Genomic DNA, 72,089 nt, shown 5'->3' with positions numbered 1-72,089 from the left:
TGCTACTGTCACTGATCCAGTACTGCTTTTAAAATAGTTCTTCTGAAGAAAATGTTCACTGGCATCACTAACCCTGATCATTCAGTTGTATTGCCAAATAAATCCAAGTAGTAATGTTCAAGTGAAATATGAAGAACATTGTGGAAAAAGGGGGTAACCATGCAAAGATATAATGCTGACTTTGATGAAAACTTAATCAAACTACAGCATTTAGTAAATACATCCCTTTGAATTTTTGCCCTTCTGATTAGTTCTTCTCTTAAAATGGAGACTGTGCACTTCAGAAATGGAGAGTTGACATGCTGTGCCTTTACCTACTCAGCTCAATATTCCTATTAGGGACACTTGCCTTCATTGCCCTTTGCCACAAATGCTCGTGTGCATACGTTGGCTGTGTATGCAGATATCTCATAGAGGCAATAATAGAAGAAATAATGGTCGATGCTAATAAACAAACTGATGAAAAATATTGACTTTTAATACAAGTATTGTTACTTCTGTTTACACAGCATCGGTAGCTGGAACTTGTGCTGGAAGGAGTTGCAATACAAAGTATGATGTTTGACAGGTTACAGAGATTTGAAAGGTCAAGTGTAATTTTCAAAAGATCTGTGAGTTTATTTTAAATACCTCAAAAAAATTAACCTGAACAAACATGTCCTATAAAGAACTTGCAGCACTGGTGATACAAATTCAAAGTAAAATGGGGGAAATATAGTCCCCAAAAGAGCAAAAGTATCCTGACAGTCAGAAATGCTTGGTTGGAATGGCCATAGCATTTTTAAATAGGAGCTTTCCTAAGTATTCAATAGCAGGCATGCACTGACTGTAGAAATAATTAGTGATGTGCTTAATCTTATCAGTCTTTTGCAAGGAACTGCACAGAAGAGGAAGAATGCATGGCAGAATGCTCAGGTTCCCTGCAAATGCCTTGATCAAAAGACTTCAAAAATAACTGGTCCCTTTGAAAGAAGAGGTTTAGAGTATTTGGCTTTTGGGCAGTTTAAATGCAAACGGTATATTCCACTCATGCTGGTGCTTGGAAAGCCTGGGAGAGGGAAACTTCCTCCTGGCTGCTGACTTCAACATAGCTGTCACAGTCATGCTAGTTCTCATAAGCTAGCAATCCTCTTGCATGGTGCAGTGGGCTTGGTGTGGGTTGTGCTGCCAAGGAGGAATGGGGCAAAAAGCCTAGCCAGCTGCCAGTGAATGCCACGACTTCTCTGTTTTCATAAGCTAGCACTTACTGCCCTTTACAGTTGATAGTTATACTTACCATAATGACAAATACAGCACAGAAACCAGAGTTAAATGAACCTGCAAAATATACCTGACCAGTCTTTTCATAATAATAGGTATTTTATTAAAAAAAACTTTTTTCCTGACTTAACTTACACTGAAATGTTATTTCATGCATTAGATTTTTTCTTCTTTTCCATTTTCCTTCTCATTCTTCTGATTTTTTTTCACTCTCATTGCGTGTTTTTTTATTTTTTTTTTTTTTCCTGTGCCAGCTGCCATTCTAACTGGTCAAAAATTAAAAAAGGGGGCAGTAGAGAGACAAAAACAGAGAAAAGAAAGAAATATGGGATAAAATTATGGAAAAGAAAAAGAGAAAACATTAAACAAGAAAGCAAGGTATTTCAATATCTACCTTCTTTGATAAAAAATATTGAAAAGATTATTATAGAGAAGTCTTATTTTTAAATTAGTATGCAAATAAAGGGAAAAAATAATTAATTGTCTTTCAGGTTCCCCATCTTCATTTTTTCAGTAAGTTTATTGGAGAATTGACACTACTTTTTTTACCAGGAAATTTGGTTAGATATCCAAAAGTTAACAAAAAGATCTGTTCCTTTGGAACAAGAATGCTAGTGAATAGAACAATATTCTTTCACTTGCACTTTGGCTAGCTAATAAAGGAATAGTTTTCAGTACTGTCCACCATTTATTATCTTAGATCTTCCGTTAATTTAACTCATCTTTGTTGGTACCAGTTTTTAAGGATATGTGCTAGACTTCCTTAATCAGTACTTAGGCTCAAAGAGAACATACTGTTTTTCCCTCACACTCACTTTGAAATAAGCACCTGAAATAGACTGGAAAAAAATTCTGGCTTAAAGAAGAAATCTTTGGCTTGGCTCTTATCTCCTACCACTATAAATCAGTGATAATTCTTTTAAAGTCAGTGGAGTTACAGCAATGTGTAATAGATAACAGAAGGAGGCCTTGTGCTTGAACGCTTGTGACTTTTTTTAAGCGAGGCTTTGGGAACATAATCAGGAGCAGTGATAAATCCTTAACAGATACCTATTGTTCACAGCCAAATGGCCTTTTAGGTCAGCTGTCAAATTATCATGACTTACTAAGCAGTGGTATCTCTTCCATTCAGTGGCTAGTGTTGAGTGGTAAGTTCCTGACAAGCAGAAGGAAATCCAGTTATCTGCTTTTCTTTCTAACTTCTCCAGGAAATGTTTCCATTTTTAATATGGCAGCTGGCCATACAATACTGTTGTTGGTAGGGTCTCTTTCAGAGGACTATATTTTTGTAGTTCTTTTGCATAACAGTTGTGAAAGACAGAACCAATTTGCTGCTGCAGTTATATGAGGAAAACAGAATTAAATCTGTGCCTGGACACACTCTGTAGGAGAGCATTGTGAGAAAGTTGTACAAAATACACTATTGCCCTTCTAGTTGCCATCCTTTTGTACCAGCCAGCTCGTGTCAGGAGGGCAGGTGCGAATTGGAAGGACACCAGATGGAAGCTACCTGCCACGAAATGACTGTTTCTCTGAAGAGTGAACAATTATTGGCCTTTCACGACTCCTCTAAAGCCAATTTTCAAAAATCCCTCAGAAGCAGCTAAGTGGTCACAGATTTCTGAGTTACAGGAGATGTCTCTCTCCTGAGAGACAGGAGAATTGTGTGCCACCCTTGACTCTATACTAGAGTTTTGCAGACTGTTTTGGAGGGTCAAGTACATTTTTAATACCCTCCTCCCCGCCAAATCTCAAACCCACTTTGTGCAGTGTCCACACATTCTTTCTGTTTTCTGCTTGTATGAGGTAATTGCCCTGGGATGTGCATGGGTTTTGCGGGTTTTTGCTTGTTTGGTTGTTTTTTTTTGTTTGTTTTCTTTTTTGTTTTTATCATTGCTTCATGGTGGAGGCAAACGTACAGGGAAGGAATTGGTGCACAACTCCACCTGCATCTCACTCAAACACTGAAGCTCAGAAATACTTCTGAATCAGTCATTTTTGATATAGTCTTGGGTAGTTTTTGCGGTTATCTCTAGGATAAACTGCAGGAGAATCTGGCAGGTCCTTGCTATTTTAACAGCCAGTGTAGTTTTCATTTCTTGATAAATCATAATAAATGTGATTGGGAGGACACTGACTCTTAACAACTAGATTTTTCATGGCAGAATAAATAGTGCCCTGAGAATATATTTCACTGTCTTCAAATGCCATGGGATCCCTCTGACCTTTAAATGTAAACTTTCAAATTAGTGGGAAGAGGCTTAGCCAAAAGATTCTCATTAACATTTATGGAACTAAGAAGCTGAATGTTTTTCTGGTGGACTAAAATTTACCTCTATGCCACGGACTATGAAGCCATGTGATGAAAGTCAGAGGAAGTGCTAATGCAAAATATGCTTTCAGAATTAATTTCATAAAGCTCTCTTATAACAGGCTCAGACACATTCTGGACTTGTTTTGTGTGGTCCAAGTAGTTTAAAACCTGATGGTCTTCTGACTTGAGATGTTCAAAGATTTAGATTACACTTCTGGGGTACTTTTGTCCCACAAGCAAAGAGTACATTTTACAAAAGAGCTGTCTTTTTTTAAGAGCATTTATCCTGAAAGGCAGAGAATACTGAAGCTGTTCTATCATTTGCATTTTCTGTGCATTCAACTGCATTTTCTATGGATTCCTAACAAGATTTTCAGACCTTGGGAACATACTTATTTCATCTGATGATTTAGGTTCTTGCAGAATTTTATCAATTCCTTGGCTGTAGTTTTCTTAGTCAGCACTGCGGTATGTCATTACTTCTTTTTATTTCACTACAAACAGTGAAGCAGTTAACCTTTTCACAAACATTATGTATTATAGATTCATAGATTTTTAAGGCTGAGGGACAGCTGTGTTAGTCCAAGCTGACTTCCTATATTGCAAGAAGTATTCTTCCTTCTTTACAGAAGTTTGAGAATGGGGTGAAATCTCTTCTTAATGACAATATAAAAACTCCCTCTGACTTTTGTGGACCAAGATTTCACTTCTGCTTGACATTTTCCCTTGAACTGATGTGTAGAAACAAGTAAATTCATTTAGGTTTGGTGCTATCACCTGAGTAAAATAATTTATTGGACAAGCTGAGAGTGTTAAAAAGGTGGGAAGGGAATATCTACAGTCAAAGGATTTATTGATGTGGAAAGGGTTTTGAGGGGGCTTTTTGGCTATACAATAGTCTGCTCAAACACAGGCCAAATTTTATTTTTATTTACAAGATTTACTGGTCAAGGTTTCAGGTCCTTTCTAGGCCTTTTTAGTAAACTTAGCCAAACTAAAAGGTATCTCCCCAGTCTGAGGAGTCACTGTGAAGTATCACATCCTCTACTATCACTAACGTAAAAAAGTTGGCAACAACACCACTTGCTGACCTCTGGCCTCATGAGGGTATTATCTCTTGATTCCATTTTTTTTCCTCCTGCATTTACAGTTTCATAGCAGGGATATTAACTAACATTTTTTTTTCTCTTCAGCCTCTGATGAGAAATCAGATGATGAGCCTCTATGTTCAGCCTTTGATGTTCTCAGTTGTGGGAAAGTGCATCTCTTCTGCCCAATGGATACTCAGGCACCAAGAACAACCCATAATAGATGCTGGGTTTTCTCCTTGACCAGGCAAGGTTTAACAAGCAGGAGCCCCTCTGTCTCTGACGAGCATTTCTGTATGCTCAAGTGTATGTCCCACCTCTTCTCCTCCTTTGCTCCCCTATCTTCTGTGCAATGTCATTGCAAAAGAAGGTTAGTCATGAAAATTCTTTGGTGGTCAATATTCAGCATCTAATGTGAATCTTATAGTTTCTGGGAAGATCTCAGGAAAGTTTGTGAAAGGTATTCAACAGCCATTTTATTTCACTCTTTTTTCCTTGTTTGAATTTCCCAGTGAAAAGGGGGTCTATGACTTAAATAAACAAAACTAAAAGCAGTTGCTTGCCTCTGTAATTAACAGATTGAATGTAGGTTTCCTTTTCACCTCCTACCACATCAGAGATTGTTCCATGAAGAAGATAATAGCCAAAAAGCAGTTAAATGTGTAAGCTGGAATGAAAGTAAGTATGTAATACTATACTGTTGCTGCTTAATACGGCTTGATCTGTTTTTCAAAAGACAAGGGTCCAGGAGTGTGAGATTCCCAACGACACCTAGGGCATCTGCACAGGCCTGGCAGGTACGACACGAGAGGCATGGGCAACCCACGCCTGCCTGAGCAGCAGCTGAATGCCAGGTGCTATTATTGAAGGTCTCTCAGATGACTAAATGCCTGTGTTTTGGCAACTGATTTGAACCCTAAGTGACTGAAGGAAGTTTTAAATTAGTTTGAAAATTAACGTTCTGGTGTTAAAAGTGTTAAAAGCTGTTAAAGGAGTTAAAATGAAGTCACCTACAGCTCTGGCAGATATGAAAGAATAAACTACATTTCCAAAACAAATGCGTGAATATGGTTAATGTTGAGTTGTTTCCATCATTGCTGTCAATAAGAACTGAATTTCAGTTGCCTGTTACTGAGAGTGTCTGTAAACTGCTGTGACAAGCTTTCCCTGTGCATAAGTTTAGAAAACAAAGCCACTTCTCTACCCATTCTGATTTTAATAATTTCCAATGGCTCAATTTATTTTGAAGCAAGTTACAGCATAAAGCAATTCTGTTATTCTATAGCTTTTGAGTGCAATCCTTTTTTTTTTTTTTTTGAGTTAGTAGTTTTTTGAGATGAAGCTCTCAAACAGCCTTATTTTTTTAATTTTTTAAAAAAGGAAACACTTGAAGTGGTAAACTTCTTCATGCTTTGAAATATGTGAATGATATGTCAAGTTTTCAAAGAAAGGAGAAAACTGGAAAATCCTAATGAAAAAGTTATGCCACCAAATATGTTAGCATATATTATCTTGTCATATGAGTACTTCTGCTGTGATGAAGTACAAGTATATTTTGCTGAACGAGCTGAAAATACTGCTTTAGGAGAACAGGCTGACTCCAACTTTATTCAATTGGCTTTGTTCTCAGGCAATTTCCGATATTTAAAAGCAACTGACAGAATCAAGACAAATTCACAAGCTCAGTCATTCAAAATAACACAAATTAAGATCTTTAAATTCAGAGCAGATATTTTGGCGGAAATTTCTGGAAAATACTATAGAGTTATGGCGGAAGCAACTGACTTTTACAAAGAACTTGTGGTTTCATGACTGTCATGTATGGAAGGTGACACGAATGTTCATGAAGGGTTTGTTGTAGATTACACCAAGTAATCTATTGATTAATCAACAGATGTAATCAAGTTAGCAATTAAAGATTCACTACTGTGTCTAGATGTGAGGACTAAATGTTACCATGAATGCAGTCATACAGTAGATTTGATATCAGGGGTTGCACCCAGCTTGCAACTGGCAAAACCCTGCATGTCATTATTGCAGTAAGGATGATTGGAATTAAGTTTGCCCAGAGGATACTGAAAATAATGCTGTACTAAGAACTACTCTTGACAATGTTTATGAAACCACATATCATGGGAAAAGTATCTCAGAGAAGTGTTGCCGTCGCAACAATACCCAGAGTTAGGGTGAGGTCAGGAGCCCGCAACCCCGCCCGCCCCTGGGCCACACCACACTGACTCCCTAGGGAGGATGCGGCAAATGGCGTTTATTGCGTCGTTATAATTCTTTATATACGCGCTCGCACTGTCTTTTCCTGTCTTAACCCTGCCTCGTCAGGACGTCACATCCCGTGATCTTCCGCAGCGCCCCGTGTCGCCTACCACAGAGAAGATGCTATATTAAAAAGGAAATATCCGAACTGAATTATCAATAGATACGATACGGTGTAAAGCACCACATCTAGAGACAAAATTTATGAGGCTATGTACGTTACCAGGCATTCATGTCTCCCAATGAGTAAAACAGACTTTCAGTGAGGAAGCGTAGAGTTACCTGACCATATGGATGATGTAGGAGTTGAAAAATACTACAAAGAAATATCAGGAAATGAGAGCTTGAAGACAGGCTGTAACAGTTCAAATAGGGAATGTTTACTTCCTTGGTACAGGATGAGCTCTAAACACGATAAATAGCTAGATAGACACACAGACAGACAGACAAATAAGTCAAAGAGAGTAATAAGCTACAGTAAACTCTGCAAAGGCTGGATTTCCAGCAACACAAGCCCATTCGTTATGAAAACAAAGTATTGGACTCTATCCAGTCAGATGAAAGCTGCAACTTACTCTAAAAGCAAATCTACCCAGAGATTTTAAAGCTGCAGATAGTGAAGTTCCCCAAACCTTTGCTAAAAAGACATAAATATGTTTCCAGATTTGGCAAAGGAGTTTGAGAATTGCCTATACTACAAGGTACCCATTCTAGAGTGTTTTTACCAACAGGGTTTGATCAAAACAGCCAAGACAGAACCGGCATTAGCTTGAACAATACTCAGCTTCCTGTAAACTAAATGAGGCTCACTGAAATCAGAGACTTCTTAATTACCAACCAAACATTAACTGCTTTCCAACATGGGGTGAATTTAGTAGTTTTTCTGGCAAAGGTAATCGGTAATGTAAAACAGCAGAGATGTCTTTCATTTGATGTTGTATTAAAATTGAGCTTTCATTCATTTGGTGAATGCTTTTATATGTATACATAAGGACAAAACTGATTATGTGCCACTTAGATATGCAGGTTTACGTATTTATTTCAAGAAAATCAAGGCAAAGATCATCATCAGGAACTGTTCAGACTTATATGTCCTTCTTATATTTGCATAAAAATAATTTAATGAATAGTTTTGTTTCATGACTACATTCATCCATTTTTAGTTAAATGACCGTCTATTCAAAACTTAGCATTCTTTAGCATTCTGTATTGACTCTATCCCCAAATTTTGAAATGTTTAATGTCCTATCTCATCATTTGACTGAGTTTATTAAAACTATTGGCTGTTATGAATCCATTACTTTTTATTTCTTTCTGTCTCTGATATGCAAATTTTATAGCGCTGAACTATGTCTCAGTGCTTTGCTCCCAGTTAATGGGGTATTAATATAACAATGAACTTCATTACATTTCCAGATACCTTTTACTTACAGTAAATTAATATTTGAACTTGTTTGATAAAGTATATTGCATTTGGCTAAGTTTTAGGTTTTTTCAAGTCAGTACAGATGCTAAGATATTTTATAATGGTGCTAAAGCTGTGTGAAACTTTTGCTTTTGTCTATTGTCAGTCTGTGAGATGTTCATTTTTCTATATCACAGATTAATTATTTTTACCTAGAATTTCGACTCTGGGAGACTGTCTATTCTAACAGCAAAAATGGCACGAAAAGATTTGGCATAGATAGAAGAGGAAAACCTAGCAAAATACTGTCCCCTTGATGCTAATGCCCAGCTTGTACTCCTCCCTTCATATCGTTGTACATCCAAAGTATTTTAAATGCAAGAAGACAAACTGAAAAAACAGAGGTTGAGCAGTCTAAAAAAGAGAAGAGGCATTTTACCAGAGACTTTATACCAGTCTTAAGACAAAGAACAAGTAGCTATAAAATAAACTATTCTGTCAGTTCACAGTAGACAAGATAAAAAGCAATGGGCTAAACAGTAGCGAGTGATAGATATGCTAGACATTGGGAAAAACATGCTAACTGCATGCATACTGAAGGTCTGGAAGAGATTCCCTAGGGAAGCTGTGGAGTATCTACTGCTGAAGGTTTTTAAAGATGATTCAGACAAACATCCATCTGGATGGGGGACAGATAAACTAGATAATCTCTTAAAGTCTCTTCCAGTTCTACTTTTTATGGTTCTGTGAATAGGCTTGTCATTCTGAAATATTTCTCTGATTAGGGTCTGATGCTTCCTCTTGTCTACTGTAAGGCTGTTAATCCTTATGTTGTTAGAGACCTATGATGATGAATAAAAGACATTGATGACTAGTTTGCTTTCAGAAGCTATTTTTTTAGCTTTCAGCAGGCAGATTTCCAACAGAGCTAGGTTTTAGAAGTTCTACTTACAGTGGGACTTTCTAAATCCAGCATCCTGAGCATTTCTACAAATATTTTAATGTATAAAAATCACTATCATGCTTAGACATATGACTGTATTTCCATAGCTTACCTAGTTACACTATGACATCTGAGCACTGCCAGCTGAGGAAAACCTTCAACATGCTGCAAATGCAAACTAATATGATTTAACATTGAGGTTTAAGCTAACACATTTTACTAGCTATTTGCAAGAACATGCATGAGATTAGTTGCTAAATTTCAGCTACCATATGGGAACTTGTTAAGTCATAACAAGTCAAAGATTATTTTGCATTCAAAAGCAAATCTCAGTAAACCTGGAGCCTAATGCTAAATCTTACAGGTTCCTTAGGCCTTCACAGTAAGCCACTGTGAAGGCACGCTTTAGAGCTAAAAGTATGCTTGTTCTGACCCATTACATTTGTTATGTTCTTAAAATGCTTGAATTAAGTTTCTAAATCAATTCTGAAAATGGACCTGGACTCTGAAGTCATCTAGGTGCTTTTGACAAAATTATGTTTAGCTCTTCTCAAAATCTTCAAGTGCATGCTTAACGGTACTAAGAAAATTACTTTACTGAAACAGAATAGATACCAGCATGTATTCCCACTTGTGCATACTTCCAAGAGTATCACTCATCTCTTCAGCTATATTACAGCTAACTAAGCCAAAGTCTCTTGGATATTTGGTCCTACATGCACAGCTATCCTGAAGTAACACTCAGAGCAGGAATGCTGATGACATTTTAATTGAAGTCAAAGACAATGACAAGGGCTTGACCCACTCCACAGAAAGTGAGGCCAGCTGTTGGTCTTGATGCAGTTATTTCCTTGTCCACTAATATTTATTGTGTTTAGTTACATTCCTGTATTCATTTTTCTCCTGAATGCCCTGGTCTATTTTAAACAATTTTATTCTGAATGTGAACTAGCATCTCCCATAACATCTACAATTAATATATTTGTGTCTTATTTTTATTTCAAATCAGGTGCCTAATTGTAGTACTTGTAGGATTGTTGGCTCTTGGGTTTTAATTGTATGAAGTTCAGGCAAAAGTGACTATAAATGCACTAAGAAAAAATAATATTTTTTAAGTGCAAGTGAAATATGCATAATGGAGTTAGTCAGAAACCCCTACTGTTTTATAAAGGGAAAAGTGCACCTGCACAATAAATAAATTACATTGTGCCATCAATATGTTGCATTTAACTATATTAGGGGCTCCATTTTTTCCTTCATGACTTAGGTAAGAGAACACGTGAGAAAACCCATGTTTCTTCATTACACTATTTAAATCATTTGGTAAATCTGCTTATAGATGACAAAACATTTCTATTGCTCCTATCAAGTAAATTATATTTAAAAGAAATCTTCAATGTTGTTACATGTAAGACCTCAAAATATTGTAAAAATATTATTATCACAGTAAGTCCCTTTTGTAGCTCTTCCAGCTTAGGAGGAACATGACCAAAATCTTGTTCTTTGACCTCCTTTACCTTCAGGCTGCCTTGCTTTCATGTACTTTTCTTAATTACTTCCTTCTAAGTCTACTTGTTTCAGGAAAGGGTTGTGTAAACCATTTCATTCATGATGAGGACTTTTAAGTCTGTTTCAACTATTCATTGCGAAATGATTTTCCTGAAATGCTGTTAGTATTTGGTGAACTTCATTTTACTCTGGCAAAGTATTGGTTAGAAATTGTTAAACTTAAATCCATTTTTATAGAGAATCAACTTTGCTTTGAAAAGAAAGCCTAAAATTTTGAATTATTTTGATGAACTTAATGAAATTATTTGGCTTCCAGATTTTTTATGCTTTTCCTCCACATTCTTTTCTTCGGTTTTCTGTGCTTTTTTTAAAAAAAAAAAAAAAGAGAGAGAGAAGGAAGAGCCTATAGGCAAAAGGAGGGAAAAGCAAAAATGGAACAATACTGAAAATGAAAATTTTTGGATAGAATTTAATGTATTTTCTTAATCAACTTAAGAAAATGAAGAATATTTATAATTAACAACTTTTATAACCTCAAGATTGTTAATATTTTAATTTTGGCCAGCTCAGTTCTTGTTTCTATTTGGAGTACCTATGTGGTGGCACCTGTGAGAAAAACTGATTCATAAGTATGTCTGCATTTTTAAAATTAAAAAAAAAAAAAAAAAAAAAAAGAACATATTACTGGAGGTCATAGACAGAACATATTATGGGCTTGATTCTGTAAGACATTGAATGGCTGCAGCTCACTTTGCACTGAGTGAATCTGAGGCGCTTGTCATGTGGTCATACATTTTTGTTAGTTTAGTTACAGGTGACAAGGCAGAGCAGTAGCATCAGAAATGGAAAATGATGGCAGGAAAAGTTTGGTTACTGTTTCTTTATGGCTGATGGGAACATCTGTTCTCACAGGGTCTCTCCTGAAGTCTAGATAAGCAATAAAAAGGTAGATAGTAAGAGCATAGGAAATGGAAGATTTAAGAACACAAAATTGAACCCTCCCCACCTATTTTTGTAGTAATAACTGCTCTAAGAAAAGTTATCAACTCAGATGAATCACACCTAGCTAAGGAGGCTAATTTAAAGAAATTTTAGCAAACTATGAGAAATAAGCTTTTCCGCAGAGTGATCTAGTCCTTAGACTGTGTACCTGTCTCTCTTATGAGGCATTTTGAATATGTGGTGAAACCTGAGTGGAGTAAAAGTAGGTCATGATGCCTAGGCACTGACTAACCAGTCCTCCCAGCAGTTTCAGTCTTAAGACATGCTGCTGGCAATCTGGCATCCAGCTTAGCCTGGGCTGGTGTTTCTGTCCACTCTTGCAGCCATACATACTGTACATGTCTTGACATCAGGCAGCTCTGAAGAAACAGGTCAAATTTGACCTGTACTTGGCACAAAGAAGAGATCTTATGAAGAACCAACCATATAAAAGCAGAAACCCCCTTTCCTACTCCCAAAGAAATGAAGATCTTGCCACTTAAATACTGATCACTGTATAGATTAATTACTCGGTGCTCATAACTGAGGGCTCTCTTTCTGCTGAGGTCATCTATTTTATCTTATAACACTCTGTAGACAGTACATGGTATCATTCAACTGTTACTATTAATATCTTTCTTTGCTTTTGAACACATACTACACTTCCTACACTGTATGAACTCCCCATGTGGATCAACCGCCTCAGTGTGTTTTCAATGATGCAGCCTGTGTGCTTTAGCTACGTAATCTTGGGGAAGAAGACCAATGCAGTACCAAAGAGCTGTGCTTCCTATAGGAAGGAGGAGATAGATGCTGTGTAGGCTTTCCTATGCTTTCAGTGTCTTTTGTGCAAACACGATTTTCAAGATTATTTGCACTGGAAAGGTCCAGTCCCTCAAAGGTCAAATGTTCTTCAGTGGGAACTTCTGTTGAAAACAGGCTGCAGAATGAAACTTTCTGGCATGAGAATAAAAGGCATCTTTCCGCTCAGAAATCTTCCATATAGAGAATTTTGCAGTATAATGTATAATTTAAGAAATGTAGTCTCCTGCAGGAGAGAAAAGGATTTTAATTCCAGGCTTTTACCTTGGAATTTGTTTTCTCTTTTTATTTTCCTTTTTTTCTTTTTTTTCTTTTTTTAGTAAGAAATCGAGCCGCTCGGGCGGATTGCAGGCGGCGCGGTGAAGAGCGGCGGGGTGCGGGCGCTGCCTGCGGGGCCTGTGCGGGCGCTTCCTGCGGCTCCCGCCGGGCACCGCCGCGGCTCGCGGCGAGGCTGCGGGCGGCTCCGCGGTGCGCCGCGGGCCCCGCGCCGCCGCGCTATTGTCCGCGCCTTCCCGCGCCCGGGAGACGGCGCGGCCGCCGCTCCGGAGCCGCGGAGCCTCCCGCCGCCCTCCGCACACGCCCTGCCTGCAGAGACACCACCATCTTGTGCTCGCTCAGCTCCGCCGAAAACGGCCGGGGCGAGCCGCGCGGAAACTTTCCCCCCCCCCGCCGCGGAAATTGCACCGCCGGCGGCGGAAAAAAAAAAGAAAAAAAGAAAAAGAAAAGAAAAAAAGGAAAGAAAGAAAGAGAGAGAGAGGAAAAAAAAAAAAAAAAAAAAGCCGGAGCCGCCCCCGGGGGCGCTGCGCGGCGGCGCTGCGCGGAAGGGCGGGGGCCGCGCACAGGCAGCCCCGGACCCGGCTGGTACCATCTGCGCGCGCCGGGCGTGGAGCGGAGGCGGCGGCAGGAGCGGGACGAGCATCCTCAAGGCCGAGCCTGTGTTTTGCTTTTGCTGCGCTCGGCGCCGGCGAGCGGGAGGGTCTTGGACACAGCGGAGCCAGCGAAGCACCTGCAGCTTGTGTTTTGTCCTCCTTATTTTCTTCCTTCCTCTTTTTTTTTTTTTTTTTTTTCCCTTGAAATCCAAGAAAATGCTTCTGAACGGAGGCAAGCACTGATCTTACGTAAATGGTCCTCCTTTTGGAAAGACAGCCCTCCTGGAAACTCTCGGCTCGGGGAGCCACTTTCCGTATCGCTCGCTCCTGCCTCGCAGCCGGGCCCCCCTTTTGCTAGCGATTGCAGCATCAGGGGGTGAGATCACTGTTTGCACAGAGCTGGGGGTGGGGAGGCGAGCGGAAACCAGCAGCCCTCAGCCCCATCCCGAAGGCAGAGTCCGGCCGATTTCATCTCCCTCTCTCCCATTTTTTTTTTTTTTTTTTTTTTTTTGGACTCGCTCGGGTGCATCATGTGGCCCTGCGGACCCCGCGGCAGGCACGGCGGCGGCACGTCGCAGAGATAACGCGCCTCCTTCAGCAGCCCGGGGCGGGGGGAGACCGCCGCGCTCGGGCCGGGGGTGTCGCGGAGAAGAGCCGTGCCCGGAGGCGCCCGGCCGAGGAGCCGCCCGCTTCGCCGCTGCGGGACCTGCGCCTCGGCTGGCGGCGGCGGCGGCGGCGCTGCGGCGGCTGCAGCCGCGGCTGGGCAGAGCCGCACCGGGGAGGGAGCGGGGGGAGGAAGGCGAGGAGCTGCCTGCCGTGCCGGGGGACCCGTCCCCTAGGGGAGACGGGGGTGCCGGGGGTCCGCCCGCAGGCTGCCGGGAGGCTGAGGAGCGCAGGCAGCATCGGGAGGGAGGAGGAAGAGGAGGAGGAGGGCAGCACCATGACTCATTTGCAGGCAGGTCTGTCCCCTGAGACTCTGGAAAAAGCCAGGCTGGAGCTGAATGAGAACCCCGACACCTTGCACCAGGACATCCAGGAGGTGCGGGACATGGTGATCACTCGGCCGGACATTGGCTTCCTCCGCACCGACGATGCCTTCATCCTGCGTTTCCTGCGGGCCAGGAAGTTTCAGCACTTCGAGGCGTTTCGCCTCCTGGCCCAGTACTTTGAGTATCGCCAGCAGAACCTGGACATGTTCAAGAGCTTCAAGGCCACAGACCCTGGCATCAAGCAGGCACTGAAGGACGGCTTCCCTGGGGGGCTGGCCAACCTGGACCACTACGGCAGGAAGATCCTCGTGCTTTTTGCAGCCAACTGGGACCAGAGCAGGTAAATGCAGAGCCACCTGCCTGCCTTAACCCATTCTTCCCTGGGGGGGATGCATGGGAAAAGCTGCACCTGATCAAAAGGAGGCTGCATGGGCAACAGGGAAACACCCGGGTCTACCCAGAAGGGGGCTGGGCAGCAGCAAGGATGGAGGAAGGAGGAAAGAAAGAAACAATAAATTCTGTGGCTTATGGCTTTTGTAACCTTCTCATCCTTTAGGCTCTGAAATTCATAAGGGGAGTAGAAACTGCTTAGCTGCCCCTCTCAAATGACTGATTTGAGGTTTACCCACTTCTGCCTCTCCCTTAGCTGAAGTAAGCAGAGAAGGTAGACGATGCACTTTTCCAGCTTGACAAAGGCTGGCTGCATTCAGTGTGCTGGTCTTTATGCTTGAGCATACACAGAGCCGTCCAAGTGCAATAGGAGGAAGTGGGAGATGCTGTTTGCAAATCAGGAGTATCCATCATGGTTTTCAAGATGAAAAGTTTGCCTGTGCAGGAAGTTTATGCTCTGAATCCTTTCCCTCAGCTAAAGAAAGCTCTTCCTGAGCCATCTGGAAATGCCAGGATGGAAGTTATGGTAACCACTTCTTTTCCCCACTTACACTGCTCTAAGCATAAATCCCCTGTATAAAATGGATCCAAGTGAAAAAAATGGACTTTGCAAGCAAAGCAGTCTGAAGGAGGCTAGTGCAGTCCCCCAGACGATGCCTGGTCCTTCCTTTTAGTGACAGGGTATATGCTATATGACACTATCTGATTATTCTAAATGCCTCATTAAATGCCATGCCCAGTTTCTCCTGAAGTCTAAAATTACAATCTCCAAGACTGCTTGACTTTAGTACATGTAAATGAGTGAATCTATTGAGAGTGAACCTTCTCAAATCTACCCCTATGAGTACTGCACAGATTCTCTAGGCTCTTGATAGCAGGGCTAAGATCCAAAGCACTTCTCAGTGAGAAAACTTACTCTTGCATAGTGCCTTCACAAGAACCAGAACTCTCTTTTGTGCAGTCCATACAAGCTGGACATAGGCAGAGCTGAGTGCTCTGGGCAGATATCCCAAGCTCTGATGTTTTGAAACATGAGGAGGACACAAGCTGCTAGCAGTGTGGATAAAAAGGAGACAATCTGGGGGATCAACATGCTTAAGCTTGCTCCTGAAGATTTTATGTAGCTTTCCTCTTGCAGGCTGTGGTGATGGCCACTGTGGCCAGTGGTCTCCCTGTCTGACTGTGCCAGTAGGTGTACCAGGCACGGTGCTCTGGCCCAGAGGGCAGCTGGCACAGCATGGTTTACTTCTTTTCCAAAACAAGATGGCCCTATCCAAAATGTATCCTGGGAATGTTCCCCTTACTAATCCCAATACCCTTACCCATGACTAACCCCAATACCCAGAAACTGGGAGAATGCTGTTTGGCACAAATCAAAACTGTGTCTGTGACCACGCTAACAAAGTAGACGGGGCCAAAGAAGCTGACTGGGGAAACAGGGATGATGCGGCTAAGGATGCTCTGAGTGGGCTTCATTTTCTTATGTTCCACATAAGGACAAGGTCAACTTTTAATTAAAATAAACATCTAACCCAGACTCTTAAAAATCTCCCAAAAGAAGAATTTGAAATGAAGTGGATATTTAAACATTTTATTGAATTATAGCACTGCCATGTTCCTTTTTTAAAAGCTAGTCTGACCTATTACAAACCACTATTTCTTAATAATGGAAAAAAACGCAAACTTTGTGACACTTTTCAGATCATTAGTTCCTAGTCCCAGTAAAACTAAGAATTTAAATTCAGACAGAAAGTAGCATTTCAAAAAATAATTGGCATGTGAAAAGAATAGATTTATTCTCAATTATAGATGTGCTGATATTTATACTACATGAGATCAGCCGACATATCAGCAAATTTATTGCATTCTCTTCTGTCTTTTTTGTAAAGTCCTGTTGATGCAATTAATCTTATTTACATTATAACAGCACAGTGACTGAAGTACCACCGAGTACCTAATGGCCATATTTGCCATTATGTCCCCATCGCTCTTAAGCACAACATAACCTTGCCTCCAGAGTTAGGAACTTGCTTTCAAGTAGACAATTCAGTCAAAGTGGTGAGAACTGAAGCCCACTGTGGGAAGTAGCTTGCTACAAGGTATATAACAAGTTAGTGACAGAGCTGGGAGTAGGATTGGGTCACTTTCTTTTCTAATTAATTTATTGACTTCCATTCTCTGGTGTTCAGCAATTACCTGAGCCTGAAAAACACAGTGTGCTCAACTTATACTGGAGCTGCTTCACACTGTGTGTACAACTTATGCCTTAACTGATGGAGACCTTACAGTGTGTAAGGCAGTGCTCCTCTTACACCAGAGATGGAAGGATTACTTTTCAAAGTTTATTTTGTTGCAATTTCTCTGAGTGCTTTATAAACTTACAAAAAACATTGATAGAGAACAGCATGGCTCCAAATTTAATTTATCATGTGCATAAAATTTATTATGGCCAGCATGTAACAGTTCAAAATAAAAAGTGACAATTTGTTATTTAAATGAATAGCAGACATACTATAGAGGATTTATATAGCACCAGCAGTCTATGATTTACATAGTTCCAATTAGAAAGAAAAGCGTGGGAGGAAAAAAATTCCTACGGTAAAGCAAGCCTGTGCATTAGATGTTAAATCATTAAATTAAAGCAGGGCCTGAAAACTATACCAGATGTCCTACCATCTGAACAACTAAATCAGACTTGTATTTAAAACAAACAGAAAAACAAAAGGTGAAGGAGAATGCATTGAGTAGTCCAGCAGCTTTTCAATGGGACCCTGCTTAACTCTGCCTCCGGTCTCAGCTATTGGGAAGGTCAAGGATGGTATTCCTTCCAGAAACCTGGAGAATATGTAGGGACGAATCAGCCTTCCACATTAGCTTCCAGACTGTTGATTCATAGTTACATTTGGCTTGTAGTTGTGTACTTGCATTTGAAGAGTACTCTTTTATTTTATTTTATTTTTTAATGTGTCCAGTTGGTGCTGTTATGAAGCTTTTTTCCATTAATGGTGCAATTAACTTCAGCTCTCAGTGGCAAAGGATTGGTTGTCATGCCTATTTGGCTGTATGCTTCATGGCACCTGTACGCAAGCTCACTATAAAACCTAGTCCTTTCTGATGCTATTTATTCGAGCTCTTTTCCAACATTAATTATCTCAGAACTTTCCTGAACAGAAGAAAAGTGCAGTAATACATAATTCTTGTCTGTGTCATAGTGACCCAGTGAGCCAGGAATATCCCTCAGTGAATATGGAAATCCACTGCACTTGTTAGTGTTAACTCTGCTGTTGCCTCAGCTAATTTTCAATAGGGAAGAAAGCACATATAGGGGCATAGTATGTGTCTGCTTTCCTGCCAGAAGTTCTAGAAACTTTTCCTCCAATTAAATGAAAGCTTATATTCTGCAGACATTAGGAGGCTGATCTGCTTCTCCGCTTACTATTAACCACAGGTGAGTTGGCAGAATATTTTTCAAACTCTACAGGAGATAGTATGACAAAATAGATTGTATTACTAGCAGTATTAACATCAATAACAAGCTATCTAGTTAATAGATTAAATTTATATTTGAAAGTAATATCCTTCAAGTAATTATTATTAACTAGTGAAAACACTTTTTAATAGTTTCTCTAGCTGACTAATATTGCCTTGTTTTGGCTTTCCCCATATATCTGCATACACCTATTATCACTTATATTTAGACTATGAATGTGTTGGCTAGGGACCATCTTTTTGGTTAATATTTATGAAAAACTTAGATCAGCTGAGTCTTCATCCACGACAGCGACTGTTAGGCTGTGGGCTAATGGAGTAATGAACAACATTAAAGAGAAATCTAAAAGATAATCTGGTGAGATCTTTGAAACTTTTTCTATTTTTCTGTTCATTTGTGTGACACTGGTAGTGCTTAGCTTCAGAATAAGGTCCCTGAGACGTATTGCTACTAATCAAACGGAACAGCTCTAATTAGAAAAGTTTTGATCCTCCCTCTTTTCATGGTTCAAATCAGTACTCAGACTGACAAGCCAAGGAGATCTGAGGCATCATTTCTAGGTACTCCTTTGTGTATCGTGGGGGCTCTTATTTCAGTGAAATTCTGAAAATATTAAGCCAGGAGAGTAAATTAGAAATGGGATGATGGCTCAGAGACTCAGCCCGTTTTCTCTTTTAAACCATGATTTCACAGTAGTTCATTTGACAGAAGCCATCACCTGCCAGAATGGTGATGAGCCTCCCAGACAGGCTGTGTGTTCCTTATGTGTTTGAGACCTTCAGGATAGACCTGGCCTATATTCAAGCCAAGACACCTTTCCATTTGTCTCTTCTAGTTATATATCAGTTTGCATTTGGAGATTCAAAATTATTCCCCTCCATTTTAACTTTCAAAATAACAAAAGATTTCTTGATGTCAGTAAAGATGCATGTCAGCCACAGAGTTAATAGGGCAGCTCTTATGAATCAGAGATAATGCACTGGGGAATTGGCTGGAACCAGAATCTGATTAAACAGATACTATAGTGGATGCCATCTACATCATCGAGACATAATATATTGAAATCAGATGACATATAGTTGGATTTTACATGAGACCTTCTCCTTGTCTTCTGCTGTTGGCCCAGTGGGAATCACAATGGCTTCTGGGAATGAAGTGAGTGCACAGAGCAAGAGGTAAAAGTGAAAGACCATGGTGAAATGTACTACTAAAAGTTGATAGCATTGTCTGCCAGTCTGTTGTTTTCCAGAAATCCTTGGAAATACTTTGATTTTGTTCATATCCTGTAAGAAAATCTCAAAGAACTTTTCTTTCCTATAAAGGAGAATTTGCTGCCACTGCTAAATTGCAAGAGTGGGATGTTCAGTTAATTATTTTAGTTGCTCTGTTCCTAAATTAAATGACAAATCAAGACCTTAGCGGCGTTACCTGAGCAAGCTCTGTTGCTGTTGTAGAAAACAGTAGCTATCCTGAAGCACTTGAAAGAATCACTGTTAATGTGCCTATTAGCATGTCAAGCCTTTTCCATCCTCCTTGTTTCAAAGTCAACCTGAATGAAAAATTTCAAGAGGTAGCAGAGTGTATCTCCACACTAGATCCCACCTCATTTGAACTGACGCCTGGAACTCACGTAGAAGAAGGTCGTGAAGAATGCATTACGCTGAAGAATGCATTACATATGTGATGACATCTTCCCAGCTTTTATTTTTCACATTAACAACGGGGCTAAAAAAGTTCTCTGAACGCTCAGTTGAATTAGGCATAGCCCTATAAATAAGGGGCATTAAATGCATTTAAATTAATCATAAAATTCTGGGTTATCCTAGGAATTAGTGATACCTCGCTAGCTACAATACGTCCTATAGGAGTTTGTTTAAACAAATGAAAGTGATTGAAGTTAACTGTAAGTCAACCAGGTTTTACTTTTGCACAGCCCAACTCCAGGTTATTGTAGGACACGTATTGTAGCAAATCAGGCCCACAGCAGCCTGCTAACTTCGCAGCATGGGAGAAGGTCGTTTTAAAACTGGGACCAGAGCAAAGCAAGGGGCTCGCTGTCCCTGAAATAAAGATCATAAAACCTGAAGGTCATTGGAGTCAAATGATAAATGTTTGTTGGACTCTTAGGATATTGCTGTGAAAAATTGACATGTCCTGCTGAGCCCTGACAGAGAGCTGCCCAATGGCTGTAATTTAACACAGACTGATAAAAATAAGAGTAACATCTTCCCTTCAGACTGGACACTAATTTCTCTTAAAATTAAAGGCTAATATGCTTTTTTGCCTTTTTTTTTTTTGAAGTACAAAGTCGATCAAAGCCATCTTGGACCAAATTTATTTCATGCTCACTTGCAGCTTATCCTGTTTTTCTCACTTTTTATTTGTATGATTTCTGTGTCTATATGGCAGTTATCTGGAGTGGAATGAAGGTTTCAACAATGCAATGCAAAGGACAGGGTAGGCTCATGTTGAGGCTTTTTTGTGTAGAGAGAGGTTTCTTTTAAGAAAAATAGATTATCTACCTAAATCAGAGTTTGAAAAAGTGATAGTAGTCTGCAGAATAATAAAACACAAGCCTATTTTAAAACAGCGATTCTCTGTTGTGTCACCTTTTTTGTAGCGCTCCGGATGCAATATTTCTACAAAATTGGAGTTTGCTGTATGTAGACTAATGCAAGAGTCTCTCAAATTGGTATGCCAGCTTTCAAGGGAATCACACTTCAGGAAGGATTTAAAGTTCAGCTTTTAGCAGGAGTTCAGTAACTTTTAGCTATGAAGGTATGTTTCATCATACCTCTTTGAAAGCTAGTAAGAGAAGTGTTTTGGCAAATATTCCCCTTGTGGAATGACTAATGCAGGAAGACCACAGCACAGGTATTGCTAAAAACAGTTCCTCCCTTCTCAAAGTATTATTTGTCCCCTGTAACACTGCAGTCATCCATATGTGCATACTGGTTAAATTTCTAGTGCCTTTCTGGAGATTGTCCCTAGTGGCCAGGGACTGTGTAAAGACAGTGCACGGGATTTGGATTAGTTTATGGTTGACTATAAGGCGATAACATAGCTGTAATTAGCCTGGCATGTGTTTTTTGTGCATCTGCATCAAGCATATTTCCCCGCTTTACACCTCAGGTTTTCAAATCCCTGAAGCCCAGGTGGGAATGGAGTGTGTGCTGTGGTAAAGCCTGCGGAAAGCCTTTGGAGGGACTTCTGTTTACACAGATTTCCTTACGTCCCGGTGCTGACGTGAACAGTAGTGGCAGCGAGGTGAAATATTGGACAACATGGGATTGGAGTGGATTAGAGATGAGTCTTTACGCAAATAACTCTGTGCTGTGTGAAAGTTTTAATACAGTTTCTTTAACCATATTTCATTTGCTTAGGCTGTTCAGCTGATATTTTCAATACTCAGCTTGCAATCTGCACACCTAAGATTTCATCTATCACACCAGGTTTACATTTCTGGCTTGCCTCAGCATGTGTTCAGAGTAAAAGCTACTTTAAATATCCGCTAATGGATTTATCTTTCTTGTCTGGGTTTCTGTGCTGTACTTAGGGAATATGTCAAAAACAAGAGAAGAGATCCATTACAGAATGAAGGATAGCTCCTATTTTCAACTAATTGCCCTAAACAGTGTTAGGAGGTGGAGGGAAGAGACTTGGTTGCGAGTGATGTGTCCCTGTATACTCCTAATGCGACTTCTTAAGTTTTAAAGAGTATTTCAGAGACCCTCCTCTGACAGAAAGTGTTTTTTCTTGCTTTTATTTAGATCTTTGTTCTTTAGGGCTTGTTTTCATTGGCAGGAGAGACTTTTGTCTTGTTCAGTGAGTAAACTTATAATATTCTTACTCTTATTCTGGACTGTATTGCATACTCACACAAAGCAAACCTGTGATAAGAATTATAGTGATGGTGAATATGTTGCAGGTATGTGAAGAGCTAGCCCTGCAGCCATGGTTACTCTCTATCGTAGCTGAAATCCTGGTCTCATTGATGTCTGGCAGTTTTGTCACTGGCTTGAATGAATCATTAGGTGTATATGTGAGTGTGTAGAAATATATGTGTGTATATATATACATATGCATATATACATATATATTGCTATATAGCGCATAGGTATATATAAAAACATTTTATGCGCTGCCTTTAAGGCTTGAACTAGCAGAGAATATCCAGCCCTGGATATCCTGCAGCTTCATGCTACCAGAGATCAGAGAGCTGTTAATCCAAGACATATGATCTTTAACCTTCCTAGGGAGGACATTGTAAGTTGAACTCAGGAACTCGGGAATCTTCTTGGAAATGAACGCGAGGGGCTTGCAGCAATCATCTGCTTTGTTGAAACTCTCATCCTGGAGAATAACTTTCTCTAGATGGGGTTGCATAAATGACAAGTGCTGTAGTGACTAATTTTAAGATTTGAGTATTTGTCCTGTCCCTTTCTCGTAAGCATGAACTCTAATAGAAGATTTTCCTTGGGCTGAGGTATTAGTAAATAGTTGCTTCAGTTGCTTCCTCAATGACTTATCTGATGTTTAATAATTTTCCTTTCCTGTGCAACTTTTCCTCAGGGAAGGCCTCTTGCAGGCTGTATCTCTACCTAATTTTCATAAAGTGATAAAAAAATAGTGCTCCTTGTGGAGCATACCGGTGGGTGTGAAGCCGCTAAAGAGTTGAGAGGGAGGTAGCTGACCTTGCTCTGAGTCTCCCTCTGCCCTAGACCCCCAAAATGACTGCATGAGCCTTATGCCCTCAGGCTAACTGTGTGTTTTTATCCATGCTAGCAGTAGTACAAAACATAGGTTATACAGGTTTTTTTCAGTACCCGTTTTGACTGGCTGCCCTCCACAGTGCTGTATCGGAGCGGCAGGCTGATCTGCAAATGTGCTGGGTGCACAAAACCGGTCTTATTTTATGCCAGTAAAACCGTGTATACTCTTGATGCTGCAAAGCACTCCCTAACTGTCTCATTTTACGTGCAGCTTGTTTGGGAAAGCACCGCTGAATGATTTCGTCTTTCCTCAGGTTGTGCTTTGCACTGGGGCGCTGAGGGTATTTGTTTGTCTGCTCATTTAAAGGCCTGACCAGCAACTTTGACATTTTCCCGGGGTGACTGGATGCTGCATTCAGCAGTTGGGCTTGGGGGACTCACTCGCCTTGGTGAAGAGCCGTAAGCTGTGTAATGCCTGAGGCTTTGCCTCCGACATCCCAGCCCCTGTTTTCCCAAGGGGAGTTTGACCCGGAGCAGGCAGGGCTTTCCAGATTTGTTTTACTGCAGCTATTGCAAAATTCGCCTAATAGTTCTTCGAGGATGGAATAATGATATCAAATATGAGGACCCAGATTTCGAACATTTTCCTTCAAAGTAGGTTTTAAAGTACATTCTTCCCTCCCTCTCCTAGAAAAAAATCCATTTACAGAAATATTTCTTTACTTTTTCTTTCAAAGGGAAATTGAGAATTTTAGAATATTGAGGATTTCATGGGGAAATTAAGGAGAATATTTGTCCTTGTTCTGTTTCTTTTCCCTATTGAAAAAAATCTGAACAAAAATGAGGGAGCATACCAAACTTCCTACAAACCTTAGATCTCAGGAAAGACCTCAGAAAAAGGTTAAATCTCAGAAAAATGAAAACGTAGAGAGAATCTTGAATCTCCTATATCAGCAAACAAAATCAAATTCAAAACAAAATGATGGTATTGAAAACGAAGAGAAAAATTATGTAAAACTCCCTTTCTGGGGAAAACACACTTTTTTTTTCCTTTTTTTTTTCCTTTTTTTTCGTCTGTGTTAGGTAGTTGACATTAGCAGAATCCTTTGCTAGACCCTTTACTAGGAGTACATAGTTGTACTGTATTTTAGTAGGCTGAAAGAAAGAAAAATGTGAGAAGTCAGCAAGTCCAGATGAATTTCATTTCTCTTATTTCACTTTACAAATACTTTCAAAATATGTTTATAACTGAATAGTGCACTCATATTGAAGCAAGTAAAATTTAGTATAATTTAATGTAATTGCTAAATAGGCATACATGCTTTTTGCTATGTATGCAGTTCTGCAGAGATTTCACGGGGGCCTTATGATTTTGAGAGCTTCTGATTTTGGATACCATCATGGGAGATTTTTAGAGGGCCTTATTCAAAAATTTTATCAGCAAAAACTAGACTGATTTGTATTTTTTAAAATTTTCTGGAACATTTGCTTATCTGATGTTTTCTGTTTTTGAGTTTAATGTTGCATCTCATATTATGGTGCAGGCTGTCAAATTTAGATTTGTTTCAAGAACTAGTTATCTTACTTTTTTCAAAATTTGGGGGTATAAAATGTTACTAACCTGGAAAAAAAAATAGAACTTTAACTATGACTTTCATATTTCTTCAGAAATTAATAATTCAGGTGTGTCTCACTTTTTAAAAATATGCAATAAGCTAAACTGCAAGTTGATATTGATACCACTATTACATGGCCAATTTTGATTTTCCAGCATTTAGTTTAAATATGACATTCTTGTATATATTTAAATTATTCAGCTGCTATATTAAGTGCTTTAGCATCACAAAAGAAAAGCGATTTTACTCAACAGGATTTGGCACTGAGACACTGAGTAAGAACCAATATGAAATTATATTTTCTTTTACAAGATTATTTATCTAAGAAAAGATTATGGGCATATATGTAAAATATATAAATACATACTTTTTATTGTAAGTAAAACATGCACAGTTGTTGTGACATCTTTGTAAACTCAAATTTAATGTAGACAGTGCTAGAACCAATGTACACTGCATTCCGAACTTATACCTGAAACCACATGATTTCATCTGAAAAGTACTCAGAAGGAAATTAATTAAATGGTAATAAGTTGATATTGCTCTTAACTAGAGACCTTCTAAAGCCCTAGTGTACATTTATTTATTTATTTATTTATTTTGCTTTCAAGATCCTTGACTGAGGTAGTGATCGTTCTGTAATACCCTTTGCAAATTTAAGAATAAACATTATCCAGAAAGAAGGACAGTGTAGCTTTTAGAAACCTCATTTTGGTGTCAGATTATCATATAGAAGCTGTTACTTTAATTCTTTGGAAAATTATAGGAGGGATCTTTAGATCTATGTGTATATGCATATACATATACCATACACTTGCACATCTATACAGATATGCATAGATACGATTGATTAGACATTTAATTAAATTGGTAGATGTTTAGGCAGATTTGGAGACTAGTGCCTTCTACAGCAAAGTTCAAAGTTTTCTTGGTGGTTTATTTTTTGAGTTTGTCTTGGCTCACTAGCAGTCTGCAATATATTATCCTGCCTCAGAGGATGAGATTGACTAACTAAGCTTTTAAGATGTTCACAGCTCTACATTCCCATTACACCTGAGGGTGCACATACATTCCTTTGTTTTAAACTTTTGCTAAATGGTACAGGGGAATAATGCTTAGAAATTCTGCCAGTCTCTTATCTGAGGTCTTTCCGTGTCTTAATAAACTTGGCCTAATCAAGTCTCCCCTTAACATTCACAGGTACACACTGGTGGATATTTTGCGTGCCATACTTCTTTCTCTAGAAGCCATGATAGAAGATCCCGAGCTTCAAGTGAATGGATTTGTTTTGATTATAGACTGGAGCAACTTCACCTTCAAGCAGGCCTCTAAGCTGACACCAAGCATGCTTAGATTAGCCATAGAGGGCCTTCAGGTAAAGTTCTGCTTTTCTTGCATTTCCTCATCTTCCTGGTTTCCCTTCTTTTTGTGATTCATTACAAAGCTGGATGGTTAAAAAACCCCAAAATCCAAATGCAGGAAAGATGCACACTTCAAAACAGCAAGGCTATTAATGGCTTTTAAGGTAAGGAATTTTTTTAAGGTAACAACAGTCATGGGAATAACTATGGAGCAAGTTAATGTGCGAACTCAGTCAGCTAACTGCAGTAATTCCCAGTGTGTAGGCTCTTAATTTGCCATAAACAAGAGGTAACTTTTCCATCTTTATTCCAGAGTAGCTGACTTTCTGTAAATTCACACTGCAGCTTCTGCAGCAGTAAGTTAGAAATAATGAGTTTCTCTTGTCATCTTGGACAGGGCTAATGAAAAATGGTGCGGCTGCCATACCAGGTCATTTTTTTTCATTGAGTCTGTTGGAGATAGGCTCGCACTATATCACTTGTCCTGAAAAGTGTGGGCCACTGTGATTAGACAGTTAGCTAGAACTGTTTGCTCAGTTGAAGTTCAGCATGTGCTTGACTGTTGGATCAGGATTCATGTGAATAGTGACTTGCAGGACTGAGTATATGGTGATTTAATTTCTTGCATACTCATTGTAAATGTACTTTACACGGCACAGGGACATTGTTGGAAAGGATACTGCATAATTCTTGGCTGTTCCCTGTGATCTTTAATGATCATTAAAATGAAAAACTGGAATCTGTGAAGTAGTTGTTTACCGTTCAAGCCTGAGCTGTTGTTTTAGAAATACCTGCAATTCATTCCTGTGGCAGTGTGGTTTTACAAGGACATACATTACTTTTCTTTGATATTTTTATCATTTGTACATTTTTATTACTCATATAAAACAAAATAACAACCTTATCTTTGAACCTTCTTCACTTTGATATTGCTATTTATATGGAAATGTGTATAAAAGTAGTGTAAAGTTTTGATCTATACCTTGAAATGCATTTCAGGTTGCTGTTGCACAGAAAGATGGTCGCAGTCTTCAGAGAGAGATCTGAATTTGTCATTTTGTTGAGTTTGCTTATTCAATAGTGTGATTCCATGGTCGTGAGAATAGTATAAGAAGGCAACAGTGAGAGCTGTATTTGTCATAGCTCTGTGTTTTTTTGAAAGCTTTTTTTCTTTCTTGTGCTGTTTTACAAAGTTAGCCAGTAGTCCTTCTTCCCACCCGCTTTATATTTAAATGGTTTTGTCTCGGGTATTAATCAGAGAGAGTTCTTCTGAGGAGAGCTACAGCAGCTAATTGCATCTGAGAACATGATGGATGACCTACGAGACTGTAAGTTTGACTTTGAAATTCTGTGCTCTCCTACCATCAGTTGGCACGTTATTGGGTCAGGGTAAGGTCTCTTGGTCTGGCTGACCATGCCCAGCAATGAAATTTCTAGCCACAACCAACTCTGCAGGTTCCAGTATGACAGGAGCCAGCACCCAGGGCATTTTTGTGCCCTTTATCTTCAGTCCTGTTGACTTCAGTGGTGTAAAGCCAGGAACAAAATGTTCCAGAAAAGGGTGTGAGGAGGTCCTAGAACCTTACCTTTACTTAGCCCTTAGGTAAAAATTAGCCCTTAGCCAGGAATTAGTCTGTCCTAACTCCTGATGGATATTGTTGCCTGTATATTGTAACTTTTATGAGGCCTTTTATCACAAGTCTTTTCAAGAAATCAGTTAGCTGGTCTCTCATAATAAATCCATTCATTTTCTGTGGAGAAACACTGTGGGAGTGAGGGCCTTCCAGTTCTAGCAATATTGCCTGACTTTACTGATATTATTCTGGTTATACTACTTGGGGGCTGTTTGTGTTTAATCTCTGCCTTTTTCTTTTCTTAAACAAACATACTTCTACATAGAGATATATTGGAATCAATAAAAAGAGCTAAGAACAACTGTGCTGAGCATCTTGGAGGGAAAATCACACTTTAAAAAAATGTGATCGGGAAGGGAATAATAAGAAAGCATGATGGAAAGGTGGTGCAGAGAGACCCTGGAAAAGGTCAGGATTTACTTGTACCTCCTTGCAAGATTTTATGCCTAAAATATTAGACGTTCTTACCATTAACAGATATTGTCTTGTCTTTTAATTTGGACAAAAACACATAGCAGAAACATCATTCTGAATGAGGCAAAGTCAAAAGTGCTTAGTCAGGTGATATGAAAAAGAACGAGAACGACTCAGGCATACTGTTTATTTATGATCTTTGTAAATATTCTCTATTTAATCAGAGAAAAGGAATTCACCTTGACTTACAAGATTTAATAGGGCTCAAGATGCTGAACTTTACCATTTGGGGAATTTAAATATTTACCTTACTTGGGAAGAAGAGGACAGGGGAAGTGGGATTAGTGACCCTTAAATTTGATGTTAACCAAATTCCTTTGCTTTCTGAATGAAATCTACTAAATTTGTGTTGCATTTGCTTAGCTTGTATGGTGAGCAGACTATTGAATATGGCACATGCCAAGGTGAGCTGATTACAAGTTATGGCATTTCTGGGCTTTCCACAACTGCTTATTTTATCATGAAACTGCTTTTGAAACTAAGACAAGAAAATGTGTATAGTTTTCTACTAAAGACAAGTTCTGCTCTATCCTTCATCCACGTATAGATGTTAAAAGGGAGCATGAAAAGAATCATACCCCAAACTGAGTTCAGTACATTAGAAAAACCTGGTAAGTACATGTAGTTATTTTCAGAAAAAGAGCCTTTCAGTCATAGAGTTTGTACTGTTAAAGGAGAGTAAATATCTGTAAGCTGACATGAATTTCCATTATTTCCATCCCAGCAGTGCTATACTGACCAAATCTGTGCAGTGTATACCGCTTCTGATTTTTAGGTCAAATGGTGTTACTGACCAGGAAAGCCATGTTTCCCTGCCATGGTGGTTAGGGGGCTTGGCTGGGACTCTTGACACTGCAGACCCAGCTGCCCTTGCCCTTGCCCTTGTTATGGAAGAGAGGTGCGATACTCTCTCACGTGGATGCTGGTGGCCACAGCATTTATGTTGTTCACAATTAGTGAGAAGGAGGAGTTAAACATACATCTCCCATACGTTTGGTAGCAGACAATAAACATGTAAATAAATACAACATGTAATATTCTTATTACATCACATATTATTTTGTGAGAAGGGTCTGTCTGGCCTAGGTACCTAAGAGCACGTAAGGACTAAGAGTTGTGAAATCTTAGCAGAAGGAAGTATCAAGCATCCTCTGAAGGGTGAGTTCTAAACCCATGCCCTGACCTTAGTACCTTGTTTTGCTTCTCACTAGCATATCTGATGGGCTGAGGCCTGTAAATCTCAGTCTTTAGATGCTCATTTCTCCTCATTCATTGTGTTCTGTAGCACCAAAACTGAATTTTGTCTGTGAGCTCATGTTACCCAGTAGCTGGATTCCTGAAGGCTGGGAATGTTACACCGTTGTGTGTTGCAGCACCCAAATGCCTTTTATCAGTCTCTATATAGAGTATACATAGTATTACATAGCATAACCAGTCCTACCTTTACACAGGCAATGATGAATTGCCATTGAGCTATTACCATACACACATATGATGCTTTAGTATTATGGTCTCATAAACAGCTCTATAAGAATGTCAGCTCAATAAGTAACAGGGGTTAAGAAAGAAAATCAAATGTTAGGAATTATTAGGAAAGGAATGGAGAGCAGAGAACATGATGAAGCCACTGAGTAAATCTATACTTTGCTCCTCTCTTGACTGCCGAGGATGTTTCTGTTTTTTATGTCCCAGAAAGGGTGTTGTAGAACTGCAGAACATTTGGAGAAGGGCAAAAAAAAAAAGGCTGAAGGTATGGATAGACATCCGTATATACCGTTGTTTCTGTATAAGAAACAAGCAAACTGGGATTCTTCAGGCTGCAAGAACAAAAATGGTGGAAAGAAATTATGGGTACCTGTAAAAAAAAATAAAATAAAAAAGGAACATTTGTTTTGAAGGGTCAGGTCATCTAGTCCAACCTCCTGCTTAAAGCAATTTCCCTGTGATGTCAGATCAGGTTACAAAAAAGATCATGTGTGGCATGGAGAGGATGGCTAGGCTGAGCTGTTCTGTCACCTGCGTATTATTGTTAGGTGATATTATCATCATTAGATGATGCTAGCAGTAGGCATGATTCTTCATACAATCTGGTTATTCTTTATGTAATATACACTTAATCTGTGGAACTCCCTGCCATGGGAGGGACTGGGTGCTAACTTTAATTGCATTCGAGGAGAATGGATAAACTGATCGAAGATAAATGAACTAAGGATTACAAAATGCATAAAAGTCACTTCCAGGTTCAGAAGTCCTTGAACTGCAGACGGTTGAAGAGGAGAATGCTAAGTGGAAATATCATGTAAGCTTTCCCTATTGTTATATGTGCTCTTGGCACTCACTTTTGGCCTCTGTAAGGACAGAATATGGATTAGATGGTTCCATAATTAAATTGTTTCAAAAAAATTATATGTATATTTAATTTTTCTCCTTTTATAAGGGGAAAAAATTTACTCATTTTACTTCTCCTAGCACTTCCATGATCTCTTCTGCTTAAACATCTAACTAAGAACACTTGGGCAGAAAGAGGGAGAAGAGAGATTCGGCTAAGATTCTTTTCTTTATGGTAATTTTTTTATAGCTATGCATTTTCTACAGGCTTTTTATTAAGTATCAGGAGAATTTTGTGTTTAGAAAGCAAGTAAAAGCAGTGTCAAAGACTGAAAGTTCAATCCAAAATTATGTTGAAAAGGTAGGGTTTATTATTAACTCTGATAGGTTTGGGGGTAATGATAAATGAACTTTGCAAAATGAAAAGCTGTTAGTATGCATGAAACACTTTAAATGATAGTTGATTAACTGATATTTTGGATTCTAAAACCTGGAACACTGTAAATCCTTCTTAAATATGTGATTTCTAGTTAACTCATAATGGTAGTTGTATGCATGACAGGTTTGTTTTGCGTATTGTCACTCAGGTAGGCTATACCTCCAAATTATTTAAAAAACTTAACCATTAAACAGTTTAAATAGTGATGCTTTTCCTTTATGTAAGAGGCTGAGGAAACAGAAGTGATAAACATTTAAACTGAGAACTGAACAGATGTGGACAGTCAGTACTGTTCCAGAAGACAGAAGACTCTTGGTCTGGAATTGAGGGTGTTTACAGGGAGGGAAGACAGTGTTGTGAGGGACAAAGCAAGTCTCTCAACTGATCTTGACTTTTTGTTTGTATCAAAGAAAGGCTTCATAGGTTTAAACAAACTCATCACTGTGAATTTGGAAGAAGGCAGCATGCTTGCAGCTACTTTTACACTCAAAACCATCTTTCAGTTATTCTTGTGAATTCTAAGAATAGTATCTTAGATCAGACTTGCTGCAGCAATATAAGGTGGAAGTAAAAGAGACCAGAACATGGATAGTCTGGAGGGAAAAGAGACTGGACTTCCTACTCCCATTATCTCCGAGCATGAACTTCTTTGGTATCTTAAAGGGACTCTTATCAGGACATCATGTTGGGTTTACCTTCCTGTGCAGACAGTGCTTAAATGTAGCCACCTAGTTCTGTACTACACATATAGAGCCAACAGGTTTCAAAGTCAAGCATTGAAAAGTCAGGAACTTTCAGATGCCTCTGAAAAATTATTTTGACTTCATACAATTACATAATTGCATGTTCTGTGCACATATGTTCATAAGATTGTTAATATTGAGATTAAGGAATTACTATTTACTACCAGCAATGACTATCAATAGCAGCAGTCTACAAAAAAAGAGCTTTAAACCTCTATGCATCTGAACATAAAACCATAAAAACACTCATAAAACTTGAGATCACTGCCTGAGTTTTCAGCCAGTTTTTGAGACTAGGGTCCTGACACTTCACATAGTGCTGGGGAGAACATTAAAAAGTAGTAAAGTCTCAAGTTTTTAGTGAGAATATCTGCTGTTTCCGGGAGAGCTAGAAAATAAGGTAACTGCTTTCCTTCAGTTACTTACCAAAGAGTTAAACTGCTTGTAAATGGCCCCTGTCTGCTTGAGTCCCCTGAGCCCGGGACCAGACCAGAGAGTGGATGAACATGCTTGCAAACAGCAGAGTTTCGTACTAGTTTAACTTATGTTCTGTAGCAGCAGTGGAAAGAGGTATTTTTCCTAAGAGCTTGTTGTTTTAAAAGAGTTTGCATATATTTGATCTCTCCTACTTCTAAAAAGGCTATCAAAAATGCTTGCTAGCAATTTATTCTGGAAATTGTGTAGGCTGGAACAAATCGTTAGTTCTAGCTCTTCACTTACAGTCTGGATCCACTTAACCTGCGAAGTGAGAGAGGACTTGATGGCTTACAGGCATGTCTGTATAGATGCAGCCATTAGTGTGGCTTAGGTTTTCAAAAAACCTGTTCTTTGAAGACAGAAAAATTAATTTCCTTGCTGGATACTTTTATGATACTCATCAATAAAAAAAGTCTTTGAATGCCTTCCAAATACTAATTTATTTATTCTCACAAATACGCTTTTAAGATGTGGGAATACTATTGTTTTATTTTTTCCAGCTGAGAGCTATTCTACTGACATATTACAGTTAAAAGCATCTGCTAATTTAGGGTGCCCACTGTGACAGCAATGATCTGATTTTCAGACACCTTTGATATATTTAGAGTCCAGCTGCCATTTGCTTTCAATTCAGGGAGAGTCAATACTTCTGCAGATTTGATCCTGATACCTCAAGCCAGAAGCCTCAATTCTAGCATGGCCTAACTTTAGATCTCCTCATCAAATTGTCGTTGAGTGTAACTCTGTGTAGGCTACTGCGTGTTTGAAACAAATGATAAGAAGCAGCAAATTGAACTCCCCTTTTACTCTCAGAAGCTCTACTACATGACATCTGACTGCAAGACTCCATAATGGAGTTAAATATCCACCACCAAAACAGCTGCCACTTGAGCTGGCAGAGTAACTGACTGCAGTAGCTTGTCATCCTCCATGTGAACCAGCACGAGAAAGAGAGTGGGTGCTTTGCCAGCATTTGGCAGATATTTGCTGGAAGCAAGACATGATTAGTCTTGGGGATCTTGGCTTTAATTCAAGCTCCTTGATCTAGCTGGCACAGCTAGGCTCTTCTGCCCATTCCTTCTTCCCTTTTCCCTCCAGGCAGCCTTTGTCCCAGTCCGGTTCTTTCCCCAGTTCCTCACCCTGCTGCTGTTCGCATTGCCTTACTTTTGCACCAGTCTTCACTGATGTGTTTTTTTAACTTTCTTTTTTTTTTTCTTTTTTCTTTTTTCTTTTCTTTTTTTCTTTTTTTTTTTTTTTTTTTTTTTTTTTTTGCCTGGAAGTCCTAGTGTCACCCTCCAAAATCTCAGTCATTGTGGGTGATTCCAAAGCAGGTTAAGACCATCTTAGACTCCTAAGGAGATCTCAGCCTTTTGTGAACTTTCTGTCCAAGCGCTGTCCACATTGGGGATCTAATCAGCTTCAAATCTATTGCCTTCTCTTAACTAGTGTTTCTGTAGTTCTTCCTGGCACTCTAGAAAGCTTGAGCAGGGGGATTGGACTAGACAGTCTCCGGAAATCCCTTCCAATCTCAACTATTCTGTGATTCTGCGATCTCTTCACTTATTTTGTGAGTCTCCTAGCTGCCAGGCTGCTGAGAAACTGGTCCTTTTGGTTGATCAGAGAAGATCTGGTCTGCTTGGTGCATATGACTCAGTAGTAACGAGGCCAGGCAGAAGCTCACTGGAGCTTCTGGATATGTGGTGGAATGACATGGCAGGACCTGGAAACAGAAATTATTTTGTATCTGGAGTTTTCTTCTACTTCAGAAAAGTAGCAGTGGTGAAAATGCTCCTGGTTGCTGTTCTTTTTCCACCAGTTTTGTTAACAGAGAAAAATATTCAATTAAAATAATTGCAGCTTGAGAGAAAGCCTCTACGTACAAGGAGGATCTCTTCTGTTTCTTTCTCTTTTATTGGCTTTTATTAAATGCTAACTGATCTTATTTTTTTCTCTTTTTATCAGTAAACTGAAATGATCTGTGTTAAATAATGATAACAACTAAATTGCCCTGATTAAGCTGAAAAATTAATGTTTTACTAAGGTGAATGGCATGAGTATCAGAAAAGAAGGCCTTGTAGCTCAAACTCAGGGTAGTGAATTAACTCTTGACACTGTGATTAACTTCCTGTTGTCTCTGATAGGCCACAGTTCAACAACTACATGGTTATGACCATTCCTCAGCTTCAAAATATGTAATTATTTTTGGGAGTGATTTTTCTCCGTCAAGGTCTAAATATTTCTCTTTGCTTCGGTATCTTAAGTCTGTGAGGAGTACGAATACTTTCCTTCCTCTTAAGGTCACTCAGAAATAAGACTAATTTGTTCTAAATCATAAAGTCAGAGACAGAAGACGTGTTAAGATCACAGTTCACCTTCTTGCTGTAGTAAGATTATTCCACGCATTATATTTTCTAGCCCTTCACACACAGTAACTTAAAATCTCAAAAGCAAGTCTGTCACATTCTTTGGAAACTCTTCCATGACTTCTTGTTCTTCATATTTCTTCTCAACATTGATCTTAAATTTCCTGTTTCAAAATGTCATCTCCTATAAACCCCTGGTTATTTTACCATATGCTATTGGGTCCATAGCAGGAATTGTATGAATATCTACTATTAACTCTCAGTGATGCATCTGCAATATCAATGATCTGTAATCACAAACTAGGGAGTTTTCATTTGCCAGTGGAGATGGTGAGATCTGTAGTCTCTTTCTCGATATGAAAATCAGCAAAATCATCTTCTTTTGGGGAGCTTAACTTTACTTTTTGATATTGTCCAAATTGCCTGTGTTATTAACCCATTTTATATACACCTTTTTCAAATTTCCCTCATAAGGATTTACTGGATCATTTTTAGAATTCTTTTCTGAAATAAAGCTAATTTGTCTTTTCTGTGATGCTTGTAAATCCCCTGTGATCATATTAGGATGTGCACAGATGCTTTTTTGTTAGTGTCTTCTGTGCATACCACCTTTGCACATATTCCCTATTATACCAGCTAACCATTCAGTTCCTTCTCCCCCAAACTATACATTGTGACTTTTTGTTTTTACTCCTTAGCAAGTGTTCAGCTCCTGTGGCAATTTGGCAATTATTTGTCCAATTCAATTTGACTTTGGCTGTAAGCGATTGCCATGTGGCGTAGACATTGCTATGATATCACATGTGGGAAGCTTCTCTAAGAGGAAGCACCACTAAAGTATGAAATTATATTGCTTACCTGATGATGATTTTATCTCAGCTTATGTTTTGTAATCATAAAAAAAAAAAAAAAAATTAAGGCAATTCAATTCTCAGATGTATAGATTGGCATAACTATGTTCAGATAGGTGGTGCTCTAGTGATTTAAAATAGCTCAGAGACTGAAAATTTGGGTTTATAATGCATAAAGAAAATTATTTTTTTAAAGGAAAAATTAAATACAATCTGTTTCTAAAACATCACGCTAAAATTTGGATAATATTTTTCTAAAAAATTCCCCCATCCAAGACCAATATGGCCAATCATTTCTTGCTTATTTTGCAAAGATCAAAATAAGTTCTTAAAAAACACTTCTGAGTTTATGAAGTATTTTGTTATGTGGAATCAAGAATAGTGTTTGTAATCTTGCCCAGTGTCTTCTATAGTTAAAAGGATCGAGTGCTAGGGTTTTGTCTAAACATGGAAATGGACTGAAATTAGTAGTGCCTGCACGTATCATCGTATTGATGGAAACTGAGGTATAGATTCAGTCCAAGAAACTAAATGTACCTGCAGCACCTGAAACTAGGAATGTCAGCATGTCAGCCAGAGCAGTTCTTGTTTTCTCAGATTGCTTGCTGGTTCACATGGGTTACATTTTATGTTATCTATCACAGTTCAAGCTTGAGTTCTGATTATGAAATGGGCATTCGGCCCTCTTATTTTATGAGATGGACTCACATAGCTTCTTCACAATTGTGCCACATAGTGATTAAAGATTGCATTTTCAAATGTATTTGTTAATTTCTTGCTCTTAAAAGTTGGTTTCTTAAGAATCTATTAGTCATTTGGGGGAGGATTTTCTGTCTGGGAAAAACTGTATTTTAACCCCGTGCACTTTAAACATTGAAAACACGTTCTGGAAGCAATGAGTGCCATGGTCAGTCTGGAGGGGGGCTCCCTAAAGTTATATTTACGTAGCAGTTGCTGCAGATCTTACCTGATGTTTCAATGAATATGCCCTATTGCCCACAATATCTTTTGAGTTTGATGAGAGGTGCCTTCATCCTGGGCTAATCCATTTGACTGCAAGTGTCGTTTAGAGCTCCTCATCTTTTGGCTGAAAGCCACCATGATCAGTATGAAGGATCCAGGACAAATCATCGAGTACTGGTAGTCCTCCAGTGTTCTCACAGTCTTCTCAAAGTACAGCCAGTCCTCTGAGGTCTACAGTGTGGACAGCCAACTCGGAACTTATTCTTCAGATTTTCATGCAAAAAAACCCCATAGAATATACTCCAGACACCAGTGAGTGCATACAGAACTAGTGGAAACATTCAGTAATTGAGATACAGGAGTTTAAAAATGCACAGCCTTTGCAGCAGAGATTTTCAACCTCCACTGAAACCTACAGTGAAAATGTAGCTTCATTTTGGGAGGAAAAGGGAAGAGATTTTGAAGAGTGGTGCTCAATGGAGGAGAAAAGAAGAACAGTTAGGATGTTAGAGGACAAGACAAGATAGTTATGAAAAGATAGGGTAGGTTGTAGGGGCAGAGTGGAAACCTAAAAGACCCCTTTCAGATTAAATCTTGAAATACTTGAAATTAGACAATTCCCTTTCCTAATTTATATCTGTTTCTAATCCTGCTAAGTAAACTATGTGCTCTGAAAGATATTCTAAAAAGCTATACTGCCATATCGTTACAAAATAGAGATTAAGAGTTTTGAAGTCGTAGTTGACATGCACCTGCAATAAATAGCATATTTCATACCACCAAATATGTTTGACCCCTCCAGTGTTACTCACCCCTTATACTACACTCACACTGTGACTACCATAATCTTGACAGTGCCTTGGGACTGTGTTCCTCCCAGAATCCTTACTGCACTTTTCAGGAGGATAAAATTAGTTAGCGGCATACCTCCAGCAACATATTCGGATCACAAATGGGATGCAGTTAAATGATTTGATTGAGTAAGGGATTATATGTCAGTGAGGAACTGGCCAAGCCCCAAACCATTTTATTTCTCCATCCTTTATCTTTGGGAGTTTTAAGAGATGTAGAACTGCAAGCAAAGTTTGAGGTAGGTTTGGGCATTAGCTGAACTCCATTGGGTCACACTTTTCAAAGCTATTTGCTGGGAATATTGAGCAATTGATTTTCTCTGGAAAATCTGAGGATATCTTCATACTGTTGCTATCAGTATGATCCAATTCTGTTCTTCACAGAAATTCAGCAGGGGTGCAATTTAATGAGACCAGCGAAAGGAATCTGACCACTCTATTTATAGCATACTAATTGATCAGAGTAGCCATGACAGAAAGAAACCTCAGAGAAAATCAATACGGTATCAAATGAAAGTAGCACTCAAGCCTTTAAAAAAAGCAGCATGGAAAGCCAATTAAAAATGAATTCATTTGATGATACATGGGAACAGCTAAGTCTATGTGTGCTCTTATTTTAAGTTATAGGATTGAAATCAAAATGGTGTCTCTCTTACAAGGTGACTCAATATAAATTTTCTTCTTCTATCCTGTTAATCTTTTGTTCCATTAAATGTTCTTGATGAATTGTTTTACTTTTATATGGCTGATGAAGACTTTTTTTTTTAAGAGTCCCCATTTGACAGCTTTTTGCTTTTCTGAAATGAGCTCTGAAGTCTCCCACAGAGGATGACAGCAATGTAGTGTAGCAGAGCTATGAAGTTTCTTGACTCTGCCTGGCTAGAATTGAAGTTCTGAGAAAATCAGATCCCAGGCTCAGGCATAATCCCACATCTCAGGACTGCCACCTGAACACATGGACAAGACAGTCCTTCTACCTCTGTTCTCATTCAAAAATGTTTTTTTAAAACTATTTGTACTTATTACTATCATTTCTTAAAGGCTATAACATATTTTGCAAATATATGTCTTCTCTCATTGCATTTTTTTCATGGTATCTGCTAGAAGTTCTGAACAATTCCACCCTGCTGCATCCCTGAGAATCTGGGTTTTTTGGCAGATGTTCTCCTTTACTTTTTTTTTTTTTTTTTTTTTTTTTTTTTTTTTTTTGACTTGTGGTGGGGCTGGTTGCCTTTCAGTACACTACCTTTGGGCTTCTGGAGGAAGATGGAGTAAGGAATAAACTATCATAAAGTCTTTTTAGCAGTAACTTGCCTCAGAAAGAGCCAAAAGAGGAATACACATACCCCTAAGTGACTTTAAATGTACTTTTTGTTTGTGTGTTTATACACACACAAAACTATATCTCTTTCAAAAAAAGATGACAAGCACAATAAGGAGGAGAATCACAATTTGTGCCTCACATGCCTCACATGCAGAGCTGTCCAAGCTAGTAATATGTATGTTTCCTTTCCTTTGATGCTTAGACTGCTTGCAGTAGAATGGGTAAAATCTTGTTTCAGTTTATGACATCTTGTGGGGTACAGTGCTTATCTCAATTTTTTGAGGAAAACTGTACTTTTTTTTTTTTTTTTTTTTTTTTAGTAGAACAATCGTAGCCATGGTATTATGAAGTAGATACATAAACAATTCTCTGTTTTTCTGCTGCTGAATGGGAAAGGAGGAAATCATCTGTATCTTCCATGACCGGTTAATTTCTGTGGGCTACAACACCAGTGCCTGAGCGTGTTAACGGTGCTATATTTTCTGTTCATTCAGTTTTGAGCATAGGTAGTGGCATGAAGTTGTATCTTAATTAGGTACATGAATAATGTCAGAAATATTGTCAATTATCAATATGGTCTTCATGGTTTTTCAAGCCCCATCTGGGAATCTGTTCCCAATGACATCAGCAGTTGCCGTGGTGAACTTTCATAAGTTTGTCTTTAATCTTTTGGTAAATCACAGAATAGGAAAGTAAACGAGGACTGAAATGAAAGCATGTATTTGCAACAGCTGATTTGAGGAGCAAGTTGGTGAAGAGACAGCCTAGGAAGGAGAGGATAAATCCACCTCTGAATTCATTAAGACTTCTGAATTCAGAAAGAGAAAGACTGGGCTGAAGAGCCTCTAAAGCAGCTCATGCAGGCAACATGCACAGAGCTGTGAGTGCAAAGAGAAGTTAGGCTGTGGCTGGGGAGCTCCCTGGGTATTTGTTTCATTGAACTGAAGGCTAAATTAAGAGTGGAAGTATCTGAGACACCATTAAGGGGCATAAAGATAACATCCAGCACTTTCATTTTGAGAACCCCAAAAAGGGTAACTTGGGTCAATCTGTAGCTATTTTATTCCCTGCAGCAAAATTATACTTTTTTGACTGTTCTATTTTGTCTCATAAGAGAAAATTTCTTCTCTGCAAACTTCAGCTTGCTTATATGCTTTTACAGCTTTATGGCTGTAAAAACTGAGTTTTTTATTTGCACAGTTCTCAGCAGCTTGTTTTTCCCCATCACAGTTCCTAATCACACTAGGAAAGGAAAAGCCGTAATTTTATAGTTTGGAAATGCCAGAGATTTTAAAGAGATAGTTAGGGAACAGAACTACAATTGCCCTGCTTCATTTTGTGAATACAATAATTGGAAAAAACAAACAAACAAACAAACAAACAAACAAAAAAAAAAAAACAAAAACAGAAAATAGGAAAACAGAATCTGGACACTTTTTTGTTTTTTCCAGATTTTAAAGTTGGGAATGATTTCTCCTAAAGTTATGTAGTCTAGCTCACAAAGCTTTTATGTTTTCTCTGAGGCTTTTCCTTCCTGGAAAGACTTTTGACAATTTTAGCTTAGTCAAAAGTAATATGCTACTTAGGTTTTAAAGTAATTTATGCTGCCAAGAATTTTTTCCCCAAAATCTCACACACAGGAGCCTGCGGATGAGAGAGTGCAGAATAGAATTTTCTTTGCCCAAGTTGCAAGAAGAGAAGTCCGTGAGATTAACATTCTGTCATATTTTCCTAGCAGCACCAAGTCCACACTTGTGTCCTTTAAAAATGCCACTCACATGGATGCCAGACTGTTACAGGGTTGGGCCATAGGTTATGACTATGAGATCGGAGCCTTTTGGAGTTCTTCTGAGTCACTTGTACCATCTGTCTGTATGGCTGAGGTAACACCGGATGGAATGAGTGAAGCTCTGGCACGCAGTGCTGCTTTTTATTTGGCATTCCAGAGCCTGAATCAGAAGCAGATTGATGAGATTAGTTTAGAATAACTTATTTTGTTCCATGTTTTCTAGCAAACTGCAGGTATAATAAGCTTTGATTCATATATTGTATTGTAGGAGACATCTTTCTCTGCAAAGCAGACAATTTCAGAATAATGATATTTTTTGCTACTATTAGTGCATCAAATTGGAGTAGATGTGGTTTGCTTTTCACCTCTCTTCATTCGGAAGTCTGATTTTCTTTTGAGCACACAGTAAAAGCAGAAAAGAGGATTGTCAAATGGACTGTGCAATTCTTATCCAAGCAGTGTCAGCCTGGTTTCCCTCTCTGCTTTATTTCTGGAAGAAATGTTCTTGTACCTTCTCTCTGGGGTCTTATCCTTTCAACATGGGTTGAAGTTCACATCCCTGGATGTGATTAAAAAACCCAGGCTCTCAAATTGAATAAATTTTTAGTGACAAAATGTGTCAATAGACTTGTCTGGAGAGACAAGAGTCCAGGTTCCCCAAATTGCTATGTAGAGGTAGGCATGGTAAATATTGGTCTCACTGTGGGAGCAATGGTGTTAGAGGAGAACAGAACTTTACAGATAATCCAAAGATGTGAGTTTGACCAGCAGCATGTTTTTATGGATCTTAGTAACACTGTAGAAAATAAAAATAGGGGGAATTTGAACATTGGGTTGCTAGTGAGGTTTCATAGTATGGAATGTGAGGTTTGCTTGTAGAAGACAGGACAAGTGGAGAGAGGGCATTTCAGCACAGGCATGACAGATAGTTAAATACATGTATATGAAGTAATTTCTCCAGGGATGATATTTAGTGGGAAGAAAAAAAAAAGTGAATAACAACAGAAGTCTTTGGAACTGTTGTAAAAAGGGGAACTGGATGGTTGATAAAGGAGAAGCAAACAAAAAGTTAACAGGAGAAAAAATGCTTGATGAAGATCGTCAGTAAAGGAGAGTTGTCTAGTATTGAAACATGGAGAGACTGTGAAGTAAGTATAAGTGGAATAAGATTGAGCCAGATAAAATGTATAATGTATTTGGTAAAGTAATTGTGGACATCCCATTTCTTGAGGATAGAGAAGAGCCATACATGATGGCCTTGTTATATTATAGTGAAAAATATTGTAATGTGCTCATATACTATAGAAAAGGACAAAGGGTAAAGAGAGAGTGAAAATAGGGGATGTCACTGTGAGAAGATGTCATCAAGAGTACAATTAGAGGAGTTGGGAATGAAAAGCCAAATTTCTCCTTTGGTTACCAAGGTAACAGGTGAAAATGTAATGGGAGCAGGTGGGGCCTGGGAAGTTGAATGAGTTTGCCATGAAGTATGAGCTGTGGGGGTAGTTTTACATTTGAATATGTTATTTGTTTTGCCCTCACTTTCAAATTCCTAAAATACAGCTCAAGTTTCCCATAGCATTACATAACACTGAGTCAATCCCAACATTCAAACATTTTTGGTTAGTTTCACCAATCACATTTCTAGTTAACACATTTAGTGTAATGAATGCTGCTATCCATTCTTGCAGAAAAGGCTCTAAAATTATTAGCAATGAGCATGCAGGCAACTTTAGTCAAAGCTTATCCAAAATTTTGCCACCCTTTTCCATTCTCTGTAGACAGACAAAATGGTCCAATACAGGAGGTCAGGACTTTTTTGTCAGTATATTTGTCTGCTGTCTTTCCTTCTCCACGCACTTTCTTCTAACCCCCATATATAAGTACCCTGGCTCACTGGATGCATGAAAATATGAGCTGCGGTATGATCACAGTGCTCATACCACGAGCTCATACCCTGGAGCTTCTGAGAGCTGGCAGCAGTAGCCTGTCCACGGGGATCACCAGAGCTGGTGTCAATTTGATGTGGCTTTAAACCAAGCTAGATCTGCCAGATTGGACAGAGAGTTACTTGCTTGCATTTCAAAATATTTGCCTGCTAGTTTGATCTTTGCTTCAGGCATTATTTCAGATCCCTCATCTGAAAAATAATCTTTTCTACCTGGCTAGAAACCATGTTTTGGAGAACATAGTAAAATATTCTGTGGGAATATTGTTCATCTGCAGCAGTAGTAGATTGTCCACTTACTTGTAGACATGCTTTGACAGCAAATAGCATCTGTAATTTTTACTGCTTTGTGTAATAAAATACTCCACACCCCAGTATGTTAGATATTGATCAGGGAAGAATCTTATTTTATGTGGACTATATAAAATTAATTCAGCCTGCTAATCAAGCAACAATGCTTCTGTTTTATAAACTAGATGCTCTAGTGGCATGGACATTGTAAGCTTTTTCTGCATCGATGCTAAATTTTATTAATCTGTTGCTACTCACTTAACAGTAGCACTTTAGAAAAAATCATTTAGTTTTTTTTGTGAATGCATCTACACCTGTATTTACTTTTATGTCAGAAAACACAGTGAGGGAGAGCATAATTCTGACAAATAAAATGCTTGTAAATTGATTTTTCTTCCGTGAATTACAAAAACATGGGAAGGTCTTGAACATAGTATTTACTGTGAATTCAACTTCTCTGTTAACCTGGCTTATATTCCTGTTGGGACTGTGCTGTTCACCCTGCTGATGATACGGGATAAATTATTTTTATTATTATGCATATGAAATCTCTCATATAGAAAAAGCATTCACTAGATACTCAGCAGGTGTGAACCATTTCCTGGCAGGTATATGTTTTTGAATAAGAAGAACCTCATTGCCTAGGTGAGTTATTCTTTAAGACTGTCTGAAATGACTTGATATGAACATTTATGAGCATACATCTGTGATATAGTTCAGTTTGGATTTTTTTAATCATATATTTTTAGACTGGGGCTGATTCTCATCTGATGCCAAGTCTAACTTCTCTAAAGCTGTAGTGTTGTTCTAACTTGAGATTCTCCCCAAACCGTTTATGCTCTGAGAAGATCTTCTAGTCAGCTCGCACTGATGTCCCTTGCCTGTAGCTGACATGCAGAGCTCGGCTCTTTGTGTTCCCTTGCTTACTCCCAAGTACTAATTTCATTATTGATTTCTATCTTTTAACATTGTAACCCTATTGAATTATAAGTATTTGAGCAGAACATTGGTTATAAGAATAGATGCAGAATTTCAAAACATATAAGAAGACTCTTCCTCTTAGAGATACACTGTGTCATTGCATGTACATGCTGCTGTTTCATTTTTGTAGCTGTACAAAGGCCTTCGAGAGAGTGTCCGGTCGCATGGAGCATTCGAAAGGTAACAGCCAGCCAACAAGGCCCTCAGGTCTTACTCATTTCTTCTTTTTCTTCATTTCTCTCCTCTTAGTTCATGCAGCAGTAATAAAAATACGGTGTCATCCACACACCTCTTCCTCAGACTGTAGTGTTTATTGTCTAATGAGCTCCTTCAATATGAAGGAAGGAAAACGAGAAAAAAGAAAACCAGCCTTAGCAGAGCTCAGCTGTATCACAGGCCACACTACCAGAATCACAAAATGGTCAGGATTTTGATGTAGCCAGAAGCCAGGGTAGTGTCCTGGCTTCTTTGATGAAGGAATTGATATCACCTTGGGGTGATATCATCTCTTTCACTTCAAAGACAGGATGTGAGGAAAAGAATACCTCCATGTGCTTTTTGTCCATGATAGGATTTCCTCTTTCCCCTTGCGAGCCATGGCTTTGGGATTGTGCCCATTCCCAGGGTAGTGACAGAAGAGCAGGTGGTTGGGCTCCTCACCATATCAGTAGGAACAAGCTAGTGCTAGTCATAAGGTACACATCTTCTCCATCCCATTTTATTCTGTTAACATCAGGTCCCTCAACAAGGTGCCTTAGAAATGTCTTGAGATTTCCTTTCCTGAAGCAGACTTGGCTTGAGCTTTTTGTCTTTTATTGGGAGAGCAGCTATAATGCAGTGACCACTAAACTGGTAACAATTAGAGAAAGGAGAGGACGCTGATGAGTATAAGCATGCTTATTCCACATCTGACATCTGTTTTATTAGGGTGTCATATGTAGTCTCAGTAAAAGTCAGTGAATCAAAAGACCGTTAAAGCAGTGGTCTCTTTTTAGATGACATACATCCTTTGCATAATGTTACAAGGACAGTGCTCACTGTGGTATATAGAATTCAATATTTCCTGAGAAAAAGTGAGATAGAAATTGACTCTCTTGCTTGTCTCTGTCTGGGACACTCACCTACATTGCTCCTGAATGACACATGACCACATTAATCATTGTATTGTTGACTATGTCATTGCAGTTGTCTTCACACTTTTACCTCAAATGCTATCCAAGGGCAGAGAAACTTTTCTAAACAAAAGAAAGTTTTAGTCAAGACAGATATTTTCCATGAAGAGATTTGATGAGGTGGAATTTTCTGACATTTCTCCTTCCCCTGTCATCACAGTTTTATCAGTGGAGAATTCCCAACCAGCTCTACTCCTATGCTCAGATAACTAGTGAATATTTAGTTACTAATTACAGTAATGACAAATGTCTGTTTTTGTTTTCTTGCTGTTTTTTTGTATTTGCTAAATCCACACTTCAAGTCCCATCATATACTTGGAATATAAAGTATTTAATTTGATGTTGTATATATTATTCAATCTTGATTTACCTAAGACTTTGTTTAGACATTGAACACCAATTCATTCCACGGTATAAATGACAGTACATTGTTCAGTCCTGCAGAAAATAACTGATGATAAAGAGCTAATGGATGAGAGAGTAACAATTGTAAAGTAGTTGGTTTTTTTCCCATGGAGAATAATTTATATCTTGCAGACTTTTCCATTCTACATTTCCAGTTATATAGACTGTATACAGAACAACAGAAGTTTCCATGACAGACAATATGAATAAATGAGATCTCAATGGAGATCAGTATAGTGGATAGAAAACTGCACCCAGGATGTGTGTCCTTAGTATGTATTTACACAATAGACCTCACAGCTCCTGATTAGCCACTCTTTTTAATTAAAGATATTTAAAAGGTTTTAATCTGTGTAATCAATAGCATTTAAAAGGTCTACAGCTCATATTTGAAAGTGAATATATTTGCTGCTTTGTATGACACAATTTTATATTACTTCATATTTTTACTGTTTTCTTGCTGTTTTATAACAGGCAGTTGCCAGTGGAGAATGTCTCTATGAGAGTACAGATATGTCTATACCAATAAACTAAACATGCCCAGGGCTGCTGCCTGCTGCTGAGATTATGGGGTAGTTATGTCCTGGCTATTAATATTTTTCCATCCTAAACAGATGGCTAAATCTGAAGTGCCTTTTGGGAATGGTGCCCGATCAGTGTGAACTTCCAAATTGTGTGGAAGAGCGGTAGCTGGCTTCGGCTTGCTTTAACATTTTCACAAGGTAGATGATTGAGTTGCTTCTCCACGAATGTTTCTGAGCACTATTAAATCCCCAGTATAGATACTATTTATGTTTTGGAAAACATTATTTTGTGTATTTTGGTCTCTGGTACATGTTAGTAGGGCCAGGCCTGTTTCCATGAAGAGAGACTGTGGAATACCCATGATGCAGTCAAACTAGTTCAAGTCCTCAGTGAGCCCAAGTGAGTGAACTATATACGAAGAACATTGCTTTGGAGATCTTTGCACTCACTTTTGGCAAGCAGGTGCTGGAGGGGGGCTGAGCTATTCTACACCAAAACTCAGCAGATTCACTCAGTCTTTAAGTGTTTGTAATGATGACATGATCACATCTTGCATTGAATAAATAGTCAGATCTCACATTTTGCAATGCTTGGTGACACTTTGAGGCAGCAGAACAGTTCAGTAAAAAATGCTGGAATCAGCTGAAAATGGAGAAAGAATTCAGATAGGCAGAATGAGATTGCTCAAGTTGTAATTTGACCAAGACACTGAGGTTAATACTTACACTTCTACAATAGCACTGTGGGACATTATGCAACCAGAAGTGGTCAAGACCTCGGTTGCTTTTTTCTGCTGAAAGCTGACAACTTCAGCGAGCATAACAATCTTGTACGATTGTGCTGCAGCTTTGGGGCAGAGTTGAGTCAGAAGGAGAAGAACCATTTACTGAAGTGCCAATAACCATTCTCTGGCACTGCAGCTTCTGTCTGGAGATTAACCCACGTGTCTGTGCTTTGCAGCTGAAGTCTGTCACAGTCACAGAGCTAGGTGACAAAGTTTCCAGCAGTGAAACAGCCTAAAATAACAGAGCAATCTGTTAGAATACTGAGTGTGTCCTGGGACACACGTCTGTGGTCTGTTTCACTGTGTAACTCTTTGCACCAGATCTGCATAGAGTTCAATTTCTGATTTGGGCACAAGCTTGCATTTTATATGATCATAGCAGATAACACAGTGGAATCTATTAGTATAGGTCCAAGGTGCTGCATTAATGTACATAAAAACAAGGACATTCTGGTTCTGTTAAAAATGTAAACAGAAACATCATAACCTTTGAGACTGTAGGTTTCTATGAAGGATTATTTACAAATTTTCAGATAAAAGTAAATGAAAATGTTCATGAAAAGTATCTCCTTTCTAGAGATTTTTTCTTACCATAAATGAACACTAAATGGGTCAAAACTGAAATATTTTAATTTGGGAAGGCTGCCAGTGCTGAGTGGAGTATTTAGACACCTTCATCTGGGGTGACTCTATTCCTTTCTCCAGGAGACACTATGGCACATCACAGGAAATATACTTCAACCAAACAGCATTGTCTGTATAAGGAAATAGGAGCTCAGAGCACTCAAGCTACAACTCCTAGGGCAAGAGTAATAGTAAACAAGTATTTTCATATAGTTTTCCCCCTTTTTAAACTCCTTCCTCTCCCCACCTTGTTTTTCAGTGAACTCAGATTGTAAGGTTGCTTTTGCCTTTTGTATACGAGCAAATTTTAGCTACTAAATTTTTATCACAAAACACTTAAATATTTATGCTACTTTTAATTTTAATGCTGAAAGGCTGTAAGGGATATGATGATGTAGGGATTTGGGTTCAGGAAACTGAAGACTTTTTAATGTTTCAGCTATATTTGAAGATTTATCAGTTGGGCTCCAAAGTAAGCAAAGCTGACTGAAGTATTTCTTTAAATGATCTATTTCAGGATCTGTACAGCTGGCATCAGATGTCTGGAATGTGGCTTGATTGTTCATTCAGGATGAGAACAGATATCAGATCTACTGTACAAAATTGTGCACATACACATCAGCAGATCCCTTTATCTGAATTACAGAAAGGATAAGTTACAATGCAACATCTTAAAATGACTTTATATTTATTTCAATTGGAATTTATTACATATTAGGGAATTTAAATGAATTATCTGCACGTTTCTTATTTCTCTGTATGATGGTGTAGCCATCCTGTCTCTCCATTGGTTGATTAATTGTCCCTTTGCTTGATCTGTTTTCTTTTTTTTCCTATGTAACTTACTCTAGTCCATTCTCTTTTTAATATAGTAGCATTATGTTTTCTCAAAGCCGGTGAACTGACGTGGATTAAAAGTCAAGTGGCAACTATAATACATAATTGATCTACCAGTAGGACACAAAAACCTGAATCTGGTTCCTAGATAGGAAATGTCTTCTTTTTTTTTTGTTCTACTTTGATAGCCTGAGCTCTTAAATCTATTTTAAATTAAAATGAATTTGCTACTGGGAACAGAGAAATTATCCATGGTAATAAATTATTTAAGATACTAATTTGATGTTGGGGTAAAACGATTTTTACGTATGCACTCAGACACGGGTGTGTGCACACACACACATACATTCTTTTCGACTGACTTTTTCATCTTAGATGTGGTTTTAATCATTGTCTATTGAAAATAGCTTATGTTTAGCACATATGGTGCAGGTTTGCGTATGTATCTGTCTCTTGCTATGACCTCACACCTGTTAGTACCTAATAGAAGCTTTTCCTTGCTTAATTATTTTTTTTGTAGAGGTGTGAAAGCTTTGTGACCTGGTGTCCAGATTCCCTCAAGAACTGCAACCCTTTGCGAGTGGACAGACTGAAACTGGCCATGTCTGCTCATGCTAATTTTGGCTCTGATTTTGCTTCAGCTTGTCATATGGCTTCACTGGTAGAGGATTCAGCTGGTGAGAATATATTGCTTTTCTTAGTAGCTGAGGAATGAATCTTGACTGTTCATTTGAGAGGGGAGAGAAACTTGCTTAATGTTTAATAATATTCTCACTTATGTGAGTTCTTCTGTATTTTCAGGCTCACTTTAAAGTACATATGGCAGTCACAGCAGGGATGATTGCAGCTGTAGCATGAGTGACAAGTGGATGATAGTTGCACAGTTGTGTGATTAATAGCATACATGGCATGGTACAGCGTATGGTGCTAATGGATGGAAAGCAAGCAACAGCTTTCTGAGGTTTCTCTCCCTTCCACTAAGTGCTTTCAGGCATGCCATATGTCATTGTCCATATACTGGGGACTTAATTCTCCTGGTAGTATCAGCCACTGACATTTGAGTGAAAGTAACATAAAAAAGCAGAAGTTTAACCTATGTTATAAGAGAGTTTTTTTTTCCATGAGTTTTTTTAAAGGGCCGCATCAGAAAAGTGGTAGAGAAGGAGAGGGAAGTAGTATCATTTTGTACTTGTTTTTAAGCCACGTATGTTAAAAATATGTGCACAGTTTTAATGTAGTGCACTGGACTTAAGATGCTACAATTTGAATAATACTTTAACAGGAGAGCAGTGAACATTTACCAAACAATATATTTACAAACATTTTAAGATGATATATATGGAGCAGCAATATCTTCTATTAAAACAATAGTTATAGGTCAAAGAAAACAATCTCTTGGGTACATACACTCTTCTTCAGTTTGGCAGAGCTAAGAGTACTGCAGTAAAAAGAGTCAAAATGGCAACTGAACTTCTTTCCTAGAGGTTTTTTTAGTGAGGTGAATCTCACTGTGGCAGGTTTTCACTAGTCTGTAAGCATGTTTTGCTCTTTATGACATTTATAAAAAGCTGGACTTACAGATACGAGCTGAGCCGGAACTAGTAGAGCAGCTCATTCCCTAGTGCTTGGAAACAGAGTCTGTTGAATGCTCTGCAGAAAGCTGAGCACCATCTGTATTTTGTAAATCCTGGATCAGTGAATGTGACACATGAAGTTTCAGAATTTTTAAGTAGCGTAAATCTTCAGGTAGGTGGGGTAAGCCCTTTGCATTTACTGCAGTAAATGCTTTCCACTCTGCTGGAAAGATGAATGGTTTTCAAACAAGCAGCTTGAGAACGTTATGTAGGATAAATATTGACATCTATCTGCAAGTCAGTTCTTTATCAAGCTTTAGAAGTCTGTCATTACATTGGTTACTTTGGCTGATGATGACCTCCAAAAATAATAAAGCTTTTGGGAAGTGAAGAAATTTTGGAAATTATAAATCAGCTAAAAGGAGAGGCAGTTTATTCTGAAAAGAACTTAGAGGGGCTCATGAAGGTCATATATGAGTGGATTTCTCCTTGCAGATGTAAACTGTGTATTTTAAGTGTGCAAATATATTGTTCAAAAACCCAGCATTCATTGTGAACTCTTCACCTTTGACTCATATTTGTATAATTCTCTACATTCTTATAAGAAAAATTGCAACTCTTCCCAATCATTATATCCTCTTGAAATCCTCAAAACAAGCTGATTCTCTCTTTGCATTAAAACAATAAGCTTTCCCGAGGGCTAGCAGATCCTGATGACCTGTAGACATGCTGGTTAATAAATTATGGAACAGCCAATGTTAGTTCAATAAAGACTGGGTGAGCTTTCTAATTTTCGCTGTCCATTACATTTTTCAGCTCTTTGTCTTTGGCTGCATGACTCATGGCTAATACAATACAAGGATTGCATATGTGTTGCTGCGATGTACAGCTTTATTGATGGACTTTGTCTTTCCTACTATTGAAAAAGTGCCACCTGTAACTTCAGGATTATTTTATAGGCACAGTCTTACTGAAAAATGAAATCATATTTTGAAAAATAACCCTGTTATTCCCATAAGTTTCACTGGAGTGAACTTACTGGAGTAAAGTAGGCATTTTTCGTGAAAATTCCTGGAAGAGGTTCTTCCTGACACGCGTGTAGGAAAACAGAAAAAATGTATTTGTTTTTTCAATTTCCTGTTGCAGCAGAGACTCTCATGTTTTGGTAGACCTGACCAGAAAAGTGTCCAGAAATTTTAGTCCTTGAAATTTTAACTTTGAGAATTTTGAAGATAGCCTGAAAATGAAATATGTAGATTTTGTGTAACCTCACTGATTTTATATTTTTCATCAGTGACTGACCTGTTGAGAACTGCCAAGGTGCACTCTTTCATAATTTCAGAATTCAGTTCTTTTCCTTTGTGGATATCCACACAATAGGAAATTTGTACTACTGTATTTTTTTCATACTGAGAGAAGATTCACATGGGTTACTCTCTTAACAGGTAAAGATCTGCATTTCTGATTTTTGTTTTCCAATTCCTAAAAACATTGGGTATGAATTTTAAAGAGTTCCAAAAGTGTGATTTCAAAACAGATTCTAGAATCACATTTCTTCACTAATGACACATACTGATTGGACAATAAACATATTGGCTTTGCCCTAGATATGCATGATAAAACAATTATTTATTTGCCCACTTGGCACGATCTTTCTTTTTATTATCATGCTTTCCTTCTTAGATGCTAACAGAAAGATCCATGCTTATATGACTTTAGAAAGACAGTGAATTGATGTCTGAAGTTAGAATTCAACAATAATGATTTACCTGATCCTCCAGAGTAATAATCAGTATGACAGTTCTCCCTCAAACAATACTGAAATTCCCTGGGCTCCCAGGAGTATTTTATGTGTATGTACTACCAGCAGTCATTCATGAGTGCAGAAAAAGAGGGAAGCTGAGGTGGAGTTAACTCATAAATCACCAGGAACTCATATCTTTTCAGATATCTTTGTGAATATAAAGTATAGCTGGACAGTTGAGTTTGAGACTTCCTTAAAGCTGAAAGACTAAAATAAACCTCTGCTCCTTACTGTGACTAAAATATCTGAACATTTTTTGGAACTGGAAATAGTTTTGTACTGCAGGGAGCTGACCTCTTGAAAATTTGTATGCTATATAGTTCATGATATAGTTCACTGTTAAAAGTTCATGATAAAGTTCACTGTTACTTTTAATAGGATATAAGACTTATTAATGGATCTCAAGTCAGTTATTCAGTTTCCCTAATAATTTAAAGCTTAATTATGCTCTTTTCTAGATCTCAGTGGCTGTCCCCAGCTGATTTTTGTTAAATCACTATCCCTCCAATTTTACAGTTCAGTTCAATTCTCAGAACTCTAATTTGCATAGAGTGACAGATTAAAATTGGATGGCTAAAATGATTACTGCTCTTAGTGCCTACTCCAGTCATGGAGATTGATTTCCTTCTATACAGGGAAACATATGGTTCATGAAATAACTCTTGAATCACTATGGCTTTCAGTTTCTTCTATTACAGTAAATTGAATGTGGTAAATTTGTAATCCAATTTTAATATATCCTCTCTGTAACTAAGAGTTCCATGTTTTGGGGAGCTTTGGTTAATAAAATTGTAGAATTTCTCCATTTGTAGAATTTTCTCAATTTCTAAGAAAAAGCCAGTAGTCTAGTTGAGTAATTTGTGTGTTTTAGCTCAGCAGTTAATGGTTGGCATTGCAAAGCAACACAATGTGATTCAAAAGCTGAGTCCTGAAAAGGAAATTTGCATTTTTGCCTCTGTCCAATACTTTTGTTCATCCAATCTATCTGTAGGCTTGCTCTCCCCGTTGCCTATACCAGGTATATTTACATGCCATTATGAATAGTGGGTTCAAAAGAAGAGCAGGTTCTTGTGACTTTCAGCTGAAGCCAATACAGAATTGCAAATCTATAGGTATCCTCTGATTCTTGTGGGAAAATGTCAGTTGGGATGTGTAGGGGAGGCTACACTGAACCCCACTGTTACATTGATTAAGTACACCTGCTTCCACAGGCTGCCCTCCAGCCACTGTTATTAACGTGAGCGGATACCTGAGGGCTGATACAACTTGCTTTATTAATAGGACTTGGACAGCTGCACTGTCCTGTGAGCAGAACTTGGACGGCTGCATTGTCCTGTGGGCAGGATGGTCTGCCTAGAACTGACCACCTGGAACCACATCTTTGTTTCATCTGAATCACATCTTAGTTCCACCGGCTGAACAAAGCTTTGTCTCATGACTTGTGGTCATCACTGTCAGGTATATCTATAGGTAAGGGAAGGGGACTCACTTCAGGAGAGACAGATGCAAGTCGCCTCCTCCCTGGTTTGGGGATGCCTGACCAGGAAACTCCTCGAGGTTGAGAGCCCAGATTACTTGGTGGTACATAGACCCTGCTTTATTTGCTAACTATTGATTGATCTTTCTTTCTATCCCTCTGATATGTGAATAGCCTGTGCCTGCGAATTAATAAATTGTACTCTAGTCATTGCTTATTTGCGTTGTGACATTGCTTGTAAGCATAACAGGATGATATGCAGAAATTATATGAAAGCTGTAAGATTTACTATTTAGTTGCTCTGTTTGAATTTAGGTTTGAGAAATCCATTCAGTCTTGATATGTGACTGAAAAACATGAGCCCTCCGTGTTAGATCAATTTATATTTCTCTTTCTGCGCAATTTTTGAGAGGAGCTAGAAAAAGGATATGATGACTATTTTCTCTTGCAAATCATGGTCATTTCTCTATATTCTTCCCCATATTAGTTTTAATTCAGTCACTCCTATTTTCCTCTGTTTCTTGCTTATATCTAATTTCTCTGGTTTCTACTCTCTCATTGTTCCTTTCCTTCTTCATCTTAGCATTATCCTAAGGTTTCCTTTCTTTCCTTTACGTTATGGAGTAAGTATGAGGTAGAGTGTTTTGGTTGAACAAAACAGAACAAAAAAGCCTAGCACCCCTAAGCCAATTCTAGATTAAGTGTTACTTAGTCTACTCACATTTGGAAGGATGTGCATAAGGCAAGGATTATCCGGTGATTATCTGTGCCCCTCTTTGAAATGGCCTCAGTGCAATGGGAAGTTTTCTACATCATGGAAAGCGTCAGAACAATATTTCTCCTGTCAGTAGTCTTGGCAGAGTTCAAAGACTGCTGGGGTTCAGGATAGTTTTTCTGACTAAGAAAAGACCAAATGGAGGCACAAGGGCACTACAAGGCGAGATGCTGAACAGCATTTCATCTCCTTACATACAGTTCCAGGCTAAAGACTTTTGTCTTCAAAAATTTGACTATGCCATTTCTTATGACCAGTGATTCCTCATACTATTTTTGTTCCACCAGCATTATGGAAGTATTGTTACCATATTTATGCACAGCACAGTTTTCAGTTTAGTATTCTTTCATGTATCTGTAATCTTAATCTAATAAGACATTCACAAGCTGCCTAGAAAATTGATGTTTGTTCCCTATGGGAATTTCCACAGGAGAAATCACTATCTGATAATTGCCTATTGTAAAGAATAATTTTCTTCACAGTAAAATAAAATAGTGTAGAAAACCTACTCCTACCACTTTTCTTAATGTTTTTCTGATTTTGCCAATTTAGAAATAGTATCGTACTGTGAAATTTTTATTTTTATTTTTTTTCGTTTCCAAACTGTCGGAATGTTACTTAGAATTAAAAAATGAGACAATGTTTGTAATTTAAAACATAATTATATTTGGAAAATAGTATATTCTATTCTAGTACTTCATTTTTCTAGGTTCAAAATAAAAAATGGACTAATGAAAAAAAAATCCAACTCCAAAGCCTCTGTCAAAAAGAACAAAATCTACCAAAATAATTTCACACACAATTTCTAATTAAACTTTTCAAAAATGGCCCAAAACCTTCAAGTTAATTTTCAAAATTAAAAAAAATCCAAATGAAAATTAGAGGTTTTTGCACAATATATTTTCTCTATTGAGACCATGTAATTAAAAAAGTGAGAGCGATTGAACCATTTGTTCAAATAGTGGAAGCATATATATAATACGTATGTAAAATAAATTTATATAATCATGAAAAAACGTGGTCAGATGACTTAAATGCCTATCTGCCTACTTAATCCAACCAATATATAATTTTATGAGTAACTTATTGAAATGAAAGATGGAAGATTATTTCAAATTAAAACAGATACTTCAGTAAAAGAGCAATATTCTCATTGGATGGATGCTATCTCTCTCTGTTCTTATCTCAGTCAATTAAACATACTTCTATATGAGCTGTAAGATAAAATGACTAATAGAAATTAGAATTTGGCAGAAGGACTGCCAAAATCATAGAATCACAATAAGGTTGGAAGAGACCTCTGGAGATCATCTAGTCCAACCCCCCTGCTCAACACGGTCACCTACAGCATGTTAGACAGGGTTGCATCCAGGTGGGCCTTGAAGATCTCCACAGAAGGAGACCCCACAACCTCTCTGGGCAACCTGGTCCAGTGCTCCATCACTCCCACAGGGAAGAAATTCCCCCTCATGTTCAAGTGGAACTTCCTGTGCTTCAATTTCTGCCCATTGCCTCTTGTCCTGTCACATGGGACAACTGAAAAGAGTTTGTCCCTGTCCCCTTGACACCCTCCCTTCAGGTACTTGTACACATTGATAAGATCCCCCCTCAGTCTTCTCTTCCCCAGGATGAAGAGGCCCAGCTCTCGCAGCCGTTCCTCACAGGGCAGGTGCTCCAGCCCTCTGATCATCTTTGTAGCCCTACGCTGGGCTCTCTCCAGTAGCTCCACGTCTCTCTTGTCCTGGGGAGCCCAGAACTGGACACAGGACTCGAGATGAGGCCTCCCCAGGGCTGAGGAGAGGGGCAACATCATCTCCCTCGCCCTGCTGGCAACAGTCTTCCTAATATACCCCAGGAGACTATTGGCCTTCTTGGCCACAAGGGCACATTGCTGGCTCATGGTCAATTTGTCATCCACCAGCACTCCCAGGTCCTTCTCTGCAGAGCTGCTCTCCAGCAGGTCAGTCCTCAGCTTGTACTGGTGCCTACGGTTATTTTTCCCTAGGTGCAGGACTCTGCACTTGCCCTTGTTGAACCTCAGGAGGTTCCTCTCCACCCAACTCTCCAGCTTGTCCAGGTCTCTCTGAGTGGCAGCACAGCCCTCAGGTATGTTAGCCACTCCTCCTGGCTTGGTATCCTCAGCAAACTTGCTGAGGAGGCACTGCATCCCCTCAACCAGGTCATTGATGAAGAAGTTGAACAGGATGGGACCCAGTCCTGAGCCCTGGGGGACGCCACTAGCCACAGGCCTCCAACTAGACTCCACGCCACTGATGACGACCCTCTGAGCTCTGCCTTTCAGCCAGTTCTCAATCCACCTCACTGTCCACTCTTCTAACCCACACTTCTGAGCTTCTCTGGGAGGATGTTCTGGGAGACAGTGTCCAAAGCCTTGCTGAAGTCAAGGTACACAACGTCCACTGCTCTCCCCTCATCTACCCAACCAGTCATTCTATCACAGAAGGCTCTCAGATTGGTATCAAATCAAACTGCTTCATCAGAATCTTCTTAGCAAAATGCCAACATACAATTCCAGATAATTAAATCTGTTTTGTAGAAATGCCGCTGAATGATGTTAATTTGCCTTAAGGTAGTGCTCTTTTAATTGAATGCGGTAACAGAAATATAGTTTGGCACTTTTTGTTTGTCTTAGCAACAGCTGAACATTATTTAATAAGAATATAAAGCTCAAGCTAGGAGAAAGCAAAGCCATGCTTTTACAGGGGGGATTCACTAAAGCAACTAATTGTAACATATGTATATACCCATATGTTTCTGGTTAAGAGGAAATTTCAAATTTCTTAGTTAATACCTTTTCACTGAACACTAGTTTTGATCCAATTTCTCTAGATTTTATAAGTACTCCAGAGATCAAGGAAAATTTCACTAGCACAGCAGCCTGAAAAATAAAAGGTCTTTTTGCTATTGCAGCATTCTAGCAGTAATTGTCTAAGATAAACTATAATTAAACTTCTTTTCTATCTTTACTTGAGCAAGTTGTTAAGCTCCAGACATTAAAGATCTTGGGCTGGGTGACAAAGAGGTCCTAAGGTGAAGTCTTCTGCTGTTACAGACAACCTGAAGCTCAGCTCCATTGTAATTTAATAATCTTTATCTCAAAAGGCATTAGGTTGTTTATCCCCAGCCCCAAGCTGGTTGGATGTTTGATAATTAGTAGCTCTCTACCATTTTCCAGTCTAATTGTGTTCATAATGAACTTTTTCTCATTTGTTCTATGGTCAGTGTTGTCCCTTGTTTTGAATGGGTCTTTCTTCACCTAGCACTTAATTCTCCCTAATGTGTTTATAGGTTGCATCTGCCTACCACTGTTTGTATTGCTAAACTGAACAATCCATATTCTTTTAAATTCACAGATACACTTTTCAGTCTCTTTATTATCCTACCATACTGCTGGACACAGTTCCAGTTTGACTTCATCTCTTGAACACAGTCTCAACATGCAAGATATTGTATGCTGCTTAATTTTGAGATATTACAACTATCCTGTCATACAGGGACTCCTGCAGGAAGTTTAGTATTATAAATGCTTGGCTCTTGAATATATTCCATGAAATTTAGGATTTGGGAGCAAGTCTTAGGCTTTCTTTTCTAGTGTGGACAGCAGTGGCTATCGGTTCCTCAAATCCATCAAACTTTGTAGTACTAAGGAACTGAAATATTCCTTAGGTAACATGTTAACATTTCCTGAAAATTCTAATCAGAGCTTTTCTTTCTCTGATTTTCTGTAGTTTCCTATTTAACATGTCCAAAATTAAGTTTAGTCACACCGCAACTTGTATCAGACAGAATGTTCTAGTGTCTTTCTAGTGGAGATTTCCATTATGAAGATACTGTTTTGGTTCATCATAATTGATTAGTTCATAGATATTGATTTTTTTTTCTCCTTGAAATGATGACTTTTTTGAATAGCTGGAGGAGATATGAACTTATCTTCAGGAGTAACTTTTAAGTGACATTTAAGCTATTAATAATTTAATATGCTCTCTTTGAGCTTGTAATTTTTGTTATGAGGGTACAATTTTCACAGTTTTGCCGCTGTAGCCTCTTGACTTTGCCAGATGCCAAGGCCAGTATTCATCACAGCACTCACATGCAGACTTTAAGTACAGCGTATGAGTACATTCATCTGTTTGTCTAGACAGTCCATTGAAGGATGCCTCAAGACTGTCCTCAAAATCATTTCACTGCTCTCAAGGACAGCAAATATGACCTCAGAGTGTATGTGACACCACAAGACCTATTCTAGCAGTATAGCATGTACTGTTTGTAAGTATGTTAGGATGGGGCAAGATGTGCCCCCACAGACTGTTTGTAGGTAGTCTGCAATATGGTTGTGAAGCCCTGAGGTAGCTGCAATGTCAATGCGTCTTTGGGCATACAGAGGTCCCAGAATTTTTTAAAGCTCTGCTTTTAAGAGCTATGCAAAGTTGATTTCAACACTGATTTCAGCTGGAGGATTTAATTAGATGCAGACTTAAAAGCCCAGCACAGGGGACTCAAGGAATGGAGAATACTATAGACTTTAAGAAGGGCTTTTATTTTTCACATTTGATAAAGATGATAAAGGTCAGTCATGGTCATTTTTGTTACTTCTTACTGGGGTAAGAATTCTGACAGCAGTAAGAATACTCGCACTGACTTTCATTGGGAATTGGGACTGCCTAACTGTCCCACATACTGTAAGATACCATATATTGTCTTTGCTGATATTGACTGTACTGTGAGAATATCTACAGGCCTCAGCTGAGAGTGGGGCCCTCTGTAAGACTCTCAGAGCTTCCTTAGATCATGGTAGGGCTGAGTGCAGGAGGGGACAGGGTGCTCAGTGGGTGGAAAGCTGACTTCTTGGTGTGTGCCACAGACTATAAGCAGTAGGTAGCAGCTGGCTCCTTGGACAGGAAGCTTGTGGAGAAAGGTCATGTAAATTATGTGAGGCAGAGAGCTAAAACAGCTGTTCTCTGAGTGTGCAGAACCTTATGTTTGGAGCTGGAAATCTGGGAAGATGATTTGTTTGGGATCATTCTCCTTAGTGGATTCATAGACTTTAGAGGACAGGTTAGTTATTAACATACTAGTAGTCACCTAGTATTCAAACAATAGTGTAGGGTTCTACCTTTCCCTTGCTAGCACACTGTTAACTGTTACTTGTAAGCCTTGTATGATGAGGGCTATAGGACCTAATTATAGCTGCCTGCTTGACTGTGTCTGTGCAATGGCCACATCCCAAGCTGTGTTCATCTGCAGCATGGTTTGTTTTCTTCTGTGTAGTCGGAGTTTGTGGTGTATGCTGAAAAATCCGTATACCATACATGTGTAGTTAGTTAGATGAGATGTGTTCTTTTTAGTGATTTGGTAATGCCCCATTAGACTTACTACATTTTCTGTAAAGTGCATTGCTTACTTCATGGCTTATCTCTGTTTCTTTACCATTTTCTGGCATGGGATTGTTTTTACATAGAATTCACATGATACATTCACGTGCTTTTTTGTTGAAGTGCAATATGTCTGCAGAGGCAGTTGTGACTACCACCAAGCCTGTGACTTAGTCTACATAAAAACACAACAATCATTATTTGTAATAAATTCTTACCTGCTGTTTGTGTAGGATGGCCATCTGTTTGACAAATCCCAGTGTAGAAGTCTGTTATATCTGAGAAGAGAAAGACAACCTGTTTCTCCGGCAGCTGTAGTTGCTTATTCTACCTCTTTATTTTCACACCAGGTGCTCAGTTCTATTAGACTGAGTTTGGATCATTTGGGAGCTTTTGACTTCTAGGCCAAGCACTGTTGATAATGCTGGATCATTTTAACCACACCATCTCTTTCAGTATCTCAGTTCTGGGGTTTCCCAATTACAGCTTGTATTTTAGGAAGTGCTTCTCAGTTCAGTCACCCAAATTGCTACATACTCAACATTGTTAGCCAGTTTTTGAAAATGCCTTTAGAATTGCTGAAACTCTGAGACAACATGTCTTATATTAAGTGATATCTCCTATCTGAGGATCATTCCACGTATATCCATGTAAATGGATTTCAAGATGCAGAAATAGATAGTGAAAGTGCCAAAAGCTCCTTTCTAAAGATACTTCTTTTGTCTGCAAGAAATATAATACTTTCATAAATATTTTCCAAAAAGTATCAACAAGTCATCCATTTTGAGCACATGGTGGAATACAGACAACTTTGGCTGTGTGTTCTGAATCAGTGTGTGTACATGACTGTCTTACCTTTTAGGATCATCTCATTCACAAATTGGCCTCAATTTGTATGATATACATTTTCTGAGCAATGAAAAACAAGCATTTCATAACCCTGTGTCTTGTGTGTGTAATTTTGGGAGCATTTATATTAATTTAAAAGCTTATACAATCATGAAAGAAGGCATTATCTAATATTAGGCATGGCTTGTTTACTTTGATGTCATCTATATTGCATAAATTATAAAAAGTGTTTGACCACCAAGAGGCTTAGCACAGTTTACATTCCAGCATTAATTCTGAAGACATCTTTGAAGACATTCAGATAAAATTAGCAAAAGATGCCTTCTGCCACTCTAGGGTACGCTTTATTTTTGCTCAGAATACGGAGCATGCTGCACTGCACTTTGCTAGAGCAGCAGCCTGAACAGATTAAATAAATACAACACTCTGTGGATGAATGGTATCTCCTGCAACTAAAGGTTAAGATGTCATTCAATGATTTATCTTTCCTAATGGATTTGTTGGGTTCTTCTGACAGGGACATAATTTACTACCTTTCGTACATCAGAGGTTGTGTTTTCAAAATGGTGTTTGAGGATTTATGATATTGAACTAGCTGAATTACATATGAAATTATCAACCGTTCAGTTGGACATTTAGTCAGTCATGTCAGGATCTAGGTATTTAGCAAAAAAGGGCTTCTGTAAGCCCTTTCAATAGTATTGTTTTATTTCAGAGCTGTTGTTAATCAAATGTTTCTGGAGAAAATCTGTAAAATAGACTGCTAATTGCATTGAGTGCTGTGCTGTGGCCAGCCAGATGTCAGGGGTGTCTGTTGTAGATGTCACCCTCTCTGTAGAATGTTATTGAAGTATTGCTTCCTTAATGGAAAATATTTCATCTGGCAGTCTAACTAGGTTTTGCAGTATGGGGTCAGGTGATACTCTCCCAGTAGAAGAGGTCAAAGAGAGGAGGGATAAAGAAAATACCATATTAGTATACATGTCGACTGAGATTTTGGAAAACTAAGTGTATATATGTCTACAAGCGTGAGTGTGACCCAAGGCGTATGTATACATACAAGAATTACATCTTCCTTTTGATTTTGCAGTTTTCAGTCATGACATGTTGCTTCTGTATGGGTAAGACTGATGGAAAGACTGCCTGGGTTAGGAACGTCTGCCATTATTTGAATGGTTCTTTTGGGAGGAGCAAGTAGCCTCTTCATTATTCCCACAGTACTGTACACACTCACAGAACTAAGGAAGTTTCTTGGTATGTGCACACTGTGTCAGAGCATATTCCTATCTGGAAACATTTCATTAAAGATTTCCGTCCAACAGTTCCTCTCTTCCTGATTTGAGAGTTCTTGATTGATTGTCATAGCTTGTGATTTTTCTTGGCTTGGCTTCTTCTCTTACCTTGTGCTGCATGTCCTTAAATCAGTATGCTTCAAATGGCCTAAGGGTCTAGACTGTGGGATGCTTCCTTATGGCCTGCTGGCTTGTTTCCAGAGGAGACAAAAATGTGTCTGTTTGTGGAATGCCCTGAGTAAACATTTGATTGTCTCCTTCTGAGCTTCTGATCACACTAACATAGACCCAGAGCTGCCTCTGTTGCATCCACACAAGAGGAGGAGATGAAACTGGGAAGCATATCCTCTTCTGCACTCGCATTGTCAGGCAGGGAGATGGGAATTTCTTCTGCTGTGAGGAAATCTGGTTTTGATATAAGTGACTACCACGGTTGCCTAGGCTGGATGACCTATCGAATAGCGGTTCAAATGAGAGTCATTCATTTAATGAATCTGTGTACCTAAACACCAGGAAGGTTCTGACATAGTGTCTGAAAATGAGAGATGTGTCAGGTTATACACCTCTTTACATGTCTTGCTTTGCCCAGCACTGTAAATCCAGGCAACTTATTGCATTATTCGGACATATGATCAGTCAGGCAAAGACATGCAATGAAATTGATAATAGTATGAATGAGTGATTGCATGATGAGTGGCTGTACTCCTCAAACTACCAAACCATTTGACGTATTCTGCTGACTTTTAGAAACTGAAAATACAGATCAGAGTCTTTGTTAGTGAGTTATCTTCCCCTTTTGTTTTTTAACAAGAAAAAGAAAAGGTCATCGCTTCGTTGGAGATGTTCTGTCCTTAAATTCAAGCTCTGAAAAGGTCTATGACTCTGCAAGCAGAATTACTGTCATCAGTATTGCATAACAATAATGTTTAATGCATTCTCCATTTTATGAAAATGAATAATATTGGAAACATTTTAAAAGTAGTGTAGATTTGCCATTGCTTTTTTAAGATGGAAACAAGAGGGACATTTCTAGTGTTCTTTAGTGACAATAGAAGACATAAAATTATGCTATAGGAGGACTACTGTTAAAAACAAATAAAATTCCGTAGAGGTGAGAAGGAGAAAAATACATTTCATAGGTGGATAATGTGCAAATCATAAACATTTAAAGCATATCTGGAGACTGGAATTATTAGAATGCTATAGTTGTTTCAGTGTACTTCATAAACATTCTGTTCAGTGCGTGGGATATGTTAATACCTAGACATGGAAAGTTGGAACTGCACTGAGAGAACACAGTTTTGAAGAATGTTTCTTCTCCTTTCAGTTTGATTATAAAAATGAAGGTATTCAGAAAAAAAAAAAATCTGATGCATGTACAACTTCAGTTAAGAGTCTACTCACATTGTGTGTGTTTGTTTTGTGACATATAGGACAGTTTTCCTGCTCGGTTTGGAGGAATACATTTCGTCAACCAGCCATGGTATATCCATGCCCTCTACACAGTTATACGGCCCTTTTTAAAGGAGAAGACACGGAAAAGGGTATTATTCTGTTTAATTTTCCATTATCAACTATTTATACCCAGCAGATGTGGCATGCTGTAGCAAAGTAGATAAAATATCTCAGTTTGTTATTGGTCCAATGTATTTAAGTATGTCTGCATTGTGAAGAGTATCTTCATCTGTTTTAGAAAAATAAATAATTTTATTCTTCAAGGACACAGCCAAGCAGTGCATGTAAATATATTTTTTAATTATAAGCATATGTTTCTTTTTGGGTTACATAAAAATTGTCAACATTACAATTCCCATAAGAAAGTCACAGTTGCAAAATATTAAAATTGTCCATCTTTCTTTTAAGAACAAAGATAGTGAGTACTAAGTCCTTTCTTAATGTGATTTCCTTGACATTAGTATGAACTAAAAGACACAGCTGGTACAGAGTAGTTTGAAAATACTGTTTTTGAATGAAAAGCCTATAGAAGGATATTTGTGCACATGCATCTGTGCACAAGCACCAGCAGTTTCTGAGATGTTGCTTAATTTGCAACATTTACATCAATGCAATTAAATTAGAACTTGGTGGTGAGAGCACATAGAATGATATTATTTCTGTAACAGGAAATTTTTATCCAGGAAAGCCCAATCAGCATCATACACAAAGCCACTACAAAGAATAGGACATTCTTGTTTTTTACAGGATCAGCTCACTAAGGTGCTCTGTGTTTTTTCTCTCTTCAAACACAGTCTACAAGGCCATAGTGATCCTTGGTGTTTAGCTGTTTTTTACTGGCAGATGATGCTTGAGAGACCTCTGGTACTTACAGATTTTGAACTATAGATCACAAAGCCTTTTATGTAATATCTGTTATAAATATGCGAACAAAGCCCCTTTTTGCAGGATTCCATTGACTACAACTTCAGTGAAGGAACATTTTAGTGCCAGATACGCTTGAAGCCTATTTAAGTCAAGTGCTGTGTATGCATAACCAAAGAGTAAAGCACAGCCCATGGATATGTTATAAGATTAGAAATAAGGGACAAGGTGGTTGAATATGGGTGCTTAGCGGTTAGGCATCTACATTTTTATTTAGACGCCTGAATCAGTAGCTTATATTTTCATAAATTCTGACTTTCTACAGAAGGTTTTGTCAATATTGAATAATATACTGAATAATATAATAACTATAAAAAGTAGGTCAAGTGGTTAAATTTGGATGCAGAGTCCAAAATTTAATGTCAAAATGTGAAAGTTGTGTTCAGCATATATAGTATAGAATCAAATTTGAAAAAAAACTAAAATAAATTATTGTGAAAAAAATCAGAATTCTCTTCAAAATTTCATTTGGTTCATTATTAATCTTTTGAGTTTATGCTGAATTATTTTGTATTATTTAAATATGAGATATTTACAACTAATAACTATATTCAGATAAAGTAGTACTAGGCATTTAGCCAGGCATTATACTATGCATTATACTAGGCATAAAAATATTACTAAAAAAAAAGAAACATTCCATCTGAAAGGCACTATAAAACAAATTATTTTTTGCCATTGATATCTGTTATTTCACACAACAGTAGGTCCTTTCCAAGCCGGAAGGACAGTTATTGGGTTTGCATTTTCATATTAAGCTTCCTTATCTCCACAGCTAATTGGAAAATCAGCTGAAATAAACACATATTTGGTCTTTTGTCTTTCTTCCCTTTGAATTGAACTCGTAGTAAATTATTCTAGGGGTAGAACTATCTGGAGAAGCCATTGAAGGGTAAACTGTGATTGAGTTGGCAGCACTCCAGCAGCTCGGTGATATCTCTCTGTACGTAGCTCGTACTCTGCAGTGAATAAGCTGCTACAAGGCAGCATCGTACCTTACCTTGCTGGCTGCTTCTGTACGAACAAATTAAAGGGGACTGGGCATTGGCTTGAGCCCTGGTTTGTGACTATTTGTCCTGTGTGGTTATGGGCCAGCCTCTGGCAGGGTACCGCCCTGTGCCAGCCTGTACTTTCTTAGACATGGCCCAGGAACAGTTCAGGTTATAAACAGACCGGTGAACACTATGATGACATGAGCCCGCTCTGGAGATGAAGCGAGTTTAACCAAATGGGTGTGAACTGTGCCGTGGCAATTGCTCTGTGCCAGAGAATGAGAACTGGCCTGTTTTATTTGCTAGCATAGAAGTAGCCACTGCGATTTATCTGTGCAGCCATAGAATCATAGAATCAGTAAGGTTGGAAGGGACCTCTGGAGATCATCTAGTCCAACATCCCTGTACCAGCAGAGTCACCTAGGGCACGTTAGGCAGGATTGCATCCAGGTGGGCCTTGAAGATCTCCAGAGAAGGAGACATATCTCCAGAGAAGGAGACAATAACCTACAAGAAGTGTTTCCTCTTTGTGGAAGGTCTGCAGGTCCCTCATATCAGTGGGAGGAGACTTTCCCTCAGGGCTCAGTACTGGGTCCCATCCTGTTCAACTTTTTCATCAATGACCTGGTTGAGGGGATGGAGTGCCTCCTCAGCAAGTTTGCTGAGGATACCAAGCCAGGAGGAGTGGCTGATACACCTGAGGGCTGTGCTGCCATTCAGAGAAACCTGGACAGGCTGGAGAGCTGGGCGGAGAGGAACCTCCTGAGGTTCAACAAGGGCAAGTGCAGAGTCCTGCACCTAGGGAAAAATAACCCTCGGCACCAGTATAAGCTGAGGACTGACCTGCTGGAGAGCAGCTCTGCAGAGAAGGACCTGGGAGTGCTGGTGGATGACAAGTTGACCATGAGCCAGCAATGGCCCAAGAAGGCCAATGGTCTCCTGGGGTGCATTAGGAAGAGTGTTGCCAGCAGGTGGAGGGAGGTGATCCTGCCCCTCTACTCAGCCCTGGGGAGGCCTCATCTCGAGTCCTGTGTCCAGTTCTGGGCTCCCCACTACAAGAGAGACATGGAGCTACTGGAGAGAGTCCAGTGAAGGTCTACAAAGATGATCAGAGGGCTGGAGCATCTGCCCTATGAGGAACGGCTGCGAGAGCTGGGCCTCTTCATCCTGGGGAAGAGAAGACTGAGGGGGGATCTTATCAATGTGTACAAGTACCTGAAGGGAGGGTGTCAAGGGGACGGGGACAAATTCTTTTCAGTTGTCCCGTGTGACAGGACAAGAGGCAATGGGCAGAAATTGAAGCACAGGAAGTTCCACTTGAACATGAGGGGGAATTTCTTCCCTGTGAGAGTGATGGAGCACTGGACCAGGTTGCCCAGAGAGGTTGTGGAGTCTCCTTCTGTGGAGATCTTCAAGGCCCGCCTGGATGCAGCCCTGTCTAACATGCTGTAGGTGACCATGCTGAGCAGGGGGGTTGGACTAGACGATCTCCAGAGGTCCCTTCCAACCTTATTGATTCTATGATTTATCTTATTTATAGAATTCATGGTTGGATGCTGAGAGTCAACATATACTCCTTAATGTATATATCAAATGTTAATTTTATTTATTTATTTCATTTTTTGCTTTATATTACTTTATTAGAAAAAACAAATATCATAAAAGAAAGGCAATATCTCTGTCTAATTACTGACTGTCTAGCTCTGACGTTAGTTCTCACCCTCCTTACGCCCCTGGTTCTGCAAACATTTGAAGCTATTTATATTTAAAACAATCGTGTGTTTGCAGGGCTGTGAATGTAGACTGGCCGTACTCAAGGTATATGCAACATCTGTCTTGAATGACTAACTCTGTAAGCCCAACACAGACAGAATATTCATACCACACAATATCCTGTGATAATGATGACATAATTTGGGCTTTGATGGTTCGTTTGATACTGCTTTGTTTTTACCTCCGTGTGTATATACAGATATTCCTACACGGAAATAACCTCAACAGTCTGCATCAGCTAATACATCCTGAGATCCTACCCTCAGAGTTTGGAGGAATGTTGCCCCCCTACGACATGGGGACTTGGGCGAGAACACTGCTAGACCATGAATATGATGATGACAGTGAATGCAATGCTGACTCCTACAACACTCCTGCAAAAGATATAGACAAGGACCTTTCTCCCAAATCCATGAAAAGGTGGGTTAAAACTACTGAGGTCTTCTAGTACTGCCGTGAGGTTAATGTTTGCCTTCCTCCTTTTTATGTTTTATGAAGCTATAGGCAGTTTCCTCAGTTTATTTTTTAGAAGATTTTTTAAAAGATCTCTGTTAATTATAGCCCATAGTATTGATTATTACCCATGTGGGTTGTGAGCTCAATATGATGAATTCAGTGATTTCAATATTTCATTCAGGTAATGTATACAATATTGTTTTCAGAACAAGCTAGTGTCCTGCCTTAGCTTACAAAAAACATTAGGGAGCCAGTGCTGGCTGGAGTGAGCCTTAGGGCTAAAGATAAAATAGGTCTAATTGTCCAGCCAGATAGTAGTGATGATTCTTACCTTTTCCCATCTCATAACCCAGTGCTGACTATCCACCAGCCTGTGAGTGCCAGGGTATTACAGCACCTGACCTTTCAGTCACAGTTACTGCACACAGCATGAGAAAAAGTGATGGGGAAAAACAGCACAAGAATCCATACAAATTGTTGTACTCAGATGTGATAAACATCTTCACAGTCTGATACTCTTCTTTTTGAGAAAACACAGTATAATTGCTTGCTGCATTTTGCCATTCTAAATCAGATAAAGTATAGGGAGAGATTTCTTGCCTCTATAAGGACTGGAAACAGTGAGGTGATTCACACGGCAGTGGTGAATCTGGTCTGACCTTGTGAGGGAGGTAGAAGAGAAAAGGGGAAATGTCGCGAAGAGGGAGATACAAGGGTTGAGCAAAGCAGCAAAAGTCAGGGTTCAGCTCATAACTGACTAGGTCTGGCAATGAATCTGGGAGGTCATACAGAGCAGAAAGCCTTTAAATGAAGTCAGACTACAATAGCTTGAAAATTCAGTTTCAGGAGATGACATTTGATGCAGAAGGGAGAAGAGTTTTGGAACATAATGTATGGAAAGTGGGAAATAGGAAGAGACTGGCTGGGAATGAGAAGTTAAAAAAGGTCCTGAATACATATGTCAAAGTTGCATTTAACACCAGGAATGGAGAAAATAGGTCAGTGAAGAGCCTGGGGGAGGGGAGAGAGTGAGCAATACATTTATATATGATTTGCACATAACACAAGAATTATGAGACACTGGGGAATTTATCCTGGAGAGAAGAGTAGAATACGGTCCCAAAATGAAGTCATGGGAGGAAAGGCTCATCCACGGAGGCAATAAGAAAACATGAGAAGGCCAGTAACGAGACTCTTGGAGGCAGATTTTCCAGACCAGCTTGGAGAAGTGTATTAATTGTAAAAAGCTTTGTAGGGGATTGACTACATTCTTCATTCTTTATCAAAGCAGAAGACATTTACCTATTTTCTTCTCATTTAACCAACACCTGAAAAACCTTTCATGTGGACTTGTACTTCAATGTTAACTTCAAATTGATCTTCAGCTTATTGCTTGATAGTCTTTATCTTTGGGTTAGCTGGCATAGCAGGAGACATAGCAGAAAACAAACATATTGAAAATTATATCTAAATAATACTCAGTTGAATGGCCTCACCTTCTATATAGATTCTCACATTTTGAGATAATGTATCCGCCTTGTCTGCTGGAATCCTGCTTCTGAGCTGTTATATCTAAAGAGGTACAGAGTAGACTTACTCTGCTAGTACCACGTAGAAGGGAATAATAAGAAGCTGATAATAATAATAATTTGCTTAACTTTATAGATTAAATTTCATAGGGGTCTAGCACGCCTCCAACAATTATCTTGTTTAATTTGGCTTTCCATTTTAGAATCAGTTTACTGCTCTGAAAGAGTACCCTTATACCAAAATCCTGTTAAGAATTCACTTCATCATTACTCATTTTGCCTACATGTGGATCAATGAAATTCCTAGTATATCCTCCAGATCTCCTGGACCTTTTATTGAGTTGGAGGAGTCCTCTTCCTTGAAAAGGTGGCTGATGCTGGGAGGACCTGGTGCTGCGTATGACGGGGGCCTCTGAGGGGTGTGTGTTCACACTGTACGGCACAGTTGCAGCACAGTTATTTAGATGGAGGCTGTGTCCACCCTTGGCTTTCATGGTTAAGGCACAGAAGTGGAGCTCTGGTGATCAGGACCCTGTTTGCAGCTAACCACAGCTGGATCACTTTTTAAACATCTGTGTTTGGCTTTGGCTCCTCATCTCTAAAATGGGAATTAGTAGTACAGCTCTGTCACACTGTGATTTGTGAGAATTTCTTCAGTATTGTCTGTAAAATTGATTTGGAGACGTAGATAAAAGGTGCTATAGACTTACACAAATGTTTTTCTTTTTACATAGGTTAATCCATGAATTACTGCTGCACAGAATGCAATATGATAATAAAACTTGATTTAATACTGACTGAAAACTGTCTTCCCCATTCTGCAAGGCATCTGGGCTCTTGAGCTTAGGAGCTTGGATTTGATTAGTTAAAATCTGCCTTAGAATTTGGAGTTTGGAAGCCCTAGGAATTTACGAGCAAAACTGCCATACTGGGAATTTGAGACCATGTTTGCAGCCTTCCTCTCAGTTCAGCAGATGAGAACTCCTGGACACTTTGGATGCTGAGATATTAGCAGCCTAGGAAAAGAGATTTCAATCTCCTATTAGTACTTACATTCAACTGGGAATTCTTTGAAATTAGTCTGCTCCCACAGCTTTTTTTAATCCTGATGAACTGAATTTTCCAAGAGTACAGCTTTCTGTTAGCAAATTTTCAGTCAGCTTTGCATTGGCACAGTACATTGTGCCGTTAAATTTTTTTTTTTTTTTAATTCAGTGGGTTCACTTTCTGCCTGAGGAATTGACCAGTATTCTAGATGAGGCTTATTGCACAGTATTAATTTAAAAAAAAAATAATTATGTTTATCACAAGAGAGATCATCAGATTTTTAAAGCTAATTTTCTTGATTTTTGCCATTAATAAGAAAGAGAAGTATGCCATTAATAAGAAAGAGTAGTATGTGATATTAGAAAATATCCTTGGATTTAAAGCTTTCACCCACGATTTAATTCAGATATTTTTCCTCAGTTTTGTTTTTAAAGTTTTTATTTATTTATTTATTTTGGAGATAGACCAAATTGTCTCCTGCTATCAGCCTCATTCATTGGTTTCAGTGTATGGTGCCATTTTCTGAGAGGGGAATTGGCCCTGTATGTTTATCTTATGAGAGAGGTCAGAATTGATAAATGTTTTGTCTCTCCGCTGTAGCCCTGCAAAACACCAATTAGTAGTAATGCTACAGCCACTTACAGTGGACTTCCTATGACTGAAGATAAATACCTACATTGTAGAGATGAACACGTGCTTCTAGCTGTCTCAAATCCTCTTTACAGAAATGGAGAGAAATAAATATTTCTAGCATCTGAGTCATCTTGCTCTAAAGGAGACATCTAACAAAGGTTGCAGGTACTATAGCCTAAAAATGTCTGCTTTTTTGACAAGCTAAGGCATAGGTGAGGTGAATCCTCTTCTTAACACTTCAAACTTTTTTTTTTAATGGAGCAGTTTGATTTTGCTGAAAATTGTATCTGAAACTGTATCTTACTCACACACGGCAGTTGCAGGGAATTATAGTACCAGTCTTACAGTGCTGTACTGAATCAGAGGATCTTAAAAATTTTACAGTCCTCAATGAATTTACCCTTACCATCCATCTGGGCTGTGTGTAGTTAAGCTGATAAGTGCATTTGACAGACGTGTCCGCTGCTCCAGAAATCCTGCTGGCCATGGCAGGGTTCCCCAGGGTTGGCTTAGCAGCATGTGCGGCTGCATTTAAGTGCTGTTCAGGAGAGGAGCAACTTGTGCTTCCAGCTAGCATGTCACTAATTGCGACATGCCATTAGCCAGCTGGGTTGCTGAATTATACCTTCTTTACCATATAGCCCTCTGGTCAAGAGGGTCAATGCTTAGGACACTACAAAAGACAGCTTAGTTTGCCCTCTATTTTATGTACTGAGGATGTATCCTGCTTCACCATTTCCATGAAAAAAAAGAAAATCCCTGTATTCCACCTTTTGCCTCTATCCGCAAACTAGCACAGAGCCTGTTAAAGCAATGTAATCATTTCATGAGGGTATTTTCTGACCATTTGCTACGATCAGATGCTCAGGGTGCCCGTACTATTATTTTTAAGCCCTGGCAAAAACGAAAATAAACAAAAGAGAGCTGACATTTACACTCATTTGACTTGATCTGGAAATGTCAAATAAGCGTGTTATCCTTCTGCAGGTCTCAATCAGTTGTGGATCCCGGAGTGCTAAAACGCATGGATAAGAATGAGGAAGAAAACATGCAGCCTTTGCTTTCACTTGACTAACAGTTCCTGAGCATCGAAGATGAACTGAGGTGGAAGGCACTGCCTCTTAGCAGCAAGCAAACCATTGGGAAAGAATGTACCAGCTGGAAGCCTATTTATTCATGTTAATGTAGCATAATGGAAGCAGGCAGCAGGTTTTACCATTCTGCCTGAATTCTGGATGCCCTTGGGTGAAAAAAGAAGAGAGAGAAGAAAAAAAAAAAGAAAAAAAAAAGAAAAGAAAAGAAAAGAAAAGAAAAGAAAAGAAAAGAAAAGAAAAGAAAAGAAAAGAAAAGAAAAGAAAGGGAAAAGAGGAAACAATAATTTATTCTGTAAGTGCCAACTTGTTTGTAAATACAATATAACCATCCACTTTGAATTTGTAAGTTATGGTAAGCAAATACTATGGAAATGAATGCCTATTAAATATGCCAGTGAAATGCACCATAAAAACAAGAAGAAAACAAGCACTCACAAAAACACACACAAATACACGTTCACACATAGAAACGCATACCGGACAAAGAAAAATATCAAAGCCAATTAAAGGTTGCACTTCTTATAGGAAGCCATATTGCAGCCATCATATTGACTGCTGTTTTGTTTTCTCTCTGCAATGCTCATGTAGTGTGCAAAGATAAAGAAGGAATGTAAGAACCTGGAGATGTTGTAACCTGTTGAATATTTGCTAACTGTAGGAATTTATTTCACAAATAACTTTGTGATCTAGGATTGTGACTTAGTATAAACTGTGTAGCATTGTAAAAAGATAACAGATGAGCTGGCACCAACTCTTTGACGGCTTTGCTGTTTGGCTGTACAAATCTGCGAGGTTTCTTCCTTTACTTTTCATTTACAGTTTGAGCTTTGCAAGTAACTTGGCTCATTACCCTAGTCTGGGTGTTGTAATGTGGGCCATATCGGAACTACTTCTCTTGCATTTTGGGTGCACGTCAAGAATTTTTCCAGAACTCTGTTCTCCCTTGGAATGAGAAACTATTCCTCCAAATAAAGTGTAATAACCAGTATTTGGATATAAAGCCTGGCAGCAGCAGGTTAAAAGTCAATCACTGAATCCTGTGCACTGGGAGACTGCATACATATATATATTTTTACCAATCTCTAACAATCCTATAAGGTGACATTGTTGGACAAGTATATTTAATTGAGGGTTTATACAAGAAATCATACCTATTCAATGTACTTAGATATATTATAGATTGTATATTGAGACAATGT

At 38.8% G+C, this 72,089-nt stretch overlaps 1 protein-coding gene across 1 annotated transcript; it reads left to right on the top strand.

Annotated features, from left to right (window-relative positions):
• Positions 1–14,390: 14,390 nt before the first annotated feature.
• On the top strand, positions 14,391–71,053 carry CLVS2 (clavesin 2). Its single transcript, XM_062570922.1, has 5 exons — positions 14,391–14,791; positions 25,860–26,034; positions 62,421–62,531; positions 66,331–66,551; positions 70,784–71,053. The coding sequence occupies exons 1-5, from the start codon at positions 14,403–14,405 to the stop codon at positions 70,869–70,871; spliced, it is 984 nt and encodes a 327-aa protein (XP_062426906.1). The 5' UTR covers positions 14,391–14,402; the 3' UTR covers positions 70,872–71,053.
• The last annotated feature ends 1,036 nt before the right edge of the window (positions 71,054–72,089 follow it).

Source organism: Rhea pennata, chromosome 3 (genome assembly GCF_028389875.1).
Source record: "Rhea pennata isolate bPtePen1 chromosome 3, bPtePen1.pri, whole genome shotgun sequence".
Lineage (NCBI taxonomy): Eukaryota > Metazoa > Chordata > Aves > Rheiformes > Rheidae > Rhea > Rhea pennata.
The sequence above is the reverse complement of the archived record's forward strand: the minus strand, read 5'-3'. Positions and strand labels throughout refer to the sequence as shown.

What these genes read in the sequence shown, in the direction of transcription:
- CLVS2 (XM_062570922.1), top strand. Translation starts at nt 14,403, where the DNA reads ATGACTCATTTGCAGGCAGGTCTGTCCCCTGAGACTCTGGAAAAAGCC. An exon ending in TAGCCATAGAGGGCCTTCAG is followed by an intron (nt 26,035 to 62,420) that starts GTAAAGTTCTGC and finishes TGTGACATATAG; the next exon opens with GACAGTTTTCCTGCTCGGTT. An exon ending in TCTCCCAAATCCATGAAAAG is followed by an intron (nt 66,552 to 70,783) that starts GTGGGTTAAAAC and finishes ATCCTTCTGCAG; the next exon opens with GTCTCAATCAGTTGTGGATC.